At 41.1% G+C, this 52,599-nt stretch overlaps 2 protein-coding genes across 5 annotated transcripts; one reads left to right on the top strand and one right to left on the bottom strand.

Annotated features, from left to right (window-relative positions):
* The first annotated feature begins 5,179 nt into the window (after positions 1-5,179).
* Positions 5,180-11,250, top strand: si:dkey-112a7.4 (calcium/calmodulin-dependent protein kinase II inhibitor 2). Of its 3 annotated transcripts, none has more exons than XM_060924912.1 (3): positions 5,180-5,324; positions 5,617-5,912; positions 10,459-11,250. In XM_060924912.1, the coding sequence occupies exons 2-3, from the start codon at positions 5,687-5,689 to the stop codon at positions 10,542-10,544; spliced, it is 312 nt and encodes a 103-aa protein (XP_060780895.1). In that variant the 5' UTR covers positions 5,180-5,324; positions 5,617-5,686; the 3' UTR covers positions 10,545-11,250. The 3 variants fall into 3 exon arrangements, with proteins under 3 accessions (XP_060780895.1, XP_060780899.1, XP_060780905.1); XM_060924916.1 differs by having other exon boundaries at positions 5,577-5,912; XM_060924922.1 differs by having other exon boundaries at positions 5,558-5,912.
* A 15,769-nt stretch (positions 11,251-27,019) lies between these two features.
* cldn7a (claudin 7a) lies at positions 27,020-37,957 on the bottom strand. 2 transcript variants are annotated; one of them, XM_060927388.1, is made up of 4 exons: positions 37,524-37,957; positions 30,622-30,786; positions 30,188-30,272; positions 27,020-27,292 (listed from the first exon to the last, which is right to left on the bottom strand). In XM_060927388.1, the coding sequence occupies exons 1-4, from the start codon at positions 37,744-37,746 to the stop codon at positions 27,133-27,135; spliced, it is 633 nt and encodes a 210-aa protein (XP_060783371.1). In that variant the 5' UTR covers positions 37,747-37,957; the 3' UTR covers positions 27,020-27,132. The 2 variants fall into 2 exon arrangements, with proteins under 2 accessions (XP_060783371.1, XP_060783457.1); XM_060927474.1 differs by lacking the exon at positions 30,188-30,272.
* Positions 37,958-52,599: the final 14,642 nt, after the last annotated feature.

Raw genomic sequence — 52,599 nt, 5'->3', positions numbered from 1 at the left:
AGAATTGATGAATGGCTTCATCCTTGTGTAATACAGTTTCAGGTTGCATTTCTGGATGCAGCAGCAGACTGCATTAAGTGACAATGTTTTTCCAAAGAACTCTCAAGCCCATGTGGCTATTTGTCACATTAACATGATGGTTTCTCAGGCAGTGTCACCTGAGGACTCAAAGGTCACGCACATTCAACAGTGGTTTCTGACCTTGGCTTTTACGCACTGAGATGTCTCTGAATTCCCTGTATTTCTTCACAAGATTATGTACTGTAGATTTTGAAAGACCTAAACTCTTGCATTGAGAAATGTTCTTTTAGAATTAACTAACAATTCTCTCATGAATTTTGGCACAAAGGGGTGAGCCACAACCCATCCTTGCTGACAAACTCTGAGCCTTTGGTGCATGCTCCTTTTATACCCTGTCATGTTATCAATTAACTTGGCTATTGTGGAATTTTGCAGAATGGTGTTACTTGAATATCCTATAAATTTTTCAGTCTTAATTTGCCTCTGTTCCATCTTTTTTGAGTGTGTTACAGGCATCAAATTCTAACTTCATTTATATTTACAAAATACAATTAAGTGGATCAGTAAAACTATTGAAAATATTTTCTTTGCACTTTAGTCAGTTAAATAAAGGTTCATGTGAATAAACAAATAATATATTTTTATTTTTATTGCAATGGGGTGGCACGGTGGTGTAGTGGTTAGCACTGTTTCCTCACAACAAGAAGGTCCTGGGTTTGAGTCCAGCGGCCGACGAGGGCCTTTCTGTGTGGAGTCTGCATGTTCTCCCTGTGTCTGTGTGGGTTTCCTCCGGGTGCTCCGGTTTCCCCCACAGTCCAAAGACATGCAGGTTAGGCTAATTGGTGGCTCTAAATTGACCGTAGGTGTGAGTGTGAATGGTTGTGTGTCTCTATGAGTCAGCCCTGCGATGACTTGGTGACTTGTCCAGGGTGTACCCTGCCTCTCGCCCATAGTCAGCTGGGATAGGCTCCAGCTTGCCTGTGACCCTGTACAGGATAAGTGGCTACAGATAATGGATGGATGGATGGATGAATGGTTTTATTGCATTTTGGAAAACATCCTATCTTTCCTGGAAATGGGGTTAGTAAGACACATATACAAAATGATATATTTATGTGAGCCATCTCTTTGTGCTTGGTGATTATTCAGAAAGAAAAGTGACATACTTCCTCCTGAAGAAAACAATAATATGAGCTTAGAAATCAGTTCTACTAGACAATAGTCTTTTGTAGTTCTTCAATCAGTAGGTCAGACAGCATTTCAAGACCGAATGTGATTAGTAATTCATAAGTAGTTAGCTGTTAGCTCATAAAGAAATCCCAAACCATGACTTTATCATTGCTCGCCAGGTAATTCCCCACTGTTCATTAGTAGTTAACAGCAGTGATTTATGTGTCGATATAGTGTTCCTCCTTTGTTCCTTCCTACTCCCTTCATAGTTTCTGATGAGTTAATTTACAGTGTTGATAAGTGTTACTGTGAGTTGATTAGAAATCAACAATTGAAAGGTAACATATGGAGCAAAATAGCATGTTTGTTACATTCTCGCTGCTGCTGATCTAGGATCCTGATGATGACGTTTGACCGATCATGAAATAACCTTTCGGACAGGCGATCTATATCAAAACATGACATCATTATCAGCTTTGTAGGGTTCAGATATTAAAATGGACTGATGTGTTTAGATTGAGAGCTTGACATTATTTTCTTTTGTGTGGGCTATGCAAAACACCTCCACTGTGTATGACTCATATAGTAGCCTACACTGCCTACATAAGTGTGTGGGATGATATTTGCCTGTGGTTCTCTTGCCTCAGTGTGTGTGTGTGTGTGTGTGTGTGTGTGTGTGTGTGTGTGAACACTGTCCTCCCACAACTGCTAAGAGTCGCCACTGCTCGCTCTCTCTCTCTCTCTCTCACACACACACACACACACACTTACTTTTCTATCTTTATAGGTACCTGCCATTGACACAATGACTTTTGTTACTAATAACCTTGTGCCCACACCTAATTCTAACCTTAATCTCAGTAACTATATGACTATAAGAATATATTTTAGTTTTGGCTCCTTCAAAATAAACACTGTAATTTTTTTTAATGTTTATTTTTTTGTGAGGACCAGATGATTGTGAGGACGTGATGCATCATGTCAGTGTATCCTATCATTAAGTCCCTTTCTGGTCCTCAGAAAGGTCTAAAACAAACACACACACACACTTTCTTATCTTTATAGGTACCTTCCATTGACACAATGACTTTGGTTACGAATAACCTTGCGCCTAACCTTAATCTCAGTAACTATATGACTATAAGAATATATTTTAGTTTTGGCTCCTTCAAAATAAACACTAATTTTTTAATGTTTATTTTTTGTGAGGACCAGATGATTGTGAGGAAGTTATGCATCATGTCAGTGTATCCTATCATTTAGTCCCTTTTTGGTCCTCAGAAAGGTCTAAAACACACACACTTTCATATCTTTATAGGCACCTTCCATTGAAACAATGACTTTTGTTACGAATAACCTTGTGCCTAACCTTAATCTCAGTAACTATATGACTATGAGAATATATTTTAGTTTTGGCTCCTTCAAAATATCCATCCATCCATTATCTGTAGCTGCTTATCCTGTCCTATAGGGTCGCAGGCAAGCTGGAGCCTATCCCAGCTGACTACGGGCGAAAGGCGGGGTACACCCTGGACAAGTCACCAGGTCATCACAGGGCTGACACATAGACACAGACAACCATTCACACTCACATTCACACCTACGGTCAATTTAGAGTCCCCAGTTAACCTAACCTGCATGTCTTTGGACTGTGGGGGAAACCAGAGCACCCGGAGGAAACCCAGGCGGACACGGGGAGAACATGCAAACTCCGCACAGAAAGGCCCTCGCCAGCCATGGGGCTCGAACCTGGACCTTCTTGCTGTGAGGTGACAGTGCTAACCACTGCACCACCGTGCTGCCCACTCCTTCAAAATAAACACTGTAAAAAATATTTATGTTTATTTTTTCATGAGGACCAGATGATTGTGAGAAAGTTATGCATCCTGTCAGTGTATCCTATCATTTAGTCCCTTTATGGTCCTCAGAAAGGTCTAAAACACACACTTTATCTTTATAGGTACCTTCCATTGAAACTATGACTTTTGTTACGAATAACCTTGTGCCCACATCTAATTCTAACCTTAATCTCAGTAACTATATAAGAATATATTTTAGTTTTGGCTCCTTCATCCTATCTCGGAAATCTCGGAATCATGGACATTATAGCCTACGATCTACTGTGTGGGCATAGCGGTGTAGTGGTTAGCGCTGTCGCCTCGCAGCAAGAAGGTCTGGGTTCGAGCCCCGTGGCCGGCGAGGGCCTTTCTGTGTGGAGTTTGCATGTTCTCCCTGTGGGTTTCCTCTGGGTGCTCTGGTTTCCCCCACAGTCCAAAGACATGCAGGTTAGGTTAACTGGTGACTCTAAATTGACTGTAGGTGTGAATGGTCTGTCTGCACAGAAAGGGGCTTGAACCCGGACCTTCTTGCTGTGAGGCGACAGCGCTAACCACTTCACCACCGTGCTGCCAGCTGGGAGGTCCGTATCATGAAATACCGAGGTCTTGAAAGTACTGAGCGAGGCCCTCTGGACCGAGGTCAGTATTCAAGGCCGAGGTCACGGTATTTCACCATACGGACCGACCTTAAGCTGGTAAAAAATATATATATTTTTTCTTTACCAAATTCTAAGAGAAAACGAGAGCGCCCGAAAGGGAAAACCGAGCCGAGCCGCCATTTTGAATCCTTATTCACGGCTGTAATGCAAATGGCTTCATCCTCGGTATACAAGTGCACTTCCATGGCAGGAAAAAAAAAAACTACATTTTGCCGCCTATGTAGTCCCCTATTTATACAAAATTGAGTCATTCAGGATTCAGCCATGTTTTTGCTTGACCAAAGTTATACAGTATTATGACCTTTATGTTGCATAAATAAAGCCATTTGGTGAAACTTTGAAGAAGAGATTGTACTGGTTTACAGTTTTTACCGAATGTAATATTATGTATTAGGATAACATGGCCCAAAATGGGCCTCATTAACTAATGAGATCAAACTGTTAGAAAGTTAGAGGTTTTAGCTTTCTCCTGAAATGTTTTCTTTTATTTCTTCTTCCTCAGGGTAGTAAAACTCACTTTCGCTGTGAACACTGTCGTTATCGCCATCCATGCTGTAAAATTAATGCTATTCTCCTGAGAAATGCTGGTAAAAATGTATAAGATTTTTGATAATCTTATAAATAAATCTTATAAAAAAAGATAAATGTTGACAAAAAACGCTACCATGTTTGTTGTTGTGAATGAGCGAGTCGCCAGAGGTCCGTAACCGGGGTCCGTACCGTAGGATACGGACCCGCTCGCCAGCCAATCAGAGTGCAGGATTTGGACTGCGAAAAAAAATCTCATCTCATTATCTCTAGCCGCTTTATCCTGTTCTACAGGGTCGCAGGCAAGCTGGAGCCTATCCCAGCTGACTACGGGTGAAAGGTGGGGTACACCCTGGACAAGTCGCCAGGTCATCACAGGGCTGACACATAGAACCATTCACACCTACGGTCAATTTAGAGTCACCAGTTAACCTAACCTGCATGTCTTTGGGGGAAACCAGAGCACCCGGAGGAAACCCACGCGGACACGGGGAGAACATGCAAACTCCACACAGAAAGGCCCTCGCCGGCCACGGGGCTCGAACCCAGACCTTCTTGCTGTGAGGCGACACCGCTAACCACTACACCACCGTGCTGCCTCTGCTTTAAAATAAATAAATAAATAAATAAAAATTGTGTGTGTATATATATATATATATATAAAATTTTATTTATTGTATGATTGTTATTTATATTATAAAATCTGCTGCATCTTGGCTAGGTCGCTTTTGAAAAAGAGATTTTATATCTCAATAAGCTTTACCTGGTTAAATAAAAAAAATCAATAAAATAAAAAATAAACACTTTTTTTAATGTTTATTTTTTTGTGAGGACCAGATTGTGAGGACGTTATGCATCCTGTCATTGTATCCTATCATTTAGTCCCTTTATGGTCCTCGGAAAGGTCTGAAACACACACACACACACACACAGCCCTTCCCTCGCAGTGACGTGTTCAGAAACGACCAAGGAAATCCCCAAAGCAGAGTTACGACACAATTCTCCGTAAAACAGCCTACTTCCGGTTTGCAATACTGAAAACAAGCAGCCGTGCTGTTTTACGTGTTTAAAAGACGTTCTTCTTTCTTCTACGACTGACGTTAAACGGGTAAGTTTCCTATTTTTGGTTTGTATTTCACTGATTCGTCGAGGAAATCTATTTTGGTTGGTTTATGATGCGACAGAAACCTGTGTGTGTGTTGATCGATCAACACGACTTGACACATTGCAGGCTAAAATGTTACAAAACGTGCTGTTCAGTAGCTCTGAGACATGCTGATGATTTTCTCTCTCTCTCTCTCTCTCTCTCTCTCACACACACACACGTTTATATGAAAGCAGTTGTCCTTGTTGTTCTCAGGCTTCACCCAGGCAGATAAATCCGCCTTTCACATCCACAGGTGGTTTAAAACGACCTCACAGTGCTGTTAAAGCAAACAGAAGAGCTCCTTCAGGACACACAACAGATATATGAAGAGATCCTGTGAATTTGAGAAGCTCAACACGGCCGCTGTCATGTACGGAAGTGCAGGTTTGCCTGAACTCATCCCACCCACATGTACACTGCGACCCAGCGCCGTCCTGCCCTACAGCCCCGGACCTGCATCCGGGGACGGACCCGGGGCCCAGCTGTCCTCTCACCCCCGCAGGATGCACAGGGCCCCCAAACTCGGACAGATCGGCCGCTCCAAGAGAGGTGAGAACCTTACTCGCTGAGGACCTTGTTTTCATTTGCATTCCTGAGCTACTTTGTTCAACACCCCACCTGATCCTGTACACACTAAGACTTAAAAAAAAAAAGTAGCCCAGGGACATTTCTAGCGATTGAAAAGACCAGGAGCTGAGTCAGGCATTCCTGGAGCTTGTGTTTTTTTAAAGGGAGATTGGTTTTGATAGGTTGGGAAGTTTATATCGAACCTTACCAGAAATATTATCACCCACACACATTCAAAGGTCATGTCATCTTTATTCCTGTTTTTTGTCACTACTCTTTCTAAAGTTATGTCATTCACTTCAGTTTCTGTCTTATTATTATTACCCATAATCTCTCAGGAAACTATTTACTATTAAATATCACTTGTAAAATTTATCACCAGTTTACTAAAAATATATATCATTTCTCACTCGCATAATATCTCTCCTTTAGGACCACAAAGACAAATTGTAAGCTACATTATTATACAGGGTGTTTCAAAAAATTTGATATTATTTGAGATGTAAATACCCCAGAAACTACATCTCATCTCTCATTATCTCTAGCCGCTTTATCCTGTTCTACAGGGTCGCAGGCAAGCTGGAGCCTATCCCAGCTGACTACGGGCGAAAGGCGGGGTACACCCTGGACAAGTCGCCAGGTCATCACAGGGCTGACACATAGACACAGACAACCATTCACACTCACATTCACACCTACGGTCAATTTAGAGTCACCAGTTAACTTAACCTGCATGTCTTTGGACTGTGGGGGAAACCGGAGCACCCGGAGGAAACCCACGGGGAGAACATGCAAAACCCGCACAGAAAGGCCCTCGTCGGCCATGGGGCTCGAACCCAGACCTTCTTGCTGTGAGGCGACAGTGCTAACCACTACACCACCGTGCCACCCCAGAAACTACATAGTCTAGGCAAATTAAACTGAACAGGCTTAATGTTTGTTGTATCTGTAACCGCTTATCCCATGTGGGGCAAGCTGGAGCCTATCCCAGCTGACCATGGGCGAGAGGCGGGGTACACCCTGGACAAGTCGCCAGCTCATCGCAGGGCTGACACACACATCGAGCCACAAACAACCATTCGCACTCACGGTCAATTTAGAGCCACCAATTACCCTAACCTGTATTTCTTTGGACTGTGGGAGGAAACCCACGCAGACACAGGGAGAACATGCAAACTCCACACAGAAAGGCCCTCGTCGGCCACTGGGTTCAAACCCAGAACCTTCTTGCTGTGAGGCGACAGTGCTAACCACTACACTGCCACGTCAGCTTAATGTTGAGCAATATAAGATTTATTCCTCAAAATCTGAACGAGAAATTCAAAGGTATGTGAATTCCATGAACGATTTCACAAATTTTCAATATGCGCACCTAACTCTAACCCAGCCTTCCTCTTTGAACTTTTTGTGCCATGTCCAAATCCGCTTTGCAGTTGGTGCATTTTTAGAGAATTCTCTCATAAATGCAGTCTGCACAGTCTTATTCGACTGTGTTTGAGCGTACTCTAACACATACAACGCCTTTTCTTTTCCAGTGAATGGCGTTTCTATACCTAAGAAGATAAAAACAAAAAACATAAAACTTTGACCTGTTTCCACACATGCTGTTAAAATTTGAGGTCAATTGAACGAGAATTGGCAAAGTTATTAGATTGTGAAATTGTATCAAATTTTTTGAAACACCCTGTATTACAATATTCAAATCCCAGATGATATCCCATCTCACAAGATTGTGATCATAGAAATGTCTTCCAAGTTTCTCTCTCACTCTCTCACACACACACACACACACACACAAAAGCACACATAAATACCATTTTCTCCAATGCATCCAGTGACTGCAGCAGTTCATTTGTAGTATCTGGACAACACAAATTTATGTTGACATTAATACTGCATGGCAAAAACAAAAACACTATTTTATCCCTATACGTGAGTAATATGCCAAAGGCTGGCTGGTTCTGCGTAGGCTACAGGTAGCATTAAAACATCCGTCCATTATCTGTAGCTGCTTATCCTGTGCAGGGTTGCAGGCAAGCTGGAGCCTATCCCAGCTGACTACGGGCGAAAGGCGGGGTACACCCTGGACAAGTCGCCAGGTCATCACAGGGCTGACACATAGAGACACACAACCATTCACACCTACAGTCAATTTAGAGCCACCAATTAGCCTAACCTGCATGTCTTTGGACTGTGGGGGACACCGGAGCACCCGGAGGAAACCAGCACAGACAGAACATGCAAACTCCTCACCGAAAGGCCCTTGTCGGCTGCTGGGCTCGAACTCAGGACCTTCTTGCTGTGAGGAGACAGTGCTAAGCGCTAACCACTACACCACCGTGCCGCCGCATTAAAACATATGATTAAATTATGTCCGGGCAACTATTGGTGTCTACATGAACACAAATTGTTGTTGACCTGTTAAATAAACTTAGTTGGGGCAAATGGACCACCACTGTAGATATTCATGAAACCACTGAACTTTTGAGCTCACCTGGCACACTAATCATACAGACCCTGCGCTGTAAATTCAACATAACCAGGCTATACGGAGCGGTTTCTGTGCATCAACACAATTCGATAGGTTACATTGTTCATACATTCTATATACACATTCACGGGATGACTTACCATCTGTTTTCATTTTGAAAAATCCAACAGTCGTGGATTTAAAAACATTTTTTTTGAAGTTGTCTTCCAATGAGTTCTGAATGTCCTTCTTCTGTTGGTGGTTAATTTTGAATGTGCACTGTGCAGCGCTCAATTATGTCCCCCCATCACTGACTCTCCCATGTTCCACCCCCTCTCCATGTTTGGATGCTGCAAGTCAAGTTCCAATCTGTCTCAGTCAGCTGTTTTCTATTAATCTCTTACATTTTTGAGGGGAAAAATACCTGGGGCTAGGCTCAACACACCCGGGGCTATAGCCCCGAGTGATGGGGCCTAACAACGCTAATGATGTAGCCGACCTGTCCTGGGGTGGTGAACTCAGTGGTCCATTTTAATGTGAGTCTTTCACTTGGAAATGTGTGTATACCCCAGTGTACTTTTTAAAATGATTTAAAGCTAGGGTGGGTAATTTTTTAGAAGCATTTTTATAATGTTTCTTGAAATTCTCATTATATCCCAACAGCAGTTAATAAATCAAATGCTCTGATGATGAAAAGAAGAAAAGTCTGTCATCTGCGGCAGTCGCAGGGCTTTAAAAAGCCCGTCCAATCATTTGATTTGGTCTGAATGAAATGACTGGATGGCCTACCTGCCTGTCTGCCTGTGCACTCATTGTGCATGACCAGAGACTTCAACAAGGCTAGGCAGACGTATTACAGACATATGAGTATGAACAATAGTCATGCTCGCTATGCTCCTCTTCCAAACGCTGTCTCTTGTGGACTCCTCATCCAGTGGTAGTCAGGCAGTGTGCGTTCATGTATTTTAGAAGAATGGATTTGAAGACCAGGCTGAAGTCAGCGGGTGGAATTTTTCAGTTGTACCCTTTTTTTTTTCCCCGAAATCACTTCAGTCATCTACATTGAATCATGTAATGTATAGGAGTGTGCAAAAGTCTTAAGCACATGTAAAGAAATGCTGTAGACCAAAAATGGCTTAAAACATCTCATTATCTCTAGCCGCTTTATCCTTTTCTACAGGGTCGCAGGCAAGCTGGAGCCTATCCCAGCTGACTACGGGCGAAAGGCGGGGTACACCCTGGACAAGTCGCCAGGTCATCACAGGGCTGACACATAGACACAGACAACCATTCACACTCACAGTCAATTTAGAGTCACCAGTTAACCTAACCTGCATGTCTTTGGACTGTGGGGGAAACCGGAGCACCCGGAGGAAACCCATGCGGACACGGGGAGAACATGCAAACTCCGCACAGAAAGGCCCTCGCCGGCCACGGGGCTCGAACCCGGACCTTCTTGCTGTGAGGCGACAGCGCTAACCACTACACCACCGTGCCGCCCCTGGCTTAAAACATAATAAAATTAAATATATTTCAACATTAAAAAAAAACTATAAACATCAGTAAGCCAGAATAAATGAAACAGTCAATATTTGATGCAAGGTGACCCTTTGCTTTGAAATAAATAGTAGTCTCCGGTACAATGAGTGCAGTTTTATAAGGAAATGAGCTGTAGGTTTTACTGAGCATCTTACAGAACCAGCCAGTTCTTCTGGACACTTTGACTGTCACACTCGCTTCTTCATTTTGCACCAAACCCCAGCAACGTTCATTATGTTTTCTTTCTTAATCTGAAAAGTGCTCTCTTATGTAATATGCTGCTCAGATAATAACTTTTTTTTTTTTTTTTCTCTAACTTTTTAAATTTTGTGCTGGAAAATGAATGTTTGGACTCTAAAATGTTTTTGTACTGACTCGGCAATGTAGAAGTCATAAAATAGAAATCTATAACAAAGTTTGTCTGAAAAAAAGGGTGCCTAAGACTTGTGCACAGCACTGTAGGTGTTAGTTGTGAACTAACAGATATATCTTTTTGTTCCTCTTGCTTTTGTTAAACAGTGGATCTTGATGATGAAGACTTGGATGATATCATGAACAACAACAGGAGCTTCCCTCTTTCCATCAGTGTCTCACCGGTTGCCTAAAGCATGCTGGACTGTGCCAAAACTGCATCGTGCCCATTCATGAAGTTATGAACCATTACAAAATACAGCACAATTATTATGAGGTGGAATTGTTTAAACACAAGTGCACACACAATATCAGCTCGCGCTCTCTCTGTCTCTCATTGTGTTTTTCTCTGACTTTTTATCTCAGGACTGCAGACTGTTCAGTGCTCTGCTGTGATCATTGCTTGTTCAGCACTTGTAACTTTAATCTTGTGGCTGTGACGTTGACTGTGTCGTCATTACCTCTCTGTTCACATTGCATTTTGATACTGAGAATGAAAATGATTTCTAGAGGCACAGGGCTATACTCATTAAAAAAAAAAAAAAAAGCACTTTACTGAGCGGAAAAAGACCAAAGGCAGGTTTGCTCCGCTCTCACAAACATGTTCTGTGAAAGTCTGTTAACCTATAACACACCATTCGCTAAGGATTCAGTTACCTTGGAAACTAAAGTCTTTTTGCATGTTTCTGCTCCCTGGATATTTTGCAGTTAAAGCGTATTTGAAGGGAGCGTTTTTTCACCTTTGGTCTGAATGACTTGTTCTCTAAAATGTTCTAATATAATGGTTATGCGAATATTTGGTTTGTGCATTATAATTGACTTGCACGAAATTGCTTGTTGATTTTCGTTTTGTATTTGCAAATTGCATTTTTGAAAAATAAAGTATGCATGATTATCATATTCTTCTGTCCTGTTGATTAAATCAATAACACGATCTTTGTATAATGTTAGGAAACCAGTTTACTATTTATTTATTAGCTCAGCTAGCCGACAGGTGATGCTCATGCCATCATGTGTTGTCTGGTGTCGTCTACATTTCACGAAAATCACTTTATCTCTCGACTCTTAACCGATTTTGATTCTGACAAGAAGGTAGGTGTACCTAGAGTGCATATAACTAGTACCCAAATTTGCTTAAAACAATTATTAATGAAGTTATGGAGTAATTAAGTCTTAATGAGCAGTTCAACAAACATCACTTTCTTGGTCAATTCCTTGCTGTTTTGGATTCTTTCTGGCAAACACAGTGGTGCTTGAAAGTTTGTGAACCTTTTATAATTTTTCTATATTTCTACATAAATATAACCTAAAACATAGATTTTCACACAAGTCCTAAAAGTAGATAAAGAGAACCCAGTTAAACAAATGAGACAAAAATATTATACTTGGTCATTTATTTATTGAGGAAAATGATCCAATATTACATATCTGTGAGTGGCAAAAGTATGTGAACCTCTAGGATTAGCAGTTAATTTGAAGGTGAAATTAGAGTCAGGTGTTTTCAATCAATGGGATGACAATCAGGTGTGAGTGGGCACCCTGTTTTATTTAAAGAACAGGGATCTATCAAAGTCTGATCTTCACAACACATGTTTGTGGAAGCGTATCATGGCACGAACAAAGGAGATTTCTGAGGACCTCAGAAAAAACGTTGTTGATGCTCATCAGGCTGGAAAAGGTTACAAAACCATCTGTAAAGAGTTTGGACTCCACCAATCCACAGTCAGACAGATTGTGTACAAATGGAGGAAATTCAAGACCATTGTTACCCTCCCCAGGAGTGGTCGACCAACAAAGATCACTCCAAGAGCAAGGTGTGTAATAGTCGGCGAGGTCACAAAGGACCCCAGGGTAACTTCTAAGCAACTGAAGGTCTCTCGCATATTGGCTAATGTTCATGAGTTCACCATCAGGAGAACACTGAACAACAATGGTGTGCATGGCAGGGTTGCAAGGAGAAAGCCACTGCTCTCCAAAAAGAACATTGCTGCTTGCCTGCAGTTTGCTAAAGATCATGTGGACAAGCCAGAAGGCTATTGGAAAAATGTTTTGTGGATGGATGAGACCAAAATAGAACTTTTTTGGTTTAAATGAGAAGTGTTATGTTTGGAGAAAGGAAAACACTGCATTCCAACATAAGAACCTTATCCCATCTGTGAAATACGGTGGTGGTAGTATCATGGTTTGGGCTTGTTTTGCTGCATCTGGGCCAGGACGGCTTGCCATCATTGATGGAACAATGAATTCTGAATTATACCAGCAAATTCAAAAGGAAAATGTCAGGACATCTGTCCATGAACTGAATCTCAAGAGAAGGTGGGTCATGCAGCAAGACAACAACCCTAAGCACACAAGTCATTCTATCAAAGAATGGTTAAAGAAGAATAAAGTTAATGTTTTGGATTGGCCAAGTCAAAGTCCTGACCTTAATCCAATTGAAATGTTGTGGAAGGACCTGAAGCGAGCAGTTCATGTGAGGAAACCCACCAACATCCCAGAGTTGAAGCTGTTCTGTATGGAGGAATGGGCTAAAATTCCTCCAAGCCGGTGTGCAGGACTGATCAACAGTTATTGGAAACGTTTAGTTGCAGTTATTGCTGCACAAGGGGGTCACACCAGATACTGAAAGCAAAGTTTCACATACTTTTGCCACTCACAGATATGTAATATTGGATCATTTTCCGCAATAAATAAATGACCAAGTCTAATATTTTTGTCTCATTTGTTTAACTGGGTTCTCTTTATTTACTTTTAGGACTTGTGTGAAAATCTGATGTTTTAGATCATTTTTATTTTATTAAGCTTCCACCTCAGATACAATAAATAAACACATCATCTCATCTCATCATCTCTACCAGCTTTATCCTGTTTTACAGGGTCACAGGCAAGCTGGAGCCTATCCCAGCTGACTACGGGCGAAAGGCGGGGTACACCCTGGACAAGTCGCCAGGTCATCACAGGGCTGACACATAGACACAGACAACCATTCACACTCACACCTACAGTCAATTTAGAGTCACCAGTTAACCTAACCTGCATGTCTTTGGATTGTGGGGGAAACCGGAGCACCCAGAGGAAACCCACGCGGACAACATGCAAACTCCGCACAGAAAGGCCCTCGCCAGCCACGGGGTTCGAACCCGGACCTTCTTGCTGTGAGGCAACAGCGCTAACCACTAAACCACCATGCTGCCTTTAAACACACAATAAATTAAAAAAAAATGCTGGGGGTCACGCAACAGAGCTAGGCTCCAATAACAGTGTGCCCTATAATAATAATAAAAAGGGGGAAGGGGAAAGATGCATATACATCGAAATAAAACTAAATAATAAATATCAATACATCACATCACAAAAAACCATAAAACTAAAAAATAGTAATCTTTACTTAATTGATATTCAAAAGCCCATTCAGCAGAAGCCTAAAAAAATATTCGCCTCACAGAAACGTGCTTGTGGATACCATGAATTAAAATATATTATAAAAATCTCATAACACAAGAATATAAAATTTACAATTATAATATTCCAATTACTATGGCCTGATATAATTTTAATATTATTTGTACTTAAAAACTGACTGAAAATCTCTAAATCTACTCAATAACAGCAAGCATTAGTTGTTAAAATATTTCGGGAAGAGCAGCACTTAAAGCAAATGGATTTCCAAGTATTAAAAGCATTAATGTCAAAAGCATTGTTAAAAGTATTAATATAGTAAGTAGTTAACTGAGATTTAAATTGCTTAACAGATCTACAAGAACGTAAAGAAACAGGCAGGGTGTTCCAAAGCTTAGGCAATCTATTAAAATAACTCGTCTGAAACAGTTTAATCCGGCACTTCAGAATTATCAAATCAAAAGCAGAACTGTTACAAGTAGTACGAAATGACACCCTGGGTTTAATAAATTCATGAATCGGAAAGTCTAAGAGTCCTAAACGACACTTAAAGTAGAACAGCAAATCACTGATTTCATGACGATAAGATATTGGCAGTAAACTCAATTTAACGAATCGGGCTTTATAACTAATAGTATCTCTCCATTTTAAATTTAAAATAAACTTTGTTGCCCTCCTCTGTATACTTTTGAGTTTAGAGACATTACCTATAGAATGGGGTGCCCATATTTCACTTGCATAATCTATATTTGATCTTACATAAGCTAGATATAACAATCTTCTCGTGGATAAATCAAAACTACAAGGGCTATGCCAACATAGAAAACCCAGCATGTGATAACATTTAGAAATAACATAATTAACATGTGTGTCCCATTTTAAATCACAAGAAATTATCACACCCAAATCCTTCTGCGAAGATACACAAGCTAAAGAGTCAGTTCCAATTTTATACACATGTTCAATCGGGTTCTTTTTCCTGGTTACAGACAATACTTCACATTTTGATGTATTGTATCTCAGCTTCCAGTCTTGGCTCCAGCTTTTCAAGTTAGCCAAGCCTTTTTGCAAGGAGTAGCAGTCATCAGTATTGATTATTGTTTTAGAGCATTTAGTATCATCAGCAAAAAGAACTATGGTGTTATCGACAAATGAAGGTAAGCCAATTACATAAAGAAGAAACAAGAGAGGGCCTAAAATGCTGCCCTGAGGTACACCAGAAAGCACTTGAAGACTATTTGATGTAACTCCTTGAACAATACACCGTTGACTACAGTCTTTCAAGTAGCTTTCAAACCATCGCAGCACTGAATCAGAGATGCCATAATGAGACAGTTTGAAAATCAGTCTCTTGTGGGATACACTATCAAAAGCTTTGGCCAGGTCTAAATAGATAATGTTTGTCTGCATACCTTTATCCAAGCTTTGACTGACATTATGGTAGAAAGAGAGCAGCTGCGTGATCGTAGAATGATCCTTTAAAAATCCATGTTGACAGTTGGTAAATGATTGAGAAAATGGTCCATTACACGGTTAAATATACAACGTTCCATAACTTTAGAGCTCACACAGAGCAACGAAATCGGGCGATAATTTATTACATCTTCCTTGTTTCCTTTCTTATGCACTGGAACAACAAGGGATGTTTTCCACTTTTATGGAAAACGTCGTTTTATGCAGAAGTATAGAAAATTCTAAAGGGTTCACAAACTTTCAAGCACCACTGTAGGTCAGTATTCCAAGGGTGGATAAAGCTTCTATATATAAATATATAGCTTGCAAAATTTATTCTGCAAGGTGGCCCACTTTAGATCGTTCCTTCTAAAGTGGCCAGAGTGAGCTACGCCATCCTTGACAGTCTTGTTTATTATAAGCTTTCAATCCAAAGTGTCAAAGGGCTATCGTACTCCTTCCGTGAATGAAGAAGACTACATACTGCGCTGATATTGTGAGATATATATTTTATAAACCATGATTATAATCAGATGCTATCCCATGTTAATGATCAAATCAATTTATCATCTTTTTTTCTGTCCTTGCCACCCCATTCATCTCTCTCTCTCTCTCTCTCTCTCTCTCTCTCTCTCTTTTCTGTGTGAACAAACAAGAAGAAAGTTTACATTCAGTAAATGACAAAATCTGTACAGAAGCAGCTATATTACAATTTTGTAGTGGTCTGTATGTGTATATCAGGATTTTTAATTCGAATGTGAAAACTGTGCTGTTGTATTGGTCCGAGACATGGCGAACCACAAAAAGTGTCATGGAAAAGGTACAGACCTTTATCAGTAGATGCCACTGAAGGATACTGAACATCTAATGGCCATAGAAGATCAGCAACACTGCATTATGGGAGATGACAGCCAGGACAAGAAGCAGTGGAGAGAGACATCCGGCAAAGGAAATGGAGATAGCTGGGACACACCCTAAGGAAGCCTCCAAACAACATCACCAGGAGGACTCTAACATGGATTCCCCAGGGAAAGAGGAAGACCACGGGACCTAGAGGTGGATGTGAGAAAAACAGGGCACAACTGGAGGGAACTGGAGAAGATCGTTCAAGACCGGGACAAATGGAGAGTGGTTGTTGATGGCTTATGCCCCACCAGGGGCTATGGGCCTGAGTAAGTAAGTCAGTAAGTATATTGGTGATGAAATGATTAAATTCATCATGATAAATGGACACAACGAGTGACTTATACACAATGCTGGTGTCACAATGAGAGACATCAGCTTAATAGAACTGAGGAATGTGTGAAGGACATTAGACACTGGATGCTTATTAACTTCCTTCTGCTTAACTCTGACAAGACTGAAGTACTTGTACTAGGACCACATGCAGTTCGAAGTAAGTTTTCTGATTACACAGTAACTCTGGATGGCCTTTCTGTTTCTTCACGTGCAGCAGTAAAAGACCTCGGAGTGATTATTGACCCCAGTCTTTCATTCAAAACTCACATTGATAACATTACCCGGATAGCTTTCTTTCAACTCAGAAATATTGCTAAGATACAAAATTTAATGTCACTACACGACGCGAAAAAACTAGTTCATGCTTTTGTTACCTCCAGGTTGGACTACTGTAATGCCTTACTGTCTGGATGTTCCAATAAGTGCATAAACAAGCTCCAGTTAGTTCAAAATGCAGCAGCAAGAGTCCTTACTAGAACTAGAAAATATGACCACATCACCCCTGTCTTATCCACACTGCATTGGCTCCCAATCAAATTTTGTATTGATTATTACCTTACCTTAGACCTTAGTTCCTCCTGTGCCTTTAGAGGCACATCGGGCAGCAAGCTTTCATGTCCGTTTATCGGCTGCTACTGTCTCTGCTTCCTCCCAGGCGATGTTTGCCCTTTTTAGATCTTCCAGGAATGTCCTTCGCCAGGTGTTTTTTGGCCTTCCTCTCTTTCTTCTGCCGTCTGGAGGAACCCAGGTCATGGCTGTTTTGGAGTGTCTGTGTCTGGGTAGGCGGAGGATGTGTCCTGCCAGCTAGTGTAGCGGCTAACATGAAATTTTCACCAGAATATTTCACTTGGTGAGCAAAGCATGAAAATTGGCACACATGTAGATCAAACCATACTGTTTCCAAAACAATCATTGGCCATCGCGATTTCCGCCATTTTAAAGATGGCCGCCGCCGTTTTCAAAATGGCATCATTTTCATCAACCAAATTTCCGAAATATGGACATGTATCTTTATCGTGGTCGTTTTTTTGGCCGGATTTTCACAATTTTAATGTAGAAGGCTTTGGTTATTATGTGAGTGAAGTTATAATGACTATTCTTTCAAAATAATTCAACCTGGATCAAAACTGTCCAGGAGCATGATAAAAGTTTGATTCAAAAGGGCAACTAAGAAACTGTTGTTTTATATTCTCAAAAGAGTAAATTGCAAACACTACCAGGGCACAATGGTGCAATTTACTGCCGTTAAACTTGGCATGGGGTTCAGTGTAAGCTTTGTTCATTATTGATACAAAGTCTCCCAAATACATTACGATCCGCCCCGTATATACAGGTCATGATGTCGTATCCGAATTGATGGAGTGTGCCAACACAGGAGAGCCGAGCCAAGAGGGACGGGGCTAAAAGTCCCTCGAATGGTGTACAGATCGCACGGGAGTTAAATTGCACTGGATGAACGATCGGGCTAGGTGTAGGAATTCCATCTTCGAACCTAGTTGTATCCCATACGTTAAAGTGTTATAGCTGTAGGTGGTAAAAGGATAATCCCTCGGCCTTCAGTTATTGATAGTGACAAGTCTTTTCCTTATTACTGCGTTTGTATCTTTTTGCAATTATATTTGAATTTGTTTGTTTGATCATTTGTTTTGATAATTATGTCGAAAAGAATTCGACTTTCTTTGTCTGCTCAAGAGAAGCATAACACTAGACCACCAAAGTCATGGAACACTTTTCTTAGATGTGACGAAAACAAAACAGAATTGTTCTGCTTCCTTGCAGACAAAATATCATCCATCGACATGAACACAGTTATCGTTGTAACTAAGGAAGAACATGTTGTCGGCAACAAAGATGTCGATATTGACTTCATAACACCCTGTACTCACGAAGAGGCCGATACTAGGATGTTTCTGCATGCTTTGCATGCAGCGATTAGTGGTTGTAAATCCGTCAATATCGTTTCCTCCGACACAGATGTTGTTGTAATTGGTGTGTCTGTGTTTGATGATTTGGGTTTAGAACAGTTATGGATAACATTCGGAAAAGGGAAAGATATGAGATGGTTACCAATTCATACCATTGTAGCCAACCTGGGTCCAAGATCAAAGGCATTGCCTTTTTTCCATGCATTCACGGGTTGTGATACCGTTTCCGCGTTTGTTGGAAAAGGGAAAAAGACAGCATGGCAGGCCTGGAATGTGTGTGACAACGCCACAGAAACGTTCCGTAGTCTAAGCAAACCATGTGACTCTTTGACAGAGCAAGACATTGATGTCATTGAGGAATTTGTTGTCATCATGTACGATCGGTCAAGCATTTCAATGAAAGTTAATGAGACTCGTCTTGATCTTTTTGCCCGCAAACAACGGCCTTATAACAACATCCCACCATCCAGAGCTGCCCTAGTCGAACACATCAAAAGATCAATTCTACAGGCTGGACACACATGGGGTCAGTCACTTTGTAAAACGCAGGACTTACCATCACCATCAAGTTGGGGTTGGGCAAAAAATGATGGGGTTTGGGTGCTGTATTGGACGTCAGTAGCACCTATAGCAGCATCATGTCAGGAACTGGTCAAGTGTGGATGTAGAATAAACTGTTCTGGCAACTGTAAATGCTTTAAATCAGGACTGTCTTGCACTGCTCTCTGTAGTTGTAACTGCTCAGAAGATTAGATCTGCTGAGTCTTAGTGTAAACGGCTATTTATAAAAAAAAAAGTCTGTATTTCTGGAATGTCTTGCACATGCGCAGTGCGTATTCACGTTAGTTTTGTACAAAATAACTAATATGGCTATGGGGAGTCATATTGAGGTAGATATTAGCAAAAGAAAAGAATTTAAATTAAAAATGGTACATATAATAATAAAACTAGTAGGCGAAAACTGTAAAAATGACACCATTTTGAAAATCATGGCAGCCATCTTGAAAATGGTGGAAACTTGAGTGGCCAATGATGATTTTTGGTCAGGTACAGTGGTGCTTGAAAGTTTGTGAACCCTTTAGAATTTTCTATATTTCTGCATAAATATGACCTAAAACATCATCATATTTTCACACAAGTCCTAAAAGTAGATAAAGAGAACCCAGTTAAACAAATGAGACAAAAATATTATACTTGGTCATTTATTTATTGAGGAAAATGATCCAATATTACATATCTGTGAGTGGTAAAAGTATGTGAACTTCTAGGATTAGCAGTTAATTTGAAGGTGAAATTAGAGTCAGGTGTTTTCAATCAATGGGGTGACAATCAGGTGTGAGTGGGCACCCTGTTTTATTTAAAGAACAGGGATCTATCAAAGTCTGATCTTCACAACACATGTTTGTGGAAGTATATTATGGCATGAACAAAGGAGATTTCTGAGGACCTCAGAAAAAGTGTTGTTGATGCTCATCAGGCTGGAAAAGGTTACAAAACCATCTCTAAAGAGTTTGGACTCCACCAATCCACAGTCAGACAGATTGTGTACAAATGAAGGAAATTCAAGACCATTGTTACCCTCCCCAGGAGTGGTCGACCAACAAAGATCACTCCAAGAGCAAGGCGTCTAATAGTCGGCGAGGTCACAAAGGAACCCAGGGTAACTTCTAAGCAACTGAAGGCCTCTCTCACATTGGCTAATGTTAATGTTCATGAGTCCACCATCAGGAGAACACTGAACAACAACGGTGTGCATGGCAGGGTTGCAAGGAGAAAACCACTGCTCTCCAAGAAGAACATTGCTGCTCATCTGCAGTTTGCTAAAGATCATGTGGACAAGCCAGAAGGCTATTGGAAAAATGTTTTGTGGACGGATGAGACCAAAATGGAACTTTTTGGGTTAAATGAGAAGCGTTATGTTTGGAGAAAGGAAGACACTGCATTCCAGCATAAGAACTTTATCCCATCTGTGAAACATGGTGGTGGTAGTATCATGGTTTGGGCCTGTTTTGCTGCATCTGGGCCAGGACAGCTTGCCATCATTGATGGAACAATGAATTCTGAATTATACCAGCGAATTCTAAAGGAAAATGTCAGGACATCTGTCCATGAACTGAATCTCAAGAGAAGGTGGGTCATGCAGCAAGACAACGACCCTAAGCACACAAGTCGTTCTACCACAGAATGGTTAAAGAAGAATAAAGTTAATGTTTTGGAATGGCCAAGTCAAAGTCCTGACCTTAATCCAATGGAAATGTTGTGGAAGGACCTGAAGCGAGCAGTTCATGTGAGGAAACCCACCAACATCCCAGAGTTGAAGCTGTTCTGTATGGAGGAATGGGCTAAAATTCCTCCAAGCCGGTGTGCAGGACCGATCAACAGTTACTGGAAACGTTTAGTTGCAGTTATTGCTGCACAAGGGGGTCACACCAGATACTGAAAGCAAAGGTTCACATACTTTTGCCACTCACAGATATGTAATATTGGATCATTTTCCTCCATAAATAAATCACACATCACATCACATTATCTCTAGCCGCTTTATCCTTCTACAGGGTCGCAGGCAAGCTGGAGCCTATCCCAGCTGACTACGGGCGAAAGGCAGGGTACACCCTGGACAAGTCGCCAGGTCATCACAGGGCTGACACATAGACACAGACAACCATTCACACTCACATTCACACCTACGGTCAATTTAGAGTCACCAGTTAACCTAACCTGCATGTCTTTGGACTGTGGGGGAAACCGGAGCACCCGGAGGAAACCCACGCGGACACGGGGAGAACATGCAAACTCCGCACAGAAAGGCCCTCGCCGGCCCCGGGGCTCAAACCCAGGACCTTCTTGCTGTGAGGCGACAGCGCTAACCACTACACCACCGTGCCGCCCCCCGATAAATAAATGACCAAGTATAATTTTTTTTGTCTCATTTGTTTAACTGGGTTCTCTTTATCTACTTTTAGGACTTGTGTGAAAATCTGATGATGTTTTAGGTCATATTTATGCAGAAATATAGAAAATTCTAAAGGGTTCACAAACTTTCAAGCACCACTGTACATGCAGACAAAGTTTCATGCAAAATTTGGTGCTTTGCTCACCAAGTGAAATATTTTACCAGCTATCCGCTCCACTAAGCTGCATCCTCTTGGCTGTAATGATTGTAAAATACTAGTATTGACCTTTAAAGCACTGAATGGTCTCGCACCACAGTACCTGAGTGAACTTCTGGTCCTTTATGACCCGACACGCCTACTTAGATCAAAAGGTGCAGGCTATCTGCTGGTACCTCGTATAGTGAAGGCTACATCAGGGGGCAGAGCCTTTTCTTACAAAGCCCCACAGTTACACTTCCAAGTAGTGTTCGGGAATCAGACACAGTCTCAGCGTTTAAGTCTAGGCTGAAAACATATCTGTTTAGTCAAGCCTTTTGTTAATGGTGTTTATGAGGTAAAGGAGTAGATCTGGAGGGTCCTCAGGCATAGAGAGTTTTGGGAAACTGGGATGTATGGATGCTGTCAGTTCCCACTCGCTTGCTCACTCGAGTTTGTTGACGGTGTAGTGGCTGCTGCTTTATGTCCCAGGGCTCTTTCATGCCTGTGTTACCTTTTGGCTCTCCCCTTTTAGTTATGCTGTCATAGTTAGTTTTGCAGGAGTCCCTGCTTATACTCAGTGCAATATGTACAGTGCCTTGAAAAAGTATTCATACCCCTTGAACTTTTTCACATTTTTCCACCTTACAACCATGGACTTAAAAGTTTTTTATTGAGATTTTATGTGATAGACCAACACAGGGTAGCACATAATTGTGAAGTGAAACGAAAATGATACATGGTCTTCAAAATTTTAAACAAATAAAAATCTGAAAAATGTGGTGTGCATTAGTATTCAGCCCCCTGTCCTCTGATACCTCTAAATACAATCCAGTGCAATCAATTGCCTTCAGAAGTCATCTAATTAGTTAATAGAGTCCTACTGTGTGTAATTTGCTCTCAGCATAAATACACTTGTTCTGTGAAGGCCTCAGTGGTTTGTTAGAGAACACTGAAGAACAAACAGCATCATGAAGACCAAAGAACTCACCAGACAGGTCAGGGATAAAGTTCTGGAGAAATTTAAAGCAAAGTTAGGTTTTAAAAAAAAAAATCCCAAGCTCTGAACATCTCAAGAAGCACTGTTCAATCCATCATTCAAAAATGGAAAAAGTATGGCCCAACTGCAAACCTACCAAGACATGGCCGTCCACCTAAACTGACAGAGCAAGCAAGGAGAGCACTGATCAGAGAAGCAGCCAAGAGGCCCATGATCACTCTGGAGGAGCTGCAGAAATCTGCAGCTCAGGTGGGAGAATCTGTGCACAGGACAACTATAAGTCGTACACTCCACAAATCTGGCCTTTTTGGAAGAGTGGCAAGAAGAAAGCCATTGTTGAAAGACGGGCATAAGAAGTCCCGTTTGCAGTTTGCCAGAAGCCATGTAGGGGACACAACAAACATGTGGAAGAAGGTGCTTTGGTCAGATGAGACCAAAGTTGAACTTTTTGGCCTAAATGCAAAGCGCTATGTGTGGCGGAAAACTAACACTGCTCATCACCCTGCACACACCATCCCCACTGTGAAACATGGTGGTGGCAGCATCATGCTATGGGGATGCTTTTCTTCAGCAGGGACAGAGAAGCTGGTCAGAGTTGATGGGAAGATGGATGGAGCTAAATACAGGGCAATCCTGGAAGAAAACCTGTTGGAGGCTGCAAAAGACTTGAAACTGGGAAGGAGATTTACCTTCCAGCAAGACAATGACCCTAAACATACAGCCAGAGCTACAATGGAATGGTTTAGATCAAAGAATATTCATGTGTTAGAATGGCCCAGTCAAAGTCCAGACCTAAATCCCATTGAGCATCTGTGGCAAGACTTGAAAATTGCTGTTCACAGATGCTCTCCATCCAATCTGGCTGAGCTTGAGCTATTTTGCAAAGAAGAATGGGCTAAAATTTCAGTGTCTAGATGTGCAAAGCTGGTAGAGACATACCACAAAAGACTTGCAGCTGTAATTGCAGCAAAAGGTGGTTCTACAAAGTATTGACGCAGGGGAGCTGAATACTAATGCACACCACATTTTTCAGATTTTTATTTGTTTAAAATTTTGAAGACCATTTATCATTTTTGTTTCACTTCACAATTATGTGCTACTCTGTGTTGGTCTATCACATAAAATCTCAATAAAAAACTTAAGTTCGTGGTTGTAAGGTGGAAAAATGTGAAAAAGTTCAAGGGGTATGAATACTTTTTCAAGGCACTGTATACCATTCCTACTTATTCAGATGACATTGGGCATACCTAACAAGCTGTGTTTTTTCTCCCCCCCCCAATCTGTCCCTCTGAGGTACATGTCGGTCCTGGGATCGAGATGCTGACCTCTTCTGCTCCTCGGACCTGCCTGATCCATCCTGATGCCCTACGTCTGGTTGGCGTCTCATCGCATCACTCCTGTGGAGGACGGCCCCATATGGACAGTTGAAAGTCACACTTGGAGGACACTCTGGACACTTACAGTAATGCTTTTATTGTTGAGGACTACAGTTGAGTTGCTAACTTTGGGACTGCAGTTGTCATGAACAGTTTTGCACTCAAGTTTCCATCAATGAAGAGTTATAACATCAACGAAACTGACTTCATGTTAAAACTGTTAATATTATAGTCATGTTGTCTGTTGTTGCCCAAATGAGGGTGGGTTCCCTTTTGAGTCTGGTTCCTCTCGAGGTTTCTTCCTCATGTCGTCTGAGGGAGTTTTTCCTTGCCACCGTCGCCACAGGCTGGCTCATTGGGGATAGATTAGGGATAAAATTAGCTCATGTTTTAAGTCGTTCAAATTCTGTAAAGCTGCTTTGCGACAATGTTTATTGTTAAAAGCGCTATACAAATAAACTTGACTTGACAATGTGGATTCATAATAATACAATCAGTAGGCATGAAAACAATGCTATAAATAATAGAAATTTATTTCATATTTATTTTGCATTTGTAATTAGCAAGAAAAAAAGCAACAAAAGATACAACACAAAAAACAAAACAAAACACTGAACTCAGACAGAAGTAACTTCACTTGTGGAGGCTATACTATTACTGCAATATGATAAACAGGAAAACACTTGATTATATAGATCCACTTTATATGGTTACTCTATAAACTTATAAAACACACACTGACTCACTGAATATCTTGAGCACTTCAGAGAATTATTCTCGTCATTTGTTGTGTTCAGGTGTTGGTTTTTTTTTTTTGAGTGGACTGCAACTTAATGGGATGTGAAACTGTCAGGTAAATATTTTTAGTTCTCACATTTGTAAAATCTTTCTATTGATTTACACCATTAGACCACTGATAAAGAGGTGAAAAAGCACATTTATCACATTTACTTGTGTATCAAAACAGCACTGTGTTAATATTCAGCCTGTGAAACACTTACAAACGACAACATAACAGGTTACAGGTCACATGCTCAATATATTCACTTCAGTGATCCAGAACCCAGGCTTGTGGTGGGTTCAATGTAAAAGGTCATGTCATAGTGGGAGTGATGGATAAAGCAGGCAGTGCATCTTAAACTGGTCCCTTGTTCTGATCTAACAGAGATGCAACCACTAGATCTGACCTAAATCAGTATTTTTTCTTATTGCAGTCATGGGAATCCCATGCTTGGTGTGCTTTTGTGATGTCCATGGTCTACATTAGGGGTTCTCAACCTTTTCTGCTTTACAGCCCACTTATTCATACCTGTACCGAGTCAAAGCCCGTTAAAAGATCCCTGATTATTTTGGCTAATCTATTCTCTTAGACTCTAATAATCTATTGTAAAGTGTATTAATGGGATGCAATATCACTCCGTGTTACAGATGGGAGCCCAGGAATTAAATAAATGCAATAAAATCAAACTGTTTTTAATTGTAGGTATTGCATTTAAAACTGTATGGATGTGCCAGAAGCCAACAACATTAAACCAGGCATGCAGGGCATTCTCAGTCAAAAGGGATTAATGATCCAAAAGTGGAGGCGTACAACTTTTTTTTTTTTTAAATATGTGGCTGGGTTAAAGATCTGGGGATCAAGACACTACAAGATAAATCCTGTATCATTTTAGCCCGGGTAAGTCGGAAATTTAGGGGCTTTTGTACATCTTTGTTGTGGTTGCTAGGGCGCTACAAGTTTTAGTATCTGATGTAAACAAACCACAGCTGCTCGAATCTCAATCGTCCCTGCTCTTCTCTTCCCGATAAATCATTTACAAAGATCCACAGAAACCCCTTTAAACACCTGGGTATTACGCGTATTATATACGCTTTAGTTTATAATATGGCGACCATGATCAAACAATAAGCAAGCACAGGACATTTTAACAACTAGCAAGGTGCCTCAGTGATAGTAACGCTTTGTGAGCAGTGAGCTCAGCTGACCACCACTTCATGTCTTGCACAGCTAATGAAATGGATGTGACATCATATGCAACCCAGCAGTTGTACCCTACGAAAATTAGCTTAAATTTGAAAAAAAAAAAAAAAAATAATAATAATTCACAGCCCACTAGATGGTGCTTCACAGCCCATTACCTAGTGGTTGAGAAACACTGGTCAGAATGCTTGATTCAAGCCCTTTATGAGCAGTTTCACATGTATTAGAGGAGAGGAATTTCATAAATGCGCATCGTATGGGATTCCCAGAACTGGAATTGAGAACTACTAAGAAATGTTGTAAAAACCAACTGACACCACCACCACAAAAAAAAAAAAAAAACCACCAAACAAACAAAAAAACCCCTTCCGGACGGAGGCCAAATACAACAAATCGGCCAGTCACCAGTAGATCTTGTAGCACTATTTTTATGTTTGTATGTGTACTATTTTGTCAGTCATTTGTTAGCCATGTTATATTTGCTAAGATCTGTAGGTCTTTTTTGTGTACTTATGAAACATCATTCTTGTAGATTTATAGGTGCCAGTGGTAAGTAAGTCATTACATATTAAAATGGAGGTTGAACTGAGATGCAACCTGAGTCTGTTAATCTTTTGTTTTGCGCTTCCAAAAGCCTAAGCAATTAATACTGTAAAAATGACAGCCATTAAGGCTGCAGTGCTGTAGCATTAAAAAAAAGCACCACTATGTACATTAATTTCTCTATTTCTACATCTGTGAGACTGAAAAATATAGCTCATAACACCTAAAATCAGTCCAAAAGAAAGATCAAAACAGTGAAACGCCTTTTGAATACTGTTCATACAACGTTTAGTTTGGGATTTATTGAAATATATTCTTTGCTGGATATTTTATTTTAAACAAATGTTGTACTTTGGTCCTGGTTATTCAGTTTTCTGGGCAGTTGTGTACTTTATGTAACTAAAGGGTCTACAGTGCCCTCTAGTGGGGATGATGGTAACTCACATTCAACACGTGTCTTTCAAAAGAGAAGTGTGATTGGATTCAGTGTGCTACAAGCCGACAGATTTCGATTATAACAAACTCAAAGAGCTAGTAATTGCTTACTGTTCATTTGCACCATGGGTCATTATAAAACCTAAACTCTTGTTTGTCAATAATTGTTGGTTATTATGATGCTGAAGATGGCAAATTATAAATCAGCACCTTCTGTCATTCTCACTCTATGGATTCACCACATTTCCCACCTACTCCAGTTTAATCCTTTAGGCTCAGTCCCGTTTTCCTTTCACAGGGATCCTTTATCATATACGGTTCCTGTCTGATCTTCTGTAAGCAATCACACGTACTCCTTGGTGCTGTTGGAAGTGCGAGCAGAGTTTTGAGGATACTTGGACAACTGTTTGCTTCGAGGGCAAGAGGCCACCAATAAAGCTCCGCCGAGAACATCGAGAAAGGATCCGGCCCATGCAATGAAAATGGCTGCTCCAAACTCAAACCTGGGAAAAGAGGAGAAAAGAAGAGAGAGAAATAACTACAACCCCGATTCCAAAAAAGTTGGGACAAAGTACAAATTGTAAATAAAAACGGAATGCAATGATGTGGAAGTTTCAAAATTCCATATTTTATTCAGAATAGAATAAAGATGACATATCAAATGTTTAAACTGAGAAAATGTATCATTTAAAGAGAAAAATTAGGTGATTTTAAATTTCATGACAACAACACATCTCAAAGAAGTTGGGACAAGGCCATGTTTACCACTGTGAGACATCCCCTTTTCTCTTTACAACAGTCTGTAAACGTCTGGGGACTGAGGAGACAAGTTGCTCAAGTTTAGGGATAGGAATGTTAACCCATTCTTGTCTAATGTAGGATTCCAGTTGCTCAACTGTCTTAGGTCTTTTTTGTCGTATCTTCCGTTTTATGATGCGCCAAATGTTTTCTATGGGTGAAAGATCTGGACTGCAGGCTGGCCAGTTCAGTACCCGGACCCTTCTTCTGCGCAGCCATGATGCTATAATTGATGCAGTATGTGGTTTGGCATTGTCATGTTGGAAAATGCAAGGTCTTCCTTGAAAGAGACGTCGTCTGGATGGGAGCATATGTTGCTCTAGAACCTGGATATACCTTTCAGCATTGATGGTGTCTTTCCAGATGCGTAAGCTGCCCATGCCACACGCACTAATGCAACCCCATACCATCAGAGATGCAGGCTTCTGAACTGAGCGCTGATAACAACTTGGGTCGTCCTTCTCCTCTTTAGTCCGAATGACACGGCGTCCCTGATTTCCATAAAGAACTTCAAATTTTGATTCGTCTGACCACAGAACGGTTTTCCACTTTGCCACAGTCCATTTTAAATGAGCCTTGGCCCAGAGAAGACGACTGCACTTCTGGATTACGTTTAGATACGGCTTCTTCTTTGAACTATAGAGTTTTAGCTGGCAACGGTGGATGGCACGGTGAATTGTGTTCACAGATAATGTTCTCTGGAAATATTCCTGAGCCCATTTTGTGATTTCCAATACAGAAGCATGCCTGTATGTGATGCAGTGCCGTCTAAGGGCCCGAAGGTCACGGGCACCCAGTATGGTTTTCCGGCCTTGACCCTTATGCACAGAGATTCTTCCAGATTCTCTGAATCTTTTGATGATATTATGCACTGTAGATGATGATATGTTCAAACTCTTTGCAATTTTACACTGTCGAACTCCTTTCTGATATTGCTTCACTATTTGTCGGTGCAGAATTAGGGGGATTGGTGATCCTCTTCCCATCTTTACTTCTGAGAGCTGCTGCCACTCCAAGATGCTCTTTTTATACCCAGTCATGTTAATGACCTATTGCCAATTGACCTAATGAGTTGCAATTTGGTCCTCCAGCTGTTCCTTTTTTGTACCTTTAACTTTTCCAGCCTCTTATTGCCCCTGTCCCAACTTTTTTGAGATGTGTTGCTGTCATGAAATTTCAAATGAGCCAATATTTGGCATGAAATTTCAAAATGTCTCACTTTTGACATTTGATATATTGTCTATGTTCTATTGTGAATACAATATCAGTTTTTGAGATTTGTAAATTATTGCATTCCGTTTTTATTTACAATTTGTACTTTGTCCCAACTTTTTTGAAATCGGGGTTGTACACTAGAAATCCACACATGTTAAATGCACATACAGAAACTGTCAAAGGTCTTGAGTATACACAAAGAGAGAGTATATCTTATTATATTTAACAGTTATTCCACAAAATCGAGTTGTACATGAGCTGACAGCCAATGAGGCGCATAGCGGCGAGTTGGCTATAAGCCATGTGCGACGAGATTGAGTGGAATAACTGTTTTATTCGATCCGCATTCACTGGATTTTGAGAAACAGAGCACTTTTATTTTTTGCAAATTCGATAAATAAAAACGTTATACAAAACATCCGACAAAATCATTTCCACTTAGAATGTAAATAAACCGGCGAAATGACAGGAGCAATTTGTGAAAAATGCTATAATGATGATAATTCTTGAAAAATAAAGATATGTTCTTATCATCAAATACTTTCATTCCATATTTTGTTGCTTTTTTTGTATTTTTTGGGGTTTTTCTTCTTCTTTTGGGTTTTTTGGTGGTTAGCAAACCAACTTAATGGTGCATTAACGCTACCGACTGGGCTGGAGTGTGGAACAGGAAATATTTGGGGGTGGGGGGGAACCTATATTCTTTTAGCTATTTGTGTTTCTTTTAATCAGAATCAGAAGCACTTTATTGCCAGGTATGTTACACACATGAGGAATTTGACTCCGGTTCGACTTAGCTTTCATAGTACAGACAGAAAAAAGTATAGAAAGAAAAAACACACACACAGACTAAATACTTGGTAACAATTTTCAGGATTTCGTTTTCAAGTAGAGTTTTTATTTCATCCTCAGTTGGTTCAGCAACACGTTCCGCCATTTTGTTTTTCTCTATTCAGGGTATATGAGCTGATAGCCTAGTAGTAGAGTAGCCAATCAGAGCGCATGATTGCTCATATCCAGTGAATCTGGATAGAATAATAGATATTATTTCTTAGTTAAATTTTCTAATTCTAGCATTTCAATACTGGGAACAAGCTATCAGCTAATTTCCTGATAAAACTACACCTTAGAGAACTGATTATTTTTTTACTTCAAAGGGTGTTCACATCAAATACTGATATAATTTAGTTTTTCACTTTTTTTTTACTACTCTTTATGTTTAATTTATATTTAGAAACTTTTGACTGTAATATTAATTTGTAAAAATGATTTTTCACATGTGACTTCTCCAGAGTACTAAACATACCAATGATCAATAATGAGCTTTACTTTGATCTTGGATTGTTATTCTTCATAATAATAAAAGATTCTGTGTATTAACCTACTTGGTGTTGATTGGAGTGAAGGGGCTGTAGAAAGCACGGATCACATTGTGGGCAAACCAAGAGCAAGCAACAATTGCACTGAGAGCTGCGTGACCAGAACAAAGAGCTCACTTAGGAAACCAGTCAGGTAGAAATAAAAGTGTCATGCAGAAAACTGCATGCAAGCACACATCAAACACTTTTACATCACAGCTTCTAAGCACCATCAATCTTCATATTTATTACAAGCTGCTATGTGCCCCTGTGTGAACTCATAGCTTTGTACTAAGTGGCACAGTCTTTGGCAGAAAGATCAAACTCAGTCCGACACATGCTTTCAAGATTTTGTTCAAAGTCCAATAATACATACCTTAATCATGTTTTTTTTTTGCCTTCTTATTTGTGCTTTGTGCTTACATGATTATTTTTTACAAGGCATATTAAAACACACTCACCCCCGATGAGCAGTATGATGCCACCTGTCATAGCAATGCGGGCTTTACGCACTTTATTGTCTTCTCCACATGTTGTGCACTTCATACCTACGCAAGCAACTCCCAGTCCAGCAATCGACACGATGATGCCAACTATCATTAGAGCGCGAGTTGCTTGGAGAGAACCTAACACACACACACACACACACACACACACACACACACACACACACACTGCATGTTATAAGCATACAAGCAAAACTACTGAAACTCTTTCTTACTGAAATTCTTGGTCATAAATAGTGGAATTTAACACAGAAAACTATCAACTGTACTAAATTAACTTATTTCAAGTGTCCAAAATTGATCGTTGGCTGCCTCAGTGGTACAGCACATAGTGCTGCTGCCTCACAGCCCCGAGTCCCTGGAACTCAGATTACTGAGCTCAGATTACTCTCTGTGTAGAGTTTTGCATGGTCTCACTTCCCAAAAACATACTGGTAGGCGGATTAGTTATGATAAATCACCCATAAAGTGCCAGAGTGTGTGACTGTGTCAGTGTTGCATGGTGTCCTGCAAACCCCTCATCCCATCATGTTCCTGGATCTACCATGATCTTGGCTAAGATAGTGTTTACTGAAAGAGAGTGAATGAGTGACAATGGATCATGATAATTTGTATACTTGTGTATGTTATTCATATTCCATGGGAACCCTTGACGCATTTTGTTGTACTTTCTGAAGAACAGAACAATAAAGGCATAATTAGTAGGATACACTAATCAGCATCCAGGATGGGAAAAAAGGAAGACAGAGAATGAATGTGTACGTGTGTGTGTGTGGGTGTGTGAATGTGCATGCATGTGTGCGTACGTGTCTGAGAGGGTTTTACCCAACCTGAACCAGTCTGTACCAGTTAATCTCTGTAAATTCACTCGAAAAAACAAGGGGAGGTGGGGAAGGGTGGAACGAAGTGAAAGAATGACTTCTCTAGCATCATTCATTACAGTACAATAAAAGCTCCCTTGCCAGGCACTGAAAATACTTGAGTCTGGAATTCAGTAAGTACCCTCCCTACTCCCCCATCTTATTCTCCCTCTTCCCTCTGTCTTAACTCAACCTGCTGTCAGGCACAGCCTCAACCGGTTTCATCTGGACGTCACCCCAAATTTCCAGTTTCACATCTGCCCGTTTATCCAAGCCCTATGGATATCGATGAGAGCAGGAGAAAATATATAACATTGTAGAAGAGTTGGACAGGATTGAAGGGATTGGATACCATTGTTTCAGGAGAGCAGTGTTGTGGAGCCACTGCATTCTTCGTAACAAAGCAACAGACTTCTGTTTCCAGGGTTCCACTGCGCTAATGTGATCAAAACACAATCCAGCTTAGGCATTGCTGTTGTTCCCTCCTAGGAGAATTGTGTGTGTATGTGTGTGTGCGCGCGTGCGTGTGTGTGTGTGTGTGTGTGTGTGTAGGTTTATGGATGTTGTTGTTGCCAGTTTAATTAGTAAAATCATCTTACACAAGCCTTTCAATGAAGAATATTTTATTCAACTTAAATTAAAACACAGAAGGCCTGGAAATTGTTTTGACAAAATACTCGGACCTACTTTACAAATGTGACCACTGTGCTGAAAAATCCAGTTTAAGGCTCAATCCCACAATACCGATAATGATAACTATAAATAAATCGGTCCCCTGCAGTCCATGTGGTTGGTGGTCACACCAGACCAATAACGATACCTATAGTCCAGGCCTGGGTTTATCGGGATCAGTGAGATTGCGTCTGGAGCGATTTTTCCAGGCCTGGACCTGATCCGATAAAACATCTGACCAATCAGGGAATTGTTTAAACCAACAACCATGTATATTTATTTACCTGAGTGTCAGGACCAACTGATATTTTAGTCGGGATTACAGTTGTGGTGTGACTGCTCCAGACTAGAACTAAATTCAGGTAGCGGTATCATCATAGTTGGAATTATAGGTATAATTATAGTTATCAGTGTTGTGGGACCGGACCCTTCGTCTGACCAGCTACTAGCTGCCAACTGGGAGACCATTTTTGCAGCTGGTAGGCCAAAGTGCTGGTAGAAAGGAAAGTGTTTCTCAATTATCACTAATAATGTAGACAACAAAATAACTTGGGGTGGCACAGTGGTGTAGTGGTTAGCGCTGTCGCCTCACAGCAAGAAGGTCCGGGGTTTGAGCCTGGTGGCCGGCAAGGGCCTTTCTGGGCGGAGTTTGCATGTTCTTCCCGTGTCTGCATGGGTTTCCTCCGGGTGCTCCAGTTTCCCCTACAGTCCAAAGACATGCAGGTTAGGCTAATTGGTGGCTCTAAATTGACCGTAGGTGTGAATGTGAATGGTTGTTTGTCTCTGTGTCAGCCCTGGAATGACCTGGCGACTTGTCCAGGATGTACCCGGCTTCTCACCCATAGTCAGCTGGGATAGGCTCCAGCTTGCCTGTGACTAAGTGGTTACAGATAATGGATGGATGGAAACTAAGTTATGAGTTGGCAAAGATGCTCTACCAGAGGTCAAGCTGGATAGTGAAGCAAGGTACAGATCAGTGAATAATATTTGTTTTTATTTTTTTCGCAGTCCGGTTTCCATCGAATCGTGCACTCTGATTAGCTCGCGAGCGGCCCGGAATCCTATGATCCGGACCCCGGTTACGGACCGTTGGCAACTCGCTCGTTCACAGCAAAAACAAACATAGTAGCAATTATTTGTCAACATTTATTTTCGCATTTCTCAGTATCTCATCTCATCTCATTATCTCTAGCCGCTTTATCCTTCTACAGGGTCGCAGGCAAGCCGGAGCCTATCCCAGCTGACTATGGGCGAAAGGCGGGGTACACCCTGGACAAGTCGCCAGGTCATCACAGGGCCGACACATAGACACAGACAACCATTCACACTCACACCTACGGTCAATTTAGAGTCACCAGTTAACCTAACCTGCATGTCTTTGGACTGTGGGGGAAACCGGAGCACCCGGAGGAAACCCACACGGACACGGGGAGAACATGCAAACTCCACACAGAAAGGCCCTCGCCGGCCCCGGGGCTCGAACCCAGGACCTTCTTGCTGTGAGGCGACAGCGCTAACCTCTACACCACCGTGCCGCCATTTCTCAGTATAATATTATTAATTTTACAGCATGGATAGCGATAATGACAGTGTTCACAGTGAAAGTGAGTTTTACTACCCTGATGAAGATGAAATAAAAGAAAACATGGGCGGCACGGTGGTGTAGTGGTTAGCGCTGTCGCCTCACAGCAAGAAGGTCCAGTTTCTAGCCCCATGGCCGGCGAGGGCCTTTCTGTGCGGAGTTTGCATGTTCTCCCCGTGTCCGCGTGGGTTTCCTCCGGGTGCTCCGGTTTCCCCCACAGTCCAAAGACATGCAGGTTAGGTTAACTGGTGACTCTAATGGCGTATTCACACCTACGTTGTTTGGTCTGGACCAAACGACCAAACGAACCAAATTTCCCTTGGTCTGGACCTTTTGGGTTGGTCTGAATACAAACCACCAAACTCTGGTCCGGACCAAAGAAGCGGACCGAGACCGAGCTGCAAGGTCGGACTCCGTCCGGACCAAAGGAACCCTGGTGCGGATCTTTTGGAGGTGTGAAAGCAGACCGGACCTAATCCGACAGTTTTGCCTTTTTGTACCTCGGGAGCTTCCGTCGTTTGTCGAGCATTATGGGAAACAGAGTCTTGACACTCCACCGCAAAGTGCAAACACTGTTTTGGTTGTCAAGGGAACCTTACAACAGTCGTTCAGTCATTCAGACCAGTGGTAGGCTAGACTACAGAGCACAAAAAATGAGTAGGGGGTAAACGTGGGCCGAGGAAGAAACGCGTACCCTTGTGGATATATGGGCAGATGTCCACATATCTGAGCTTTTGGAGAGAACACACAAAAATGCCGGCATGTTTGCTGTATTCAGTGAGAAAATGAAGGAGAAGGGGTTCACGCGCTCCCCAGAACAATGTCGGCTAAAAGTGAAGAAACTCCGTCAGACCTACATTAAAATCAGGGACATTCTTTCAAAAAGTGGCAGTACTAGCGACGCAAAAAAGAAATTCATCTATTGCGTGAAGAGCCAGAACTGTCACAACATGATGTGCGCTCATCAGCGCTATCCTCCGTAGCCGCCTTGCCCTTTGTCGTTGTTGTTGATAAATTACTTGTACAACAGCATAGTAATCGCACAATTGTGAAAACAGTAAAAACTGGAAAAAACATATAGCTTTGATGACATTAAAAAGAATAACAGCACGGAAAGCCTCCATGACTACTTTTGAACTTAACGCTTTGTGCGCGTGTCGTCTCTGACCAATAGCTGAACGACCTCAGGGCGCGTGGCTTTGTTGACAAATTTTGGTCCGCTTACTAAAATGTACAGTGTGAAAGCGAACCGCACCAAAATGAAAAAATAAAAAATAAATTTGGTTCGGACCAAAGCAAGTGAACTATCGAACTATCCTGGTCTGAATATACCCTAAATTGACCGTAGGTGTGAATGTGAGTGTGAATGGTTGTCTGTGTCTATGTGTCAGCCCTGTGATGACCTGGCGACTTGTCCAGGGTGTACCCCACCTCTCACCCGTAGTCAGCTGGGATAGGCTCCAGCTTGCCTGCAACCCTGTAGAACAGGATAAAGCGGCTAGAGATGATGAGATGAGATGAGATTATTTACCAGCTTAAGGTCAGTCTGTATCATGACCGAGGTCTTGAAAATTTTCTTTGAAAATATTTTCAAGACCTTGGTCACGGCATACATGTCAACCTTTGGTCAATCAAACCTGTATAACCAACCTCCAAAATCCGTATTTCCCTTATAAAATCCGTATAAGATGCAAATTAAAATAATTTACCTAAAATTTGAATGATAATTAACAATGATATATCCAAGTTACTTTTTATTCAATATTAATAACAATAAACCTTCAGAATAATACAAAGCTCCAATGTTTGACAAAAACACAAAGTGTCACTCTAATGTTCTGAATTGTACTCCATGACAGCTTTTTTTTAGCAGTCTGCACCAATACCTCACTAGGCTGCATGTCACAGCAAGTGTCTGTGTTGATCTTGCCGGAGTGCCCATTCAGAATCTTTTCAGTCGCTAGTGAAAGTCGCTCAGGTGGAAATACGCGTTTCAAACAAAATGTTACTTCCGGGTTGGCGGGATTCTCGCAATGCGGTGTGCGCATGATCAAAAGTGGAACGAAGTCTCGCTACCACAAGATAACGCGCGATTTCATAAGACTCTTTACTGGCTGTTTGTGCTGTCTGTGGTGTACAGTACGTTTGTAAATGTTATGCGCTCTTTTATCATCGTGGGAATTGATTATAGCTCTAAATAAATATTGAAGTTTTTTAAAAGAATCCGTATAACTTTATTTGTACGCCCGTATACTACGTTTATTGAATCAAATCCGTATAAAATACGGACATTCCGTATAGGTTGACATGTATGTCACGGTATTTCATGATACAGACCGACCTTAAGCTGGTAAATTATTTTTATATATGTATGTATGTATTTTGTCTTTTTGTTTTCAAAGGTATCTGAGTTCAGTAGATAAACCAGCTATGGCAATAATGTACTTTTGCACCTCCCAGTGCTTCAAGACCCAACAATAAGCCCAGTGTATGCTGATACAAAGCTCCCACAGTCAGAGAGCTGAAGGCTTGACACTGAGGGAAATGACACAGCACACACTGGAGCAAAGTAGCAAGAAGAAAACGCCAGCAGTCATACATTAAATATACAGGTTAGCTCTTCGAGCTCAGTCACCTCACTGCCACACGCAGTCTCTGTTTCTGTTTGTTTCTATTCTTTAATATTTTCAGAGCTTTAGTATTTTTTATTATTTTTAGAGCTGACATGTTGTTTTACAGTATTTCATCCACTATATTTATCACGGGGCGGCACGGTGGTGTAGTGGTTAGCGCTGTCGCCTCACAGCAAGAAGGTCCGGGTTCGAGTCCCGTGGCCGGCGAGGGCCTTTCTGTGCGGGGTTTGCATGTTCTCCCTGTGTCCGCGTGGGTTTCCTCCGGGTGCTCCGGTTTCCCCCACAGTCCAAAGACATGCAGGTTAGGTTAACTGGTGACTCTAAATTGACCGTAGGTGTGAATGTGAGTGTGAATGGTTGTCTGTGTCTATGTGTCAGCCCTGTGATGACCTGGCGACTTGTCCAGGGTGTACCCCGCCTTTCGCCCATAGTCAGCTGGGATAGGCTCCAGCTTGCCTGCGACCCTGTAGAAGGATAAAGCGGCTAGAGATAATGAGATGAGATGAGATATTTATCATGCATTTTAGCTGACTTTTGACCTTCACAAAGTAGTGTTTTAACTCCTCTTATTGTCTCCTGAATACATGACTGCGTTTTTCTAACGCACCAATGACGCTAAAAACGCAGTTAACGGGCTCGTGGTAAATGATGCTGCGTTCAGTTTTGAAAGTCACAACAAGTTTATCAGTTGGTGCTTCAGAAACAATTAGGCTATATCATTAACATTTCCGGCTGGTTACTGAAGTTACCTTTATAGAAAAGGCAGTTCATGTGGTCGGTGCTTAGTTTTTGCTATATTTTATGTTTTTCATTTTCAAATCATACAACTTTTATTATCACCAGACACTGGCTCAGCATCAAATTAAATCTATATGCATGAAATTACCAGAACATAACCGACCAAATAACCAAAACAGGTTGTGCAATTATGGGATGGAATGATATGCATTTCCATCCCATCCCCATCTATCTTGCACGTCTTGCATAAAGCACATTTTCAAGATGAATGAATTGAATGAACGCAAAGAATCCCAGGCGCACCTGAAGGCTGCATTAATGGAGGGAAAACAAACCCACGTGTTTTAGTTCATTTAATTTGTTTCCACTTACCATCCAGCTGCAGGACAGAGTCGTAGATTTTGCACTGGAGTTGACCAGTGCTCTGGAAAGCGCAGGACATCCACAGGCCCTGGTAAGTCGCCACCGCTGTGATGATGCTGTCTCCCACATGGGCTGACATTTTCCACTGCGGCAGCACTGTGCCAATGATGAGCCCCATGATGCCCACCAGAGACAGAGAAAACCCGAGCAGCTGCACTCCAGAATTGGCCATGTTGGAGTTTAATGGAAGCACTTTACTTTTCCAGCTGTGCACCTGACGTATATTTGAAGTAATAATAACAACAACAATAATAAAGGTAGAGTTCTCTATAAGACTTGTTTCTTTCTTGAGTTTCTAAAACAAGTGAGCTAAAAGATAAACTCAGCGCCTAGAATAAACTCCTGAAGACAAAGTGCGACTCGGAGCGCGCGCCTGTCTGCATCAACCCCTGGGCGAAACGGGATGCTGTGACGTCACGGCCAATAGCTGGAGGTAGTTTTTTCATCCACAAGGCTGTATCCAGATCAGACTGGATCACACGGACAGAGTGCGCGCTTGGGCTGCGCCCAAAACTTGTTTTCTTTTCCCAAGGCTTCAGCACTGAAATATTGGCACATGCTGTACAGTATAAGTGTCACAGAGTGTCTTAAACTGCAAGGACAGACAGAGAAACATCCTGTCCACTCACTGCTGGGCTTCTCTGAGGTTTAAATGGCAGGGTTTAACATCCATCCCCTTAAACAAACAACATTCATACATGCGTCTTCATTACTTTAAAGGCGATTCCATGATCATGGTGACGTTTAGCTTTAAGAAGTTTACTTTCTTTTCTTTTTTAAGGAAATGTGGGGCATGGTGGTGTAGTGGTTAGCACTGTTGCCTCACAGCAAGAAGGTCCCGGGTTCGAGCCCAGCGGCCGGTAAGGGCCTTTCTGTGTGGAGTTTGCATGTTCTTCCCGTGTCCGCGTGGGTTTCCCCCACAGTCCAAAGACATGCAGGTTAGACTAATTGGTGGCTCTAAATTGACCATAGGTGTGAATGGGTGTCTGTGTGTCGGCCCTGTGATGACCTGGCAACTTGTCCAGGGTGTACCCCGCCTTTCGCCCGTAGTCAGCTGGGACAGGCTCCAGCTTACCCGTGACCCTGTAGGACAGGATAGGCGGCTACCAGGGCTTTGAACCAGAATTTTTTTCCTATTGGTTCGTTCTGAACAGAAACGGAATTTTAACGTTTCCGGTTTTGGGTTCCACCATTAAATAGACGTTCCCGAACCGGTTAGAACAAAAAAAATTTGTTCCCGGAACGGTTAATTACGTTCCCTGTCAGCTGTTTAACAAATGGCTATAAAATTATGTCTCTGTCTCATCCGGCTTAAGCCAAATGTAGGCTAATTCTATTACAACCTTCATTAAATAAGACGAAATAATTCAAAACAAGTATTTCAAATGTTGGCGATTTGGATTCTCAGTATGTCTTCCCATCTACACAAACAGAAAAAGTGCCAAAAAATGAAAGATAATTCGTTTAGTGTGTTACCAAAGGCTAGTCAGGCCCTATGCATTGATAGGCTAACAGAGGTTAACGTCATTTAATGTTCGCGAGCCTCTCATTAACGTGGACAAATATATTGATATCGTGTTTGAAATTGACATTTTCGAATAACGATAGACTGCAATATTTACCTCTTATTTAAGATGTGGAAACGTGATCGTAGTCCACCCTCCCGCTCTCTCCATTCAGTCAGCGAACGTCACACAGGAAGTGAACCCCAGCGGGTCATAGAAACTTGCGCAGGAGAAGAATGACTTTTTTATTTGTAGGCTATGGAAACTTTGAGGAACGAAATAAAAACCGGTATTAACCGGTTACCATTATTTTTAATAAGCGTTTGTTACGGAACATAAAAAATAATAAAGTTTCTGGTTTCGTTTCTGTTCCGTGTGAAATAGAAAAAGTTCCCGGTTTTCGTTTTCGTTCCTTGAACCGGTTCAAAGCCCTGGCGGCTACAGATGATGGCTGGATGGTTAAAGATGCTGACTGCAAAGTTATCTGAAATTTAATTAATTAATTAAATTTTTTACAGTGGCCTTGCAAAAGTATTCATATCCCTTGGTGTTTGTCCTGTTTTGTCACATTACAAGCTGGTATTAAAATGGATTTTTTTTGGGGGGGAGGGGGTTAGCACCATTTGATTTACACAAACGCTTTAAAGGTGCACATTGTTTTTTTTATTGTGACAAACAATAATTAAGATGAAAAAAATGAAATCTAGAGTGTGCAGAATCAATACTTTGTAGAGCCACCTTTTGGTACAATTACAGCTGCAAGTCTCTTGGGGTATGTCTCTATTAGCTTAGCTCATCTTGCCACTGGGATTTTTGCCCATTCCTCAAGGCAAAACTGCTCCAACTCCTTCAAGTCAGATGGGTTGCGTTGGTGTCCAGCAATCTTCAAGTTATGCCACAGATTCTCAATTGGATTGAAGTCTGGGCTTTGACTAGGCCATTCCAAGACATTTAAATGTTTTCCTTTAAACCACTCCAGTGTAGCTTTAGCAGTATGTTTAGGGTCATTGTCCTGCTGGAATGTGACTCTTCATCCCAGTCTCAAACAGGTTTTCCCTCCAGAATTGCTCTGTATTTAGTGCCATCCATCTTTCCTTCAGTCTTGACCAGCTTTCCTGTCCTTGCAGATGAAAAATATCCCCACAGCATGATGCTGCCACCACCATGCTTCACTGTAGGAATGGTGTTCTCAGGGTGTTGGGTTTGCACCACACATGGCATTTCCCATGATGGCCAAAAAGATAATTTTTTCTCTCATTTGACCAGATAATCTTCTTCTGTTTGTTTGGGGAGTCTGCCACATGCTGTTGGGTAAACTCCAAACGTGTTTTCTTCAGCAATGGCTTTTTTCTGGCCACTCTTCCATAAAGCCCCACTCTGTGGAGTGTACGGCTTAAAGTGGTCCTATGGACAGATACGCCCATCTCCGCTGTGGAGCTTTGCAGCTCCTTCAGTGTTATCGTTGGTGTCTTTGTTGCATGTCTGATTAATGCCCTCCTTGCCCGGTCTGTGAGTTTTGGTGGGTGGCCTTCTCTTGTCAGGTTTGTAGTAGTGCCCTATTCTTTCCATTATGCTATAATGGATTTAATGGTGCTCCCTGGGATATTCAAAGTTTGGGATATTTTTTATAACCCAACCCTGATCTATACTTCTCCACAACTTTGTCTCTGACCTGTTTGGAGGCTCCTTGGTTTTCATGTTGCTTGCTTAGTAGTGTTGCAGAGTCAGGGTCCTTCCAGAACAGGTTGATTTATACAGACATCATGTGACAGATCATGTGACACTATGATTGCACACAGGTGGATCTTAATCAACTAATTATGTGACTTACAGTGGGGCAAAAAAGTATTTAGTCAGCCACCAATTGTGCAAGTTCTCCCACTTAAAAAGATGAGAGAGGCCTGTAATTTTCATCATAGGTACACTTCAACTATAAGACAGAATGGGGGGAAAGAATCCAGGAAATCACATTGTAGGATTTTTAATGAATTAATTGGTAAATTCCTCGGTAAAATAAGTATTTGGTCACCTACAAACAAGCAAGATTTCTGGCTCTCACAGACCTGTAACTTCTTCTTTAAGAGGCTCCTCTGTCTTCCACGCGTTACCTGTATTAATGGCACCTGTTTGAACTCGTTATCAGTATAAAAGACACCTGTCCACAACCTCAAACAGTCACACTCCAAACTCCACTATGGCCAAGACCAAAGAACTGTCAAAAGACACCAGAAACAAAATTGTAGACCTGCACCAGGCTGGGAAGACTGAATCTGCAATAGGTAAGCAGCTTGGTGTGAAGAAATCAACTGTGGGAGCAATTATTAGAAAATGGAAGACGTACAAGACCACTGATAATCTCCCTCGATCTGGGGCTCCACGCAAGATCTCACCCCATGGGGTCAAAATGATCACAAGAACGGTGAGCAAAAATCCCAGAACCACACGGGGGGACCTAGTGAATGACCTGCAGAGAGCTGGGACCAAAGTAACAAAGGCTACCATCAGTAACACACTACGCTGCCAGGGACTCAAATCCTGCAGTGCCAGACGTGTCCCCCTGCTTAAGCCAGTACATGTCCAGGCCTGTCTGAAGTTTGCTAGAGAGCATTTGGATGATCCAGAATTGGATTGGGAGAATGTCATATGGTCAGATGAAACCAAAATAGAACTTTTTGGTAAAAACTCAACTTGTCGTGTTTGGAGGAGAAAGAATGCTGAGTTGCATCCAAAGAACACCATGCCTACTGTGAAGCATGGGGGTGGAAACATCATGCTTTAGGGCTGTTTTCTGCAAAGGGACCAGGATGACTGATCCGTGTAAAGGAAAGAATGAATGGGGCCATGTATCGTGAGATTTTGAGTGAAAACCTCCTTCCATCAGCAAGTGCATTGAAGATGAAACGTGGCTGGGTCTTTCAGCATGACAATGATCCCAAACACACCATCCGGGCAATGAAGGAGTGGCTTCGTAAGAAGCATTTCAAGGTCCTGGAGTGGCCCAGCCAGTCTCCAGATCTCAACCCCATAGAAAATCTTTGGAGGGAGTCGAAAGTCCGTGTTGCCCAGCGACAGCCCCAAAACATCACTGCTCTAGAGGAGATCTGCATTGAGGAATGGGCCAAAATACCAGCAACAGTGTGTGAAAACCTTGTGAAGACTTACAGAAAACGTTTGACCTCTGTCATTGCCAACAAAGGGTAGATAACAAAGTATTGAGATGAACTTTTGTTATTGACCAAATACTTATTTTCCACCATAATTTGCAAATAAATTCTTTAAAAATCAGACAATGTGATTTTCTGGATTTTTTTTTCTCATTCTGTCTCTCATAGTTGAGGTATACCTATGATGAAAATTACAGGCCTCTCTCATCTTTTTAAGTGGGAGAACTTGCACAATTGGTGACTGACTAAATACTTTTTTGCCCCACTGTATGAACTGAATTGGTTGGAGCAGCTCTTATTTAGGGGTTTCATACGAAAGGGGGTGAATACCTATGCACACTCCAGATTCCTGTTTTTTCATCTTAATTGTTGTTTGTGTTACAATAAAAAAAAAAAAACATGTGCACCTTTAAAGTGGTAGGCATGTTGTGTAAATTAAATTGTGCTAACTCTCCAAAAATCCATTTTAATTCCAGCTTGTAATGCGACAAAACAGGACAAACACCAAGGGGGATGAATACTTTTGCAAGGCACTGTAATTGTGCATGGCAATTTCCTATGTCCTGCAAGAACAATATCATGCGGACGAGATGTGAACATTTTGATGTCCTGAGGGTCGCTTTTCTCCATTTTGGGACCGTTTTCCTCCCTCTTGAGGTAAACAGTATGGCCCTATGGAAACAGCCGAACGTGAGGAGCTTTAACTAATCAGCATAACTGTGAAACTGCGTCATACCAAGATGGCGATGTGTGGAAAACATCATGACTCTGCATCGACCTCGGAGAGTCTTGAGTCGTAGGGATGTAATTTGTGGTTGAATAGACAAATATATCTTTTCTCTGTTACTGCTTTTGTGTTATCATTTCTTTCTCTGTAAGATCAAAACATTAGGTGTATAACTCCATACTCAGACTCACCAATCCAAGACAAGCGCTGCAAATTCTTTGTTAGATTTCGCACCTGTTTCATCCTTCAGTCGATTCCAGCAGTCGATCTGTCCCTTCACGAAAATTATTGGACAACCTTTTGGTTTCCATTGCTTTTCTGGTGCTCTTGCTAGCTGATTTGCTTTCATGTTTTCCTTTTCTTTTCCACTGGTGGGAGAGCTAAGTCTGCCATGTTTGCCCACGTCGACTTGTTTTGATTAAAAGTAGGTCAAACATGCCCCACGTTGGTCATGTGATATTGTTGCTCACTTGCTTCGGCAATCTCCGGAATTGTAAAAAAGCATGACGTATTTTATCTCAGCAAAACATTTACACATAGGATACATGGCATGTGCAGCAGCGCAACATCTCAATTTCAACTCAGATCAATGTGAAACATCTCGAAACTCCAACAGCAATAGAAATAGAACATTTTTGCCCAAAATTCAACTTTGCAGTCAGAACCTTTAAGTAACCCCTTTCACACCCACATTAACACTGAGGTGAAGTACCTAAAATGATTCTTTTTTCAATGTATTAAACCCTACAGACCTGGCGCTGTGTCCAATAGAATGCTACTATAATTGACTTCCTGTAAAAAAAAAAAAATTGCTGTGTTGGTAAGCTTTATACTCACGAAAACTTTTGTAGTATGTATGTACTCTGGTATTTCTTTTTTTTTGTAGTCAAGGAGTCACTGAATGTGAAAAGTGGCATCTTTGTGCACAGGTCCATTGTTATCATGGTGTTATCCTCTATCTAATTTAGAAAAAAACTTTAGCTGAGGATTACAAAAAAGTGTAAATTTCTCCTTGGATATATGAGAAGAAGAAGAAGCCTTTGTCACATGCACACTCAAGCACAGGGAAATTCGTCCTCTGCAATTAACCCATCTGAAGCAGTGAACACACACAAGTGAGCAATGAGCGCACACACATACCCAGAGCAGTAGGCAGCTATACTACAGTGCCCGGGGAGCAGTTGGGGGTTAGGTGCCTTGCTCAAGGGCACTTCAGCCCAAGGCCATCCCATGTTAACCTAACCACATGCCTTTGGACTGTGGCTCACCAGAGCACCCGGAGGAAACCCACGCAGACATGGGGAGAACATGCAAACTCCACACAGGAAGGACCCCGTTGGCCACTGGGCTTGGACCCAGAGCCTTCTTGCTCTGAGGCGACAGTGCTAACCACTACACCACCATTTACTCAGGTCCAGTAACAGTCATAGTGTTACTGACACTGGAAATGTATTTTCTGAGGTCTTACGTATTTTTCATTTTTATTTTACATAACTTTATCCATAACATACTGTATATATAAAACTAACATGGAAAGGGTTAGCACAACAGAGCTCGGCTCCAAATTAAGTGCACCCTAACAAAATAAAATAAAAATAAAAACAAACAAATAACATGTAAATCGATCATGAGAATTATGATAATTTCGGATAGGTAGAAAAATGAAATCATGATATATGTTTAAACAGTTGAATAATATTAACTAACATACACTAAAGGCCGATAAGTAAGAAATAGTTTGATATATCTAAAATTATATGAATGTATTTCATTTATAGCAGTTTATAAGTAAGAATGTCAGGAGTATACAAAAGGATTAAAAAACAAACAAAAAAACCCTAGTAGTTCATGAAGGTTCATTGTTTTTCAAAGTATACTGGATACAGTCTGGTAATTAAATTAGAAACAACAAAGTTTGTGACAGAAAATATTACGTGGTGAGCAGCACTTGGAGCAGATAGACTTCCATGTGATGACGTTGTTAGCATCAAAATACTCGTCCACAGCAGAGGAGTAATGTTGCATAAAATAATTCTTGAACTGATTGAAGTGGAAGAGCGGATTGTAGTTGGCAGGGTGTTCCACAATTTTGGAATCCGGTTAAAGTAACTTGTCTGGAAGAGTTTAGTGAGGCATTGAGGAGTCTGAAGATCCAAGGCAGAATAATTTCGCATAGGTCTGCTTGTTTTCTCCTTGATATACTGTATTTCTTGATTGGAGCGTCATAGACCTCAGTGCGACATTTGAAGTAGAAGACAAGATCATTTACTTCATGCCAGAACGACAGAGGTAATAGATTAACTCTCTCCAGCTGTTCGCAGTAGCTTAGGCTATGTTTACATTAGACCGTATCTGTCTCGTTTTCTTCGCGGATGCACTGTCCATTTACATTAAACCGCCTGGAAACGCCGGGAAACGGGAATCCGCCAGCGTCCACGTATTCAATCCAGATCGTGTCAGCTCCGGTGCTGTGTAAACATTCAGAATACGCGGATACGCTGTGCTGAGCTCTAGCTGGCGTCTCATTGGACAACGTCACTATGACATCCACCTTCCTGATTCGCTGGCGTTGGTCATGTGACGCGACTGCTGAAAAACGGCGCGGACTTCCGCCTTGTATCACCTTTCATTAAAGAGTATAAAAGTATGAAAATACTGCAAATACTGATGCAAATACTGCCCATTGTGTAGTTATGATTGTCTTTAGGCTTGCCATCCTTCCACTTGCAAGTGGTAAGTGATATGCGCTGGGATCACACACACAGTGGCTCAGTCCCGAAAACACTGCTAGTGTGTTTCACTCGCGCGCTCTGTGAGCTGCACAGGGCCGGAGTGCGCACCCTCCAGAGGGCACTCGCTGTTCAGGGCGGAGTGATTTGGAGCGCAGGATGCCTGCGGAGCCGAGCATATCCTTGTATTGGTATTGTTGGGTGCACGCAAATCGTGTATTGGTGTTGCTGTGTGCACACTAATCGTTTTAAAAACGTTAATCTGATGATCCGCTGATACGGTCTAATGTAAATATGGGCTTAGTTTGTCTTCCCAGTGAAGGTTTAAGATGTACTTTGTAGAACGACATTGAAGGCTTTCTACCCGGCATATATTTCCAACTTGTTGGGGGGGCCCATGCTTCACTTGCATACCCCACATGAGGTCTAACAAAGGTAAGCTAGAGGAGTCTTCTTGTTTGGATGTTGAACGACCTGCATGTCTGTGGAGAAAACCTAACATTTTGTAGCCTTTACCCAAGATGTTACTGATATGGGTGTTCCACTTTAAATCCTTCGTGACAGTAACTCCCAGGTCTTTTTGAGAGTCACAGTGTTGCAAAATACTCTGGCCAATTTTGTAGCTGTGTATGATTGGTTTTCTCTTACGCGAGATTTTAAGGACTTGACATTTGGATGTGTTGAAATTTAGCTGCCAGGAACTACTCCAGCTATGTATATTATCTAGATCTTGATATCAATAGAAACTAAGATTATGTACATTGACCTGATAATTGTGGAACTATTTTTGATTAATTTTGGGTATATCTGTCTAAGTGAGCCACACCTCCAAGCACCTTAGGCCATAAGAGGTTAATTAGTAATTTGCTTTCAATCTATAACTTGTGTAGCAAGGTTGTACTTTCAAAACGACCTCACCGGTCACAATATCACTAAGAAGATAAATCGGTAGACGAGTTTTATTAATGTTTTAGTTTATTTTTCTGAAACACTGAGAATGTCACTGTACTTGTGTTTTAAATGTCTTTTATCTTTACATTGCATACACATGTTTAATATCAAGTGTGTCATGGCAAACATGGAGTCACCCATCAGGAGCGAGAATGAAAAGCGCTTGTTAAAACTCTGTTCTTTCTCAGAGCTGCTTCACTGGTGTGTCTTTGGCCTGAGACCCTCTTGCTCTTCTTCAGGAAAGTCCACTTTCGACAAACCCAAAAGAGACAGCACATGTGAAGCTGTTTGGAGAATAATAATAAGACTCTTACACTTCTGAGTTTTATAATATATCAAAGATGATACTGTATATTGTGACAAAAAGACAAAAGCAAATATAAAGTGTTTTGTTTTAACTCCTCTCCTATGGTACACAGTAATGAGTTATAATCTCCCCATCTGGTGTCAACCAGAAGAAGCTGCTTTCCTTTCTGAGTCCAGTACCATTCAGGATTTTTTCCTCATGACGTCAAATACTTTTTTCCTTTGCCTCTGGATTGCTCATTAGGGATGCAACTGGACATCTGGATTTCCGTAAAGTTGCTTTAAAACAGTGTCTATTGTTACAAGGACTGTAAAGTGAATGATTTCTGTTTTACTTTTGACTTCAGTTTTTTGTCTATCCCACCCATGCAGACTTTCATCAGTAACTGTATTTAATTTTGATCTATGGTTGGTTGAACAGAGCAACTGGACTTGCTTGAAGATTCTTGAAAACATTTTGCCTCTCATCCTAAAGGCTTCCTCAGTTCTGTCTGACTAATAGGGAGCATCCAGTATTTATCCTCTCATGGATCATCATAGAATCCGAATCAGAATGCTGATGGCTGCATTGTAGGTGGTTGATAAAAGATGTCATAGACACCCACCTCTGTTCAATGATGGTCGTTCCAGGTTGACAAAAATGAACGATCCTCCCTGGCTAATCTGGATCGTTCATTTTTGTCAACCTGGAACGACCATCATTGAACAGAGGTGGGTGTCTATGACATCTTTTATCAGCCATCTACAATGCAGCCATCAGCATTCTGATTCGGATTCTATGATGATCTATGAGAGGATAAATACTGGATACTCTTAGTCAGACAGAACTGAGGAAGCCTTTAGGATGAGAGGCGAAACGTTTTCAAGAATCTTCAAGCAAGTCCAGTTGCTCTCTTCAACCAACCACAGATTACTATGTACCTGGATGACTGAGATTCTTCACAGATATATTTAATTTTGAGTGCTTGTATTTACCTACAGTAAGGTCTCCTCATTGCTGCCTACGGTATATGTCTTTGGTTGTTCTTCATGATTTCCTCAATTTTATATCCCTAAGGTACAGACAGTGTAAATGTACTTTCAGAGTAACAACAGTGGTCCTTTGGATGTTGATGTTCCTCGGCAATTATAGTCTTCCTACTGTAGGTACAAAACATGTCTTTGAGTGTACCACCCAATCATACAGGTTTGTATCTTAAAACCCCAGTTTAGTTCATTCATTCATTCATTCATTCATTCATTCATCTTCAAGTAACTGTTTAATTCACATCAGATTTGTGTTGGATCTGTAACTATTTGTGATTAACATTTTCTGGGTTCTGGGCCTTATCCAGCTGTTTCACATAGATATGGGTTTGTGTTCGTGACTGTAAATTTATAACTTCCATTGGTGGAACATACTCATTTGAGTAAAAGTCCTGCTGTGCTGCTGTAGTAATAATTCACTTGAGTAAAAGTAAAACTCAAAAAAAAAGTAAAAACAAGAAGACAGAGTCATCTACAGTATATCCCTATATACCAACTTTCAAGATTTGTCACATTTTTCAAATTCTGCTGCAGGAAACCAACCCTACCTCTTTACACTGACCTCAGCAGCCCATGGCATAAGCCCACCGGACCTTTGGTCCAGGTGAGCTAAAAATTAAAATTTCTCACATTTCTTAGTATCAAAAGGCATATATACATTACTTAATTAACACATATACCAACTTTCAAAACCATACCACTCATAGTTTTCAAGTTCTGCTCCAGAAACAAAACCTATCCCCTAAGACTAACCTGAGAGACTAAGTCTGAAATTGTTTCCATGGAAACATGAAATATTAAAATTTAGCAAATTTCTTAGTATGAAAAGGTACATCTACATCACCTTGTTAACATGTATACCAAGTTTCAAATCCGTATCATGAATAGTTTTGGATATATGCGCTGGAAACAAACATTGCTCTTAGAAACGAAGTCAAAATCTATTTTTTATGTAAAAATTTGAAAAAAACTTTTTTTTTTTTCAAAAATCCAAAATAGCAAAAGGCACCAGTTCACATGTTGCTTGATATATATACAAAGTTTCATGGGGATATCTTCAGTATTTTTAAAGATATGGCCCGGAAATGAAAACGTGACCAGACGGATGGACGGACGGAAAACTGTCCAAAACTGACACAACAAATAGACCTAAAATTATGACTGAACAATTGCGCTAACCAACCTAGTGACCTACGCTGAAGTGAACACAATTTTGATTTTCAACAGTATATAAAGAAAGGTAAGATTAGCTGGCTAGCTAATTTAGTCAAATGCTGTTGAGGTTTCAGTAGCTTGCTATGTTTTTTAGCTAGCAAGCTGATGTTAATTGAAACATATTTCTAGCAAGAAATGGAGTTCACTATCTAGCAAATATGCCCCTTACACATGATCCTGAGCATAACCTATACATAGGCATATCAGACGCTCGCTGTCCGTGCTGTGAAAATTGTGCATGCAGACGCTCATCTAAGTTTCCAAATCTGTTATTGCTTAAATGTTGAATGTTTTCTATTGTAAATAATATCATTAAAAAGCTTATAATCTCTGCATTCCAAAGAAATTTATCTCATTAAGGTCTGTTCAGTACTTTGGGAGAAATGGCAGGTTAAAGTTGGTACAACAAAGTAAAATCTCTGCTCGTGTGACGTCAGGAAACTGCCGGTGCTTTTTGAGTGATGGGAAAGTGGTCAGGCTCTCTCTCTCTCTCTCTCTTCTGATCGGTTTCTGACTGGATTACTCGTGAATATCAATCAGGTAACTTTTATAGGGATGTTCTCTCACTCTCACTGTTTCTGATGAAGTATTCAGCAAAATTTTCCTTCACCTAGTTTTGATGTTATGCTTCATGAGAAACTTTAAAGTGACTTTTCATAGCTTTACCTACTTACTGTTCCAAATAAAACTGATTCATGTAAATAAATAACTATTTTAGAATATAACTATATTCTTAGAGCTCTTAGTGGTCGGAATGATATTTTAAAAAACCAGAAGTCAGAAATGCAAGTGTCAATTTCAATTCAGTTAATTGGAATTGTTTACTGGATGTGGCTCACACAGTTTTTTCGAGGTTCACCTTGAAAGCTGTGAATATTATCATTTATATTCTTTCATATAAATACTACTTTTGAGAAATACAAAGGCCTACAGAGCAGAAAGAGGGTAATAGAAATAATATTTTATTAGTTTTTTATTGAGTTTACAGATTTAATGGTTTTACCAAATTAGCATAATTTATACTAATTAAATACTAATTTGCATAATTTGTTTTTACTAATTTTTCAAACTTTGTATTCAGTATACAACCATCTATGTGCCTGCCAATTTCCATGTAAATATCTTGAAAAAAAGAAAAGTTATTAAGAAAAAACATTTGATTTCATTCGTTAACAAGGCCAATTTTGGACAATGTGATACTCAGAATATTATTGCATCTTTCTCAAAATTAAGCCATTTTTTCAATCTTTGATTTGTAATATTTCAAGAATGGATAAACATTTTAATTCTGTAAAAAAAAAAGGATGTTTTCTGCATTCAATTCTGAATTCAGTGAGAGACGTTTCAAGCAATTTGGATTGAATTTGAATTTTCACCTGATATGCCTACTGCAGGGGGCGGCATGGTGGCGTAGTGGTTAGCACTGTCGCCTCACAGCAAGAAGGTCCTGGGTTTGAGCCCAGCAGCTGGCAAGGGCCTTTCTGTGTGGAGTTTGCATGTTCTCCCCGTGTCTGCATGGGTTTCCTCCGGGTGCTCCGGTTTCCCCCACAGTCCAAAGACATGCAGGTTAGGATAATTGGTGGCTCTAAATTGACTGTAGGTGTGAATGTGAATGGTTGTTTGTCTGTGTCGACCCTGCGATAACCTGGTGACTTGTCCAGGGTGTACCCTGCCTCTTGCCCACAGTCAGCTGGGATAGGCTCCAGCTTGCCTGCAACCCTGTAGAACAGGATAAGCGGCTGCAGATAATGGATGGATGGATGGATGGATGGATGCCTACTGTAGGCCATAGCAGCACTTAGATATATTTAACACATCAGACAATTGCTACCGAGCATCAAAATGAAACGCTAAGTTTAATACAAAGCTTTCATACTGTAAAACATCAAAAGATTGGGTTTGTTAATGGTTTACCAGTAGAGATGGATATTGAGCTATGAAATGCCAGTATTGGCATGAGTTTTGGCTTGCATAATTGTCAGATTATTATTATTATTATTATTATTTTGATTGGGTTTTGAAACTGAATGATTTAATATTTTCACATACCCTCTTTTAATTGGTTTACAGTCTTCTGGGGTAAAATGCATTCTCCTCCTTCTTCTTCTTCTACTTTCTAACAGTGATCAAAGAAACAAACAACAAAAAATTATGAATTTGAATATTAAATGTGATATGATTTAATTATACTCAAAACAGTAGTTACAGTCAACCCTGTACTCAAGTACTGTAATAAGAGTATATGTAGGTCCTCACTTTCTACCAGTGATATGTTCAAGCCCCAGGTTTGCCAATGAGCCAGTTCTGTGCTCTGGAACAAGACCTTCAACACTTGTTTGGATTCTATCCACCCTTAACTGAAAGTTGCTTTAGGTAAAATAATTTACCGCATATAATGATCGTGGTTTATGTGGGCAGCATGGTGGTGCAGTGGTTAGCACTGTTGCCTCACAGCAAGAAGGTTCTGGGTTTGAACCTCATGGCCAATGGGGGAGTTTGCATGTTCTCCCTGTGTCTGTGTGGGTTTCCTCTGGGTGCTCTGGTTTCCTCCCACTGTCCAAAGACATGCAGGTTAGGTAAAATACCCAGCCACTGGGGATGCATGAGCCAGTGCATACTTAGTGCTGGTCCTAAGCTCAGATAAATTGGGAGGGTTGTGTCAGGAAGGGCATCCGATGTAAAACCTAAGCCAAATCAAATATGTGGAACAGATCTGCTGTGGCAACCCCTAACAGGTTTATGTGTATCCTCCCACTGTGACTCTTTGGACAAAATCACAGTGTTTTTGATCCAAATTTACAAGTAAATGGCACCAAATAAAGACCATGAGAATGTTGCAGAAAATAGGTTCGTCTTACAATATCCTCAGCACCTTGACAGAATTACCCATACTTTAATTTTCATAGGAAACAAGACAGCAACAAGTCCTGGAACAATGCGTGTTATTGTGTGCCACAGTGATGTGAGCTGGCGCCACTGCCTCAATGAGCTCACTGGGAAGGAGACCATGCTCATTACTTGAGAAAGGAAGCAATAGTTGTAAATAAGAGAGGAAATTAATTTCACTTCCACACCAATGCTACACTATAGCATTCAGTGTTGTTTTAAATGAAGAACTATGACTTGGCATGGGGTGTGAAAGGGGCACTGGAGGCAGATGGTCTTTTGCGATATCGCAACACTTAACCAATCATAACACTATCTGAATTTATATTGGAAAAGTGAAGGGGTCAGTGCACAGGCTCAGCAATTGTGTGATTTTCCTCGAGAGGTTTAATGGCCTTGGGCAAGATCCCAATATAGGCAGGTCTAGGTTTTGAGCTCACAAGCATCCAGTCACTGGCAAGAAGAAGAAGGAACCATCTTTTTGGCCAAGTGTGCTTGCACACACAAAGAATTTGT

The sequence above is a fragment of the Neoarius graeffei genome, chromosome 1 (assembly GCF_027579695.1).
Source record: "Neoarius graeffei isolate fNeoGra1 chromosome 1, fNeoGra1.pri, whole genome shotgun sequence".
NCBI lineage: Eukaryota > Metazoa > Chordata > Actinopteri > Siluriformes > Ariidae > Neoarius > Neoarius graeffei.
This window is presented reverse-complemented; position numbering and strand designations above follow the sequence as displayed.

Excerpts from the sequence above, each read along its gene's own strand:
- cldn7a (XM_060927388.1), bottom strand. The coding sequence starts at position 37,746 with ATGGCCAATTCTGGAGTGCAGCTGCTCGGGTTTTCTCTGTCTCTGGTG. Across the intron at positions 30,787-37,523 it reads CTCTGTCCTGCAGCTGGATG|GTTCTCTCCAAGCAACTCGC; the intron begins GTAAGTGGAAAC and ends TGTGTGTGTTAG. Across the intron at positions 30,273-30,621 it reads CATCATACTGCTCATCGGGG|CTCTCAGTGCAATTGTTGCT; the intron begins GTGAGTGTGTTT and ends CTGGTCACGCAG.
- si:dkey-112a7.4 (XM_060924912.1), top strand. The coding sequence starts at position 5,687 with ATGAAGAGATCCTGTGAATTTGAGAAGCTCAACACGGCCGCTGTCATG. Across the intron at positions 5,913-10,458 it reads GATCGGCCGCTCCAAGAGAG|TGGATCTTGATGATGAAGAC; the intron begins GTGAGAACCTTA and ends TTTGTTAAACAG.